The 72,089-nt window shown below is 42.8% G+C and overlaps 4 protein-coding genes across 6 annotated transcripts; 2 read left to right on the top strand and 2 right to left on the bottom strand.

Moving 5' to 3' along the window:
* Positions 1-19,580: 19,580 nt before the first annotated feature.
* LOC127757610 (uncharacterized) lies at positions 19,581-22,268 on the bottom strand. Of its 2 annotated transcripts, XM_052283159.1 has the most exons (6): positions 22,007-22,268; positions 21,802-21,922; positions 20,950-21,705; positions 20,801-20,850; positions 20,589-20,633; positions 19,582-20,011 (listed from the first exon to the last, which is right to left on the bottom strand). In XM_052283159.1, the coding sequence occupies exons 1-3, from the start codon at positions 22,051-22,053 to the stop codon at positions 20,950-20,952; spliced, it is 924 nt and encodes a 307-aa protein (XP_052139119.1). In that variant the 5' UTR covers positions 22,054-22,268; the 3' UTR covers positions 19,582-20,011; positions 20,589-20,633; positions 20,801-20,850. The 2 variants fall into 2 exon arrangements, with proteins under 2 accessions (XP_052139120.1, XP_052139119.1); XM_052283160.1 differs by having other exon boundaries at positions 19,581-20,011; positions 20,801-21,705.
* A 12,016-nt stretch (positions 22,269-34,284) lies between these two features.
* On the bottom strand, positions 34,285-37,070 carry LOC127756762 (uncharacterized). Its single transcript, XM_052282137.1, has 2 exons — positions 36,687-37,070; positions 34,285-36,584 (listed from the first exon to the last, which is right to left on the bottom strand). Exon 2 carries the CDS (start codon positions 36,573-36,575, stop codon positions 35,469-35,471), a length of 1,107 nt encoding a protein of 368 aa, XP_052138097.1. The 5' UTR covers positions 36,576-36,584; positions 36,687-37,070; the 3' UTR covers positions 34,285-35,468.
* A 4,662-nt stretch (positions 37,071-41,732) lies between these two features.
* On the top strand, positions 41,733-47,083 carry LOC127756453 (uncharacterized). Of its 2 annotated transcripts, XM_052281784.1 has the most exons (4): positions 41,733-42,192; positions 42,341-44,884; positions 44,971-45,058; positions 45,923-47,083. In XM_052281784.1, exons 2-4 carry the CDS (start codon positions 42,348-42,350, stop codon positions 46,478-46,480), a joined length of 3,183 nt encoding a protein of 1,060 aa, XP_052137744.1. In that variant the 5' UTR covers positions 41,733-42,192; positions 42,341-42,347; the 3' UTR covers positions 46,481-47,083. The 2 variants fall into 2 exon arrangements, with proteins under 2 accessions (XP_052137744.1, XP_052137743.1); XM_052281783.1 differs by having other exon boundaries at positions 41,733-44,884.
* On the top strand, positions 46,502-52,684 carry LOC127756300 (uncharacterized). Its single transcript, XM_052281675.1, has 9 exons — positions 46,502-46,700; positions 48,730-48,908; positions 49,274-49,484; positions 49,596-49,867; positions 49,953-50,168; positions 50,813-50,905; positions 51,020-51,124; positions 51,895-52,275; positions 52,640-52,684. The coding sequence occupies exons 1-9, from the start codon at positions 46,502-46,504 to the stop codon at positions 52,682-52,684; spliced, it is 1,701 nt and encodes a 566-aa protein (XP_052137635.1).
* Positions 52,685-72,089: the final 19,405 nt, after the last annotated feature.

The following is a 72,089-nucleotide window of genomic DNA, read 5'->3' as shown; positions in this document are numbered from 1 at the left end:
GGCTGTCAGGCCCCTCCGGAATCTTTAGTCCCGGTTGGAGTTTCTATCCGGGACTAAAGTTCCAATTGGTAACACAAACCGGCGATGTACCGTATATAATCCCAATGACTTATCCTCCCAAACTCCTCATCTCCTAATTCTTACTCTCTCTTTATCTTTTTCTTTGCCTTATCCTCTCCTCATATCCTTTTCTTTGCTGCAGATGGAGCGAGCCAGCGTAGGGCCACGGCGGCCAGCGCACGGAGGCCGCGCCCGGTGGCGGCACACGGCGGCGGCCGGCGAGGCCGTCGCATGAGGAGGGAAGCACCGGGGAGGCGGCAGTGGGTGGGCGCCAGCCGCCGAGGCGGCGGGCGGAGGTACTCCCGAGGCGGCGGAGGAACCCGAGGTGGCCGAGCGGAAGGCCAGCAACGCGGCGGACGGCCGGCGCCCGATCTGTAAAATCAGTGATGTGGATTTTTTTCTGATATGTGCAATGTGTGCGGCCGATCTGTTCGATGTGGATTTTTTTTCTGATCTGTGCGATGTTTGATGTGTGGTTGAATTTGTGGATAATTTTGTTATAGATTTTGGAGAAGTTTTTGTGATTTTGTGAATGATTTGTGATGTATTTGGGGATATAAAGAAAATGCAGCTTGATGTATTTAGGGATTTTGTGAATGATTTGTTGTGTTTGAATGATTTGTGGATAATTTTATGAATGATTTGTGTTGCTCGAAATCATGCAAGCACGAAATAAAAGAAAAAAAAACATTACTGCTGGTTGATATTTCCAACCGAGATTTAGTCCCGATTATTTCAACCGGGACTAAAGATAGGCATGTTTAGTCTCAGATTTGTAGTCTCGGTTGCATAACCGAGACTACAGGGGTTGCGAACCGGGATTAAAAAGGGTTTCTGCACCAGTGCTTTGACAATTGTTGATCACCAAGATTAAGCATCACATGATTCTACAATAAATCCTCCTATGGTTTATAACTGTGATGGTGAATGAACTAGCATAATCCGTATGAATATTTAAAATACGAAAACTATTCTATAAAATGGTTCTCTAGAAATAAGCCTACTTCCTCTAACTCTATCCTTAAAAGAAGCTAGTGACCTTTTTACTTAAAATCATCAGGTAAGCTTCAAAAAATTATATATAGTATCTCGGGCACATGATACATGCGTTCGGTATCGTGGTGCCAAATAAAGGACCAACTAATGCGTCCTAGGTGTTTCGACAGGACATGCTGGAGATGAATCGCCAATATTAATTGCACTGTAGCAGCAATATTAATGGTTTGATCAATTCATTTCGTCGCAATCTAGCTTGTATCATATATTTGACTGTATTATATATCTACAGAAACATACTTCCTCTGTTTCACAATGTAAGTTATTGTAGCATTTTCATATTTATATTGATGTTAATGAATCTAGACATATCTAAATTCATTAACATCAATATGAATATGAAAAATGATAGAATGACTTATATTGTGAAACGGAGGGAGTACATTTGTATGGTGCTCAGGGGAGCTGTTATATACCACCTTGGGAGATTCCAAACTACATCTTGACGCCGTGTTCCGAAAATTCGAAAAGTTAATCGCAGATGTACGTTCACCAGAAAAATTGAATTTTGCATTCAAGACAGATATCAAGATACAAAACATTTCAAGTAATTGTACATCTACTTCAATTCAAATTCTCTTTACATCAGCATCTACAATGAATTTGAAATTGATTTTTTTTAATGTTTACGTAACTTTCTGTGTAAAACATCGATTGGTTTATGTGAAATTTTTGAAACATGTCACCATCCCCGTGCTCGAAAAATACACCCAATCAGTCATCCATTGGTTCCATCTGCCTAATTCATCAAACAAGAGTTGAAGCATGGCAATTGTTCAACAAAACCCTTTTCATTCAGGAGATAATATGGCGGTAATGTACCATCGTGGTTAGGCACACAATACCTGAGCCGCTGAGCCCTGTGGCTGTCATTCCCAGTTGCTGCAGCTGTACACCTTGCTCTGCCACTACGGTAAAGTTATACTCTTTGAGGCATAGGGGAGCCAAAGTGCTTAGCTTTCTCGTGTATCTTTCCTTCCTTCAAACCAGATGTTATGTATCACTGTCTCCCTAGGTCGCACACAAGAGTACTCACCCTCCAGGATGGGCATCTAAAATTCCACATGCCTTCCAAACCTATAATACACCTCTGTTTATCACTTGCAAGCTAGAGAGTGGAATTTGAATTCATATTGTGGCATACATATAATTTCTGAAGAACTCCATATGCAAACCATCCTTGTGGAAAGCTAGCACCCTGCAACTGAGAGTCTGTCAGATGGCTCCCCGGTAGCAACATTGCATTTATCGTCCCCAGTGAAGCCTCACTTATATCAGATGGGAATTCTTTCCTGAACTTTTGTAGTTGGCCATTAATTTTGTTGTTAGATTCGCATATGCTACTGCGTCCATTACTTCGAAAGGTCTGAGAGTCAGGCTTGCATGCACGCCATGATTGGAATGGTCATGTTCACCCAACTGCCATTTAGTATTAAATTATTGGAGACGGTTTATCATTTGCCTGAAAAATATTACTCACAACAATTCTTTATGTCGTTTAGCGCATGACCTTTGAGGATCTGATTTAGTTTTATTTCAGGGAATTATCATCTTGTTTCGCCCGTTTTCATTAAAATTGAAAGGGTTATATTTTAACTAGGAATTGGACGCGCATCTCACTTTTATCATTCAGTGCACTAAAATAACTGTATTTTTTTCAGTAGTGATTTAATCAAATTCCGGTGTTTTACACATCAGAAGCACTCCCCCCAAAAATACCATCAATAGAAAACCCAAACCAACACCAGTACTCGCTGTAAAATTACGCACCTCATTGTAATTTAAACTGGGGCAGTGCCATTTCAAATACAAAACCCTGGAGCTTTAGTTTTGCGCTTAGTCTCAAACCTAGAACATCACTATCTCGAGAAGTTGTCGTGAGTTGCTAATGCTTGTCAAGTTCCTTGCTGGAAGCTAGCTTGGTAATTATGCAGATTATTACGCAATAAAATATGTGCATATACCATGCTTGTCGAAAACAGGGAAAAGTGAAATAAATTTGAATGATTCAGATAAGAATAGTACCCTACTACTCATCAATATTCTAACTCAACTTCCACTAAGCAATGTTCTTTTCAATACAACCAATTTGGACTTGTTCTTCCTATGAACCCAAACAAATGAAGTACCACACAGTACCACAAAGCTCACAAGCTCACTGACTGCTCTCTCCACTTTTTGTTCTGCTTTCAAATTTATGAACTATGAGCCGGAGTATATGAGAATATAGAAATCATGATGCCTTCCATGCCTAACACACTTATATCTCTGCATGACATGCAATTTGGGATGGGAAAATTGAACTTAGAACGTGGTATTGTTTTCTGAAAGCTCCCGAAGAAAACATATGTATGAGGAACATATGTAGCATGAGCCTGATCCTCCTCCAGCAAGACGATAGTACTGACAAGACCGTTGCTCACAAGGCCATATAAGTGTATATTTGTTTTCTGAAAATCCTCACATGGAATTCCTCACCGAAATTCATGTTTGTGTCGCCCCTTTTGCGTACTGATTCGCACCCAAAAAAAAAAATTACACCAGTTTTCCACACCAACTAAAAGTTTCCCTACTCTCAACCTATTATATATTATTCTCAAGCGATTTTTTCAATTGTTTCTGGTCCAACAGCTTATCAAGGTAATCAGATCTACGAAATCGCTACCTAACAAGATATGCTCAGTGATCTCGTGATCTGACAGTGTAGCTCATGATCTGCCTATGTGCATCTCAATTTTGTCACTCAGAATGGAGGCATCTGTATTTTTCAGTAATTATTTTTATCGAAACTCTGGGCTTTTGCGATACACCAGCAGCTACCCAAAAGAATGTACCAATTGCATCCAAAACCAAAACCAAACCTTATCAGCAGTACTTACTGTTTGGAATATTGTGAATGCACTTGATTCGTAGTGCCATCAAATACAAAACCAGAGCTTTAGTTTTGCGCTTAGTATGAACATAAGAGAACATCAAAATTTTTAGTCGTCGTGAATTTGTAATGCCTGTCTAGTCACTTGCTGGAATTAGTAAGGTCTTTACTCCATTAATTTTGCATACCCGATGCTAGTCTAAAAACTGTGCATAATAATTTGAAGTGCAAACAGGGAGAATAGTATCCTGCAAGTAAATATTATAACTAAACTCCCATGAAGAGGGATCGATTTTTTTTAATACAAAAAGGAAAATCTGAGCTTCCTTCAGTTTATTGAGAGTTTGAGACCAATGCAGTACTGCAGCACCAGAAACTCTTTTTGTTGCAAACACACAAAATGATTGCACATCAATATATTAGAAGGTAGAAGAGTTTTTCTTACACAACGCAATTAGCCATATATGCCTACTCCAGGTGAGGAAGAAAAGGCAAAACAAAAAAAAACTGTAGGTAGGAAAAAGAAAAACTACTGCGGTGGCTAGACGTAACTCCGATCAACGGGAGGGGAGCAGAGCCACACTAAACTCCCAAGAAACGGCCAAAAACAGCAACGCAGCACCAGAAACTCACGAACTCACAAACTTGTCTCTCCATTTTGCGTTTTGCTTTCAAATATGAGCTACCGGCCACAGTATATGACCATCTAGAAATCATGATGCCTTCCGTGCCTAACGCCCTAACCACACATACACCACCCAAACGAGCTTCAGAAAGCTCATGGGCAAATTAGATTCAGAACATGGCATGATTTTCAGAAAGCTCCGAAAGAAAACATATGTGTGGCGAACACAGCTCTGCTCCCTCAACAATACATCAATTTTATGAGTTGGTAGCACTGATCGACAATAGTAGGGTATAAAGTAGTTGACTACCATTGTTTACTAAATGCCTATTACATTCAAGATAATTAATTCAATTCCACACCGTCACAACTGAGATCTAAAGGCAAAATTAAATTATACTCCCTCCATCCTAAAATGTTTGACGCCGTTGACTTTTTTAAAAATGTTTGACCGTTCGTCTTATTCAAAAAATTTAAGTAATTATTAATTCTTTTCCTATCATTTGATTTATTGTTAAATATACTTTTATGTATACATATAGTTTTACACATTTCACAAAAGTTTTTGAATAAGACGAACGGTCAAACATGTTTAAAAAAGTCAACGGCGTCAAACATTTAGGGAAGGAGAGAGTATAACTTTGTGGTATCAGTCTTTTTTCTTTTCAATAAGATAGTACAAACTCCATAGTCATCTCTTTGATATATTCTCGTACACTAGATTTCCTCTCCTAAATTAGAACTCAACGACCGTCAATTTTACATGCGTATATGATAAAAGGTATACATATTTGTATTAATTTTGGATGCTTGTTTTTCGCCGTTAGACTTGCCCAGGCTCAAAAATATTCCTGGATCCGCCACTGATTCTACAATAAATCTTCCTATGGTTTAGAACCGTGATGGTGAATGAACTAGCATAATCCATATGAATATTTAAAATATGAAAACTATTCTATAAAATGGTTTTCTAGAAATAAGCCTACTTCCTCTAACTGTATCCATAAAAGAAGCCAGTGACCTTTTTAATTAAAACCTTCGGGTAAGCTTCAAAAAATTATATATAGTATCTCGGGCACATGATATATGCGTTCGGTATCCTGGTGCCAAATTAAGGACCAACTAATGCGTCCTCTGTGTTTAGACAGGAAATGTTGGAGATAAATTGCCAATATTCATTGCACTGTAGCAGGAATATTAATGTTTTGATCAATTCATTTCGTCGCAATCTTGTATCATATATTTGAATGTATTATATATCTACAGAAACATACATTGTATGGTGCTCAGGGGAGCTGTTATATACCACCTTCAGAGATTCCAGACTACATCTTGACGCTGTGTTCCGAAAATTCAAAAAGTTAATAGCTGATGTACGTTCACCAGAAAAATTGAATTTTACATTCAAGACATATATGAAGATACAAAACATTTCAAATAATTGTACATCAACTTCAATTCAAATTCTTTTTACATCAGCATCTACAATGAATTTGAATTTGATTTTTTTTATTGTTTACGTAACTTTGCGTGTAAAACATCCATTGGTTTATATGAAAATTTTGAAACATGTCGCCATCCCCGTGGTCGAAAAATACACCCAAGCAGACATCCATTGGTTCCATCTGCCTAGTTCATCAAACAAGAGTTGAAGCATGGCAATTGTTCAACAAAACGCTCTTCATTCAGGAGATAATATGGCTGTAATGTACCATCGTGGTTAGGCACACAATACCTGAGCTCCGGAGCTGCTGAGCCCTGTGGCTGTCATTCCCAGTTGGTGGAGCTGTACACCTTTGCTCTGCCACTACGGTAAAATTATATTCTTAGAGGCACAGGGGAGCCAAAGTGCTTAGTTTTTTCGTGTGTCTTTCCTTCCTTCAAACCAAATGTCGTATATCACTTTCTCCCCAGGTTGCACAGAAGAGTCGTCACCCTCCAGGATGGGCATCTAAAATTCCAAATGCCTTCCAAACCTATAATATACCTCTGTTTAACACTTGCAAGCTAGAGAGTGGAATTTGAATTCATATTGTGGTATACATAATTTCTGAAGAACTCCATATATATGCAAGATCCTTGTGGCAAGCTAGCACCCTGCAACTGTGAGTCTGTCAGATGGCTCCCCAGTAGCAACAATATTGCATTTATCGTCCCAGTGAAGCTTCACTTATAAGAGATGGGAATTCTTTCATGAACTTTTGTAGTTGGCCATTAATGTTAGGAAAAGGTACGAATTACCCCCTCCCCCGACTAGCGCGTTCAACCAAATTACCCCCCTAAACCCGAAAACTAATCATCGTTCACCCTGTACATTCAATACCAGACAAATAATCCCCCTCAACCCAATCCAGAGCGGTTTCGGCCAACGTGGCGTACGCATGGTAATCTAGTCAATATTTTATTCAATAAAAAAATGCAGAGCCCACATGTCATACTTTTCTTCCCCTCTTCCTCTCTCTCTCTCTCTCACGCAGTGCACACGGCGAGGACGGGTGGTGGGCGTGGGGATGGGCGGTGGGCGTGGTCAGGCGGCGCGGACGGCGCGGACGTCGGCGCTTAGGGCGGCACGCACGGCGTGACGGCAGGCAGGCGTTCGGCGCCACGGTCCTGGAGGGAGCAGCGGCGGCGAGGGACACGGAGTCACGGAGGCGGCGACCACGCGGGACGCAGAGGTGGCGGCGGCGAACTCCACCTCCGCCTCTAGCTATCGCCTCCGCCACCAGCCGCACATCGTCGCGGACGACGGACACACCGAGGTGTATCCCCGACGGTGATGCCGGCACACTGAACGAGATGGAGTATGGTATCTCCTCTGCCGGCCGCCGCTACCATCCGGAGCCCCACCTCCAGCCGCATCCACCACCGCCCGCTGTCCTTATCCCGAGTAGGGTTTTAAACTTCGAAACTAAGATTTCTGCGGCAAGTGGGCGAAGAACCGAAATAATCGAAATTTCTGAAATTCCAGATTTTTTTTCGTATGAAATTTTTTGAATTTTTGACTTATTTTGAATAATATTTGACCAAATTCACAAAAAATTGCAAAAAAACCGAAATTTTCGGGTGAGATGTGAGCATTTTGGTGAGGGGCCAAATTTCTGAAATTTCGAACCGAAATTTCAAACCCTGATCCCGAGAGTGGACAGCGCGGTGTCGCGCTTGAGCCTCTCCAGCAATGGCAGCAAGCCGCCGTCCCCTTCCTGCTGGCCGACGCGGAAGGCGACACTGGCGCGGCGCGGCGTCGGGGTGGTACAGCTCCCCGCTGTTCTGGACGCTGACGAGCGTCTCGAGGCTGGGAAGGTCGTGTAGGAAGCGTATGCTCAGGTCGCCGCCGTTGACGACGACGAGCTCCCGGAGGTCATGTATAGTCTGTTAGAAATAATCTTGTTGTACTACGTGATCATGTTTGTTTTGTTGCATGGCATCACATTTAGTTGTAGGAGTAGACTAATTAAGTTGTCAGCTGCACGCATTAGTGGTTGTGGCATAGCGAGCTAATCTCCCGTGAAGCACAAAATGTGGTAGAGTGCTTAAAGTAGATTGGCAGCCAAGTAGTGCGTGCGCGCAGGTTGGGATTAGTATCAGGATCATGTGGTGAATTAGTCTTGGATGCATTAGTTAGTTGCAGATGCATGTGCATGCATGTAGGTTAGTTGGTTGGTGCAAGCAAGGACGTCGGCGAGGACTCAGTAGTGGAGATGCGGCCTGAGTCAACAGTTGCGATACTTGTGGAGTTGTGGCCAAGTAAACCGGACGTGGGCGTCATGTGTAGCTTGAGAATCGGAACAACCAGCTTCGTGTGTGTATGTGCGATTAGTAGTATGCGTGGGTTATAAATAGCTGCTCATTGTAATCATTTGTTTAAGTGTGAAGAAAATTAGCAAGAGAAAAAGCACTAGTTGAGTGCTTGTGCCACAAAATACTCTGTGTGCTGTGTTCTTTTTTCTTGTGCTCTTCACGTGTAAGTGTGATTTGTGTCCACTATGTTCGCGTGAGTTCCCTTGATTCCTAATATAGTCTAATCACAAAATGCATATAGAAAAAAAAATAGTGGATGTAGTTGTCTAGCCGACTCATGCAGTTGCATGACTTGATGATGACCAGTTCCATCTAATTAGATAATTCATCTACTCTCACCTCAGCTAACAAGGCCACCACAATAAATGAATAGGATATGCAATGAGTTTGAGTCCTAGATTCAGATGTTGGAAATTAATCCAATTAATTAATTGAGTCTTAGCCTAAACATAATCACCTTCTGCTCATGCGGAAATTAATTGATCTACTGACCTGAGATGAAGCCATTGCTCTTCTTCTTTCTTCTCCTTTGTTTCTTCTACTGTGAGATACCTCACGAACCCCTTCCAGTGTCTAATCGATCGGGCGATTGATTTAGGGTTTAGGGTTGGAGAGAGTTGAGTCGTCACCTAGCATCCCTCATTCTCTTTCTTTATATATAGCGACACTGGTGGGGCTCGGAGGTTTATCTTAATCTAAAATTCGAATCTATTTTGTACCGATCACACAAAACAAATTTATCTCTTAGTTTGTTTCTTGTTAGGATAGGAAAACCGGTGGGATTTTAACCTTATCCTAACTAACCGGCATTAGCCGATAAAATCAACCAAAATCAGACACGGAATATGTTGCATAGTATACATGTCTAGCTGAAGAGCCGGCAATGGCGCGTCGATCACGACCTTGGAGTTACGGCATTGGCAGGAGACGAGGTGGAGGGCTCGGAGCGACGGGCAGCTCGCCATGGCGCGCTCATAGGGAGCCGTGGCGTACGTGGGGATCGATCTTCGCTGATGCAACCGTCGGGGAATTCGTAGGCCGGCTGATCCAACTGCGCCGACGACGACGACGTCAGGAGAGCGGCGGCGACGTCGAGGTACGCTCGACGCCGCCCCACGCGTCGACGGCTGTGGTGATCAGGCGGTTGATGTGGTTCGAGCTGTTGGTGTCGATGAAACTCCACCGTGAGCCTGTCGACGCTCCAGCGCGGGTTGTCCGCGCAGTCCGCGTCGCCGTCTGCGCCGTCCGTGCCGCCGGCCCACGCTCACCGCCCGTCCCAGCGCTGTCCTCGCCGACCGCACACGCCCACCGCCCGTCCTCGCCGTGCGCGCTGCGCGAGAGAGAGGAAGAGCGAGAGAGAAGAGAGTGAGAGGAAGAAGGGAAGAAGAGTATGACATGTGGGTTCCACTTTTTTTTTTTTAAATAAAATACTGCATGAATTGCCACGCGTGTGCCGTGTTGGCCAAAACGGATTGAGTTGAGGTGGGTAATTTTTCCGGTATTGAAAGTTTAGGGTTAACGATGACTGATTTTCGGGTTTATGAGGGTAATTTGGCCGACTGTGATAGTTCGGGGGATAATTTTATTGTTAGGTTGGCATATGCTACTGAGTCCATTACTTCGAAAGGTCTGAGAGGCGTCAGGCTTGCATGCACGCCGTGATCGGAAAGGTCATGTTCACCAAACTGCCATTCAGTATTGAATTATTGGCGACGGTTTATCATTTGTCGTTTAGCTCTTGACCTTTGAGGATCTTGATTTAGTTTAATTTCAGGGAATTATCCTCTTGTTTCGCCCGTTTTCATTAAAATTGAAGGGGTTATATTTTCGAGATTTGCTACGGTTCAGTAAAAAGTACCTCGTGGTACCGGTACCTGTACCAAACCGTTTCCGATCATTGGATCTAACAATACTCATCCTGCCTAACTAGATCCAATGATCGAAAACGATCTAGTACCGTGAGGTACTGGTACCTCGTGTTACTTTTTGTTGGACCGAAGTAAATCTCTATATTTTCACTAGGAATTGGGCGCGCATCTCACTTTTGTCATTTCAGTGCAGTGAAGCAACTGTATTTTTTCAGTAATGATTTCATCAAATTTCTGGGGCCGGTTTTGCACATCAGCAGCACTCCCCCAAAAAATACCATCAATAGAAAACTCAAACCAAACCAGTACTCGCTGTAAAATTATACACCTCATTGTAATTTGAACTGGGGTAGTGCCATCTCAATTCTCAAATACAAAACTGGAGCTTTAGTTTTGCGCTTAGTCTCAGACCTAGAACATCACTATCCCAAGAAGTAGTCGTCAGTTGCTAACGCTTGTCAAGTTCCTTGCTGGAAGCTAGCTTGGAAATTATGCATACTTTTGTGCAATAAAATTTGCGCATATACCATGCTTGTCCAAAACAGGGAAAAGTGAAATCAATTTGAAGGATTTATAAGAGAATAGTACCCTACTACTCAATACTATAACTCAATTTCCACTAAGGAATGTTCTTTCCAATACAGCCATTTTGGACTTTTCTCTGCCATTGCGCAGCTCCTTCCTATTATCCTAAACAAATGAATTGATGTGTCACATCCAACCAAAATCTCTTGTATTTAGGGACGGAAGGAGTAACACAGTACCAGAAGCTCACAAGCTCACTGACTGCTCTCTCTCCATTTTTTGTCCTGCTTTCAAATTTATGAACTATGAACCGGAGTATATGACCATATAGAAATCATGATGCCTTCCATGCCAAACGCACATATATCCCTGTATGACATATGCAATTTAGGATTGGAAAACTGGACTTAGAACGTGGTATGATTTTCGGAAAGCTCCCAAAAAAACATATGTATGGAGAACATATGTAGCAGCCTGATCCTCCTCCAACAAAACATAAACATTATAAGATGGTAGTGGTGACAAGACCTTCCTCACAAGGCCATATAAGTGTATATTTATTTTCTGAAAATCCTCACATGGGATTCCTCACTGAAATTCATGTTTGTGTCGCCCGTTTTATGTACTGATTCGCACCCAAAAAAATTTTACACTAGTTTTCCACCAACTAAAAGTTTCCCTACTCTCAACCTATTATATATTATTCTTAATCGATTTTTTCAATTGTTTCCAGTCCAATAACCACTGCTACGAAAAACATTTTTCCGTACGGGCGGCCCAACTACACCAGATAATCATTTTCACGTACGGTCGGGTTAAGTAGGCCCACGGGATAATCAATTATCCCATGTGGTCAAATTATACTGTCCGCACGAAAAAAACAAAAAAAAAAAGCAAAAATCACCGCGGGTGCCACACGCACCCGGGCGCCGTTGCCGCGACCAGCCACGGCCGGCTGGCCGGCACGCGTGCACGAGGAGCCGGTGGCGCCGTCTCGTCGTCGTCGTCTAACGCCCACCGCCATTCGTGCTACCAAGTCATTTTGGTCGTAGAAACCAAAACAAGCAGCAACTGCAGTAGTACTGGTTACAGCCATAGAAACCATGTCTAGGAAAATCAGCCGAGTAGATCAAAGGAAAAGGTGAGCAAGAACTCAAGCACTGGCTATATCGGCATGGAGAAATTAGTAGCACAGCAGCCTCAACTACCAGAACATTAGCAATAGCAGCCACCTCCAGCGGCTTGACTGGGGATTCAACTCAAGCTAGCTTGAGAGAAATCGTCAAGAGACTGGAAGCCAGTAGTTCAACATCACAACCACAGCACTTTGCTGTCGTAGCAGCCATGGAGAAAAAAGATAACAAGAGATGCTTGAGATCCAACGTGTGCAAGCAGAGTCAGCGGCGCCGCCTCCTCATCGTCGTCGTAAATAAACTTGGTCAAAAATAAATTTATGTTGGGTCGAAAATATTACTATCTTTTTAATAAATTTGGTCAAACTTTGAGCAGTCTAGTCACTTGTTGGAACTATGGAGGTCTTTACTCCATTAATTTTGCATATTCGATGCTAGTCTAAAGACTGTGCAAAATAATTTGAAGTGCAAACAAGGAGAATAGTATCCTGCAAGTAAATATTATAACTAAACTCCCATGAAGGGATCGATTTTTTTTAATAAAAAAAAATCTGTGTTTCCTTCAGTCCATTGCAGTACTGCAGCACCAGAAACCATTTTTTCGCGAACATGCAAAATGATTGCATACTAATATATTAAAAGGTAGAAGAGTTTTTCTTACCTAACGCAATTAGCCAGACATGCCTATGCCAGGTGACAAAGAAAAGGTAAAACAAAAGAAAACTATAGGTAGGAAAAGAAAAACTACTGCGGTGGCTAAACGCAACTCCGATCAGCGAGAGGAGGGCAGTGCCACACTACACTCCAAGATACCTCCAAAAACAGCAATGCAGCACCAGAAACTCACGAACTCACAAACTTGTCTCTCCATTTTACGTTTAGCTTTCAAATATGAACTACCGGCCACAGTATATGACCATCTAGAAATCATGATGCCTTCCGTGCCTAACGCCCTAACCACACATACACCACCCAAACGAGCTTTAGAAAGCTCCGAAAGAAAACATATGTGCGGCGAACACCCTCATGTAGTAGCATGACCCCTCTGCTCCCCCATCAATACATCAATTTTATGAGTTGGTAACACTGACAAGTGTATTTATTTGGTGAGAAATTAATGGTATATAACGCCAGTTTTAATTTGCAGATCGTACAGAAAAAATACCCCAGATTTCTACCCACTGCATTTCAAAAACCACTAGAGGATTTTTAAATGCTGCCCTGCTAGTCTCCATAGGATTCCAACTCTCAAGACCTGATGATATGATTCTCAAGCAATTTATTGAATTGCTTTCAGTACAGTAACCTATCAAGGTAGTCGAAGTCTATGTAATTGCAAGCTAACGAGGATAAGTTTAGATACTGAAGTAGTGAATGGATAAGTTTAGGATAAATTTATCTTGTCAAATTGTTCCATCACAATTCGTAAGTCCATATATATGCAACCTGACCCTTGCAAAAACTTTGCATATATGGCTTACACTGAAAAAATCACCAATTTCACTGTGTTATGTACTTGCAGTAGAATCAATCTCGAGCGCAATTTCATCCTTTCTCATTCGATGGAGCATATATATTTACATTACCACCTTAATCATTGGAACAATATTTTTTACGCAAGTAGAACTGATAAATCATTGGTTTAGAGCACTGTTGTTACTAGTGATAATACTGATAGTACAGTACGTACTATACTGACAGAGACCCACGTGGAACTACTAAAAAATAAGTTAAGACCTATTTTGTGCTTTTGTAACTGCATATCCGTTAGCCACTCCAATTCTTAAGCTGGTAATGTCTACGATCAAATTAAATTTACAAAATCATGGCATAGTGTACCTCTCCGGTTTGGCCAATACAAATTATTAGAAATGAAAAAGTACGAATTACCCTACAGAACTATCACGGTCTATCGGATTATCCCCTGAACCACAAAATCAGACTTCCTTCACCCCCAATTATGTAAACAGGACAAATAAGCCCGCCGACTCAATATGAGGTGGTTTTGGTCCTGCTTGACATACGCGTGGCAATCCAGTAAGCAATTCTTTTATGAAAATTGGTGGGGCCCACTGTCAGATCTCTCCCCTCCACCTCTCTCCATCACCAACACAACCACAACCACTACTCGCTATGGTCGCCAACGACGCCGCCCCTTCTCCCACCATCCCCCTCCTCCTTCTCCTCACCTACCACCCCGAGATAACCCCACCGGAGAAGCCGCGGCCGCAGACAACGACGATGATGACGAGGGACGTCCCAGCATCTCCTCGTGAGTCTCCTTCCCTGCCGAGCTGAGCCCCTCCTCGGCCTCCCCCGGCGGGGGAGGCAAAGGTCGCTCGGGCGCCGGTGGGGGAGGCGGAGATCGCTCGGGTGCCAATGGTGGAGGCGAAGGAGCATCGCCATCCTTGGCTTTGGCGCGAGTGAGAAGAGGAGTGGGAGGGAGATTGAAGAAGGAGAGAAGCGGAGAAGAAGGAAGGAGAGGAGCGAGAGGACCTCCGCCGCCGGCCGCCCGGGCGAGCTCTACCCACCTCGGCCTGAGCTTCTCGCAGATGGCCAAAGGAGATTAGAGGACAGCGGCGGCTGGATTTGGGGGAAGCGGCTCGCTCCACCTCCGGCTCCACCGCAGGCCAAACGAACTCCTCTCCCCCCTCTCATCCTTCTATCCCCGTGGTCTGTAGAGGCCCTCTTATCGCCGTTAGTAGGGAGCTGCAGCAGCGCCCTCCTCAACACACCCCTCCACTCGCTGCCCGAGCTCTCTTCGCCTCCGCCTCCACCACCAGCCGGCCGAGCTCCTCCTCCAATATCGGTTGCTCAAGCGCGCGCACGAGAGAGAGAGGGAGAGAGAGGGATGACAGGTGGGTCCATGGAGCTTTTTCATTTTCTTTGCTGATTGGATTGCCATGTTGGCGCCGTACATGTGCATGCTCAACTAAAAAATTAATCAGAACAGTGCTGAGGGGGGTTAATAGTCCAGTTTGTATAGTTTGAGGTGAAAGATGTCTGGTTTTGTGGTACAATGGGGTAATTTAATCGACCGTGATAGTTCGGGGTGGTAATTCGTACTTTTTCATATTAGGAATTAGTGACTACGACTACATATTATATGGATAGGAAGTACGGCTATCTGACGATATAATGACTTTCATACCAGTTTATGGTACTTTTTGTTTTTTTTTTCTAAAAGATAAACGAGTTACATATATATTTCCGTCACCCCGTGCAGCCGAGTGATATATATGGCGGAATGAAGATAATTTCTCTATGTGAGCAACGTTTTGTAACGGATCCAGTTCATCCCTCAGTACCTCACTTGCGGCAAGCTAGAACAAGGGAGGGTCATGCTAGGCGAGAAGATGGAAGATTTCCTGAAGAAGGTAGCTACACAGCTCTCCATGTCGTGATGAAGATTAACCTGCATAAGGGGTCCTTCGTTCTTGGTGATGTCTCCGTAGCACCTTCGGTTGAGCATGTCCAGCGATCGTTCATGATTCCTCCCAAGCCTACAGCGCCTTGGAAGTGAAAGTATGTCTAATGTCTTGATGGAAACTGTGCTAGCTCGTGCAGGATTACCGGTCGTTACACACTGTTGGAAACAAAGCCCAGCAGTTGTAGTAGGATCGGCGTAACGAATAAATACCAGAGAGAGCTTTTTCTGGTGATGTTATATGCCTTTTATAGAGAAACATGATAGACGGTGGATTACAGTTCTGCCCTAAACCGAGCAGATGCCTCTAAACTGGTCTTCTACCTACATCAATGTTTTTTTTTAAGGGAAGCCATTTGGCGCGCTTTATTAATCTGCAAACATAATTACATCGTTCACTAGAACATTCAGCGAGAAAATTAGGGCCTCATCAACTCAATTACAAGAATTCTTAAACTTAAAAGCATAATTAGCATTCATAGACTTCACTTGCCACTTGTTTCTAGGAGGAGGCTTCGTCTAGCACCTTTCATTCCTTTTCCTTTGACCTTGGCAAAAGTTGTCCTGGTTGTTGAGGCCGTGTTTAGTCCCCTCTATTCCCAACTTTCCATCACATCGCATCACATCAAAAACTTTCATATACACATAAATTTGTAACTTTTTCTCTAAACTACCAACTTTCTCTCAACTTTCTAACTTTTCCACCATCTAAACATAGCCTGAGAGGAACTCGATCAGTCCGGGAGAGAGTACAGTCTGCATGATCCAAAAGAACATAAATGCACACTCCGACGAAATTCATGATGCCTACGATGCCTAAATTTTTGTGCTTCATGTGGTTTATCAAAGAGAAAATAAATATAGATGGGAATGTGGTTTTCAACAAATGCCATGCTTTTATTTTCTCGAATATGCATGAGAGCAGCGTATCATTGCATTAGAGAAGAAGAGATGCGTCCAAGATGCAGATACAAATAACCCAAAAACACAAAACATAAAAAGAAAGGATGAGAAGAATAAAGCACCTCAACAGGACTCTCCCAACAACATAAAGTCTTGCTAACTGCGGTCCATAATCAATGAATGCCCCTTTGCCCAGGCTAAACTCAAAAGGCAAGCCTCCTCACTTGCGGGAACTAGACAAGCTGAAACGCTTGGGGCAGCCCCGTTGATAACACAGTCGTTTTGAATGTTTCCAAATCTTTCATGCACCAAGAATGATTAGACTATTTAATCGTTTGCTGATAACCCCTTGTAACAAGATGTTGGCCCGACTAAAACAATCATCAAATGAGTTCTCCGTGGGTTGTGGCGCAAGCACCGCAAGTCCAACGCGCTGCAAGATAATGAACCAAAATTTGCCTAGCAAACACACAAGAAACAATAGGATGTTGTATAGTCTGGTCCTCTTCGTGACATAAGGGGCAGTGAGCAGGGTGCGGAAGACCTTGGCGGAGCCAATTGCCATTGTTCTCGCTTCCTAAAATGACACTTCAGCGTTGCACTTGGTCGTCATTTTGAAATATTTGTATCTTCAGATTATATACAGTTCTGTCCAAGAATTTCAAGCTTGATCAATATATTTCTCACCACTAAATCACGGATACCTGTTCATCACCATGTTTTGCAATGCCTTGTTTCCATTCTGAGATGACAATGACATAGGGGATGGAAAGAAAAAAAATGCTGTCCTCGTACATACATACTAACAAAACACTGAATTCTTGCAATATAACACAACTTCACAAAAGTCCATAGGTGCCGATTCTAAAGGGCTTATAGGTGCTGGTTCCGGTGCCAGCACCAATAACTTCCAATGACCCAAGTCATTGGTACCTGTTCAAGTGCTACTATAGGTGCCGGTTGCAACTATTTTAGGTTTTTGCGGGTGCTAAAAATCCCGAAAAGAATATTTGGTACCTATACAGTAATATTTCCCTTCCACTAGTCCCATGATTTTTACAACCCATATTCGTAGATATGCTTCAAGCAACATTGGAACTAAAGACCTCTCTCAAACATTAGTTGTCTTGGAAACAAATGCATCTTTTCAAACCACTCTGATCCAAACTTATGATTCATATTTAATACTATAGACGAGCTCGAACGAAAATTTTGTTAACTACTCCCTCCATCGCTAAATATTTAACGCCGTTGACTTTTTAAAACATGTTTAACCGTTCGTCTTATTAAAAAAATTAAGTAATTATTAATTATTTTCCAATCATATTTCACAAAAGTTTTTGAATAAGACGAACGGTCAAACATGTTTAAAAAAGTCAACGGCGTCAAATATTAAGGGACGGAGGGAGTACAAGATTGTAGACCTCATCTAGATCTTCTACTTTCATATATTTTTCTCCATCTGAGATTGTTTTTTAAATACTCACTTATGAAAATTGATATGAGACATCATAACACATTTTCGGATATCCAAATGACGTTAAATCAAAAGGTCATCGATTACAAAATTAAATTATAGATCTCGTTGAGCTCTACAAATTTAATATAAAGTTTATCTTCATTCAACTTTATATGAAAAAGTTAGATAAAAAAACACACATATATGAACTACATCATCATAGGTGCCAGTTTTAACTGTAAACTGGCATATATGTGCTCATAATTGCTGGTTTTTATTAAGAAGCGGCACATATGTGATGCTCATATATGTTGATTCAACATAAAAACCGGTATCTATAGTATCGCGCTTATAGGTACCTAGCTATGTCCATAGATACCGGTTTATTATAGCACCTATGTGTTGTCCATAGGTCTCTATGATTTTAGGGACTATTGGTGCCGGTTTCTGTTATAAACGTGTATTGATGACTAATGATAGCTACCGGTTTTTAATTTTATGCTAAAATAGGTGAGAAAAGTTTCATAGGTATCGGTATTAGCAAACCAGTAGCTCCATGATCGGTCTTCATGTGTTGTTTTGTAGTAGTGTAACGGGGTGTATTGCAACGATCATGGTAGTCAGCTTATGTGCAGCCAGTGCATGTACTTTTCATCATACTTTACTCCCCACCAGGTGATCATCTGCGTACTTTGAAGCTTTAATATGGCACTTGGCGTGATCGGTCAACCGGCCGGAAAAGGTGTCTTGTGGTTTTCCTTTGCCACAAGCTTCGTCACGGTTGATATAAGCATTGTTCCAACTTTCAAAATTGTGATGTCTTGTGCTAAAATGTTCACAATCCAAAATTCCATTTTTTTCCGCGACCGCGTAAAAGAATTGCATGCCAATATATTAGAAGAAAAGAGTTATAGCTACACAACGCTTATGCCACGGGAAGAGAGAAAAAGCAAAATAAAAAGTTGAACCTTAAAAAACTACGACGGCTAGACACAAACTCCAAGCAGCGGGAATGGATCGAAAACCCTATAGTTTCGTACCTCCCACAGCTGCCAAGAGACTAGGAGCACCAGGGGGTTGAAACAGAGATGCTCAGGTAAGTAGACCCTGGAGGACCAAAATTCCAAATACCTTCCATGCCTAGCAATAGCATATATCTCCGCCCCCGATATTCGTATATGCAAATTCGATTCAGACCATGATATGACTTCCCCAAAACTCAGAACGAAATTACTCTCAGCAGAGATGATAATTTTGACTAAGGAGCACCAATGTTGTTCTTGTACACGAGTAAAACATAAACTATATACTATATGAGATGGGAAACTGGGCATGAGCTTTTGCGCTCCGCTTTTGCAAACAGAATCAATGAGATGTATATATATGCACACTATTATGATTTTCTTCTACTGAATCACTGCTGGAGATGGGAAGGCTCCCGTGTGCTCAAAACCCACGGGAACAGGCCAAAAACACACGGTAACGTCGTTACCGAGTTCTAGCTCACGGTAACGCTCACACGGCGGCTTCATCGGTTTACCGTGTGGACTTCCCGTGAGTTCGCACGAAAAACGCACGGGATGGTTGAAAATTTTACCGAGTGTACTCAAAACTCGGGACTCACGGGTAACACTCACGACGTAACGGCGGTCCCAACGGAACGGCGGGTTACCGTGCACCGGGGTCACACGGTAACAGTTTGTATGTTACCGTGCGTCCACAGTATCACTCGGTAAATTTTTTAGAGTTACCGTGAGTTGAGCAACATCGGGCACTCGGTAAGCTTTTTAGCGTTACCGTGAGTTCAGCACCATCAGGCACTCGGTAAGCTTTTTAGCGTTACCGTGTGCGGTATGCTATTGACGCACGGGAAGTCCCACTCAGTACTCATTTTTTTTATTTATGTTTCTATTTCTATATTTGCATGCCAATATAGATCACCTGCAAATAGTTACACAGAAGACTGCAATGCATCCCAATCATTTGCAATTCATCATGACACATTCCATCACAATACAATTCACTGCATTGCACCCAATCATTTGAGATTCATCATGACAAATTTCCATCACAATACAATTCACCAAGCATAGAAGAGATGCCACATCCCAGACATAGGCATATATTTTGGTAAAAATTGGTTGTAATGAATTAGCATACAAGCAATCAAGTTGATAATGGTCCATGTCACTTAAAGCAAATACTCAAATCTTTGAGACAATAGCTAGCACCGGATTATTTAGTTCATTGGTCCTAGAGCATGTAGTTGAAACTTGAGAATACACCTGCAATTGTGAGAAACTTATAAGAAATTACTTTTTCTTGCAAGGACTGTTGGAATAGGAACCATATGAAAATGGTGCTATGGGTGCTGCTGTATGCTTATGCATTTATCATATTATGGACTTTTTCACTGATCTGCACCAGCCTCATGTTTGATGCTTTACAAAGAAATATTGACATTTAATTTGACGCAAAAGAATAATATGAGCTAGTATCAAAGTATCCTCCATAATTCGGACCCATGTACTGTTACAAGCTAATTAAACCAAAACAAAGAAGACCAAATGGTCAGTTCTATAAGCTGAAAAACAGATTTGCTTGGAATAAAAACATGAGAAAATATGTATCCACCTAGCAAACCTACACACTTGGCATTATGCAGAGTAGCAGAACTATCATATAAGTAATGAAATGAAACATGCATTACTATATATCTTGTGATTTGTCAATATGGTTAAGAACAATCAATAATGTAACTTGAGCAGTTTTTCAGTTGATAAAATGTATGCATCTGCTGATGTACAGCACCAACCACCACCCATGAATTGATCTTAAAACTGATGAGATGAAAGTAGATACCTTTTCTGATCAACTCTGATGCTGCTACTTATATTGCTTCATAACCTGTAGGAATTAGCCCCACATTAGTAAGAACATGCAAGGAGACTGATCAATACATTGTAATCATTTGAGAAATGATTAAGTAGGGAAGGTTTGAATGAAAAACAGATCATGTCCATGTAAAAGAAACTTAAGTGTAAGAAAAGGCAAATACATTAAGCAAAGCATACTTAGCAAGTCAGCAAAGAAGTGGTCCTTGTCATTGTCATCCTCATCAGTTCTATTAAAGCAGGGGGGAAATCAATAGAATAGGACATCAAATGAGTCATCTTCATCAATTGTAGAATAAAATGAACATGTAAAAAAGCAAAAATATTACTTAGAAATATTCATCAATGATGGGGCCCTCTTCCTCATCTTCGTCAGAGTCAGAACTATCAGATTCATCTTGTTGTAGCACATTGGATCCATTTAGAAGCTGCAAGTCCTTGTCATTGACAATGCCTTCGGCATCTCTAGTGGTGGCTTCAGAAACATTATGGAGTCCTTCCATAAGATCAACTACAAAAGTGCCTTGGAGACCATCTTCTTGGAAATAATGGACAGTATCATTGTTGGGAAGAAAGTCGTAGTCCTTATCCACAGGGGCTGCTATTTTTCCAGTTGGCTGAACCTTGTAAACTACCCACCAATCAATGAGGGTTGGTACAGATTTGCATGGGTATGGTATGTAATAAACTTGTGTGGCTTGATAAGCTATAACAAATGGCTCATACACTGCAAGTGTTGATGAATGGGCAACTTCCACTAAACCATACTGTGGGATGTACCTTGTTTGGGCAGGGTCAAGCCAATGGCAGTTGAAAAGCACAAGAGTGAGTTCACTATCACCATGAAAACTAAGTTCAATTATTTCTTTGATGTAGCCATAATAATCAGTGATATCACTATTTTCTCCTTGTCCTATTGTCACCAAGCCACTATTTATGGTAGTTGCATTCGGCCTCTCCTTCTCATATTTATCTGTACGGAATCGATAGCCATTCACATCATAAATACTATACGTCTTCACTCTAGTATGGCATCCTTTAGCTACTTGCTTCAGATCATCATTCATATTCATGTCTATAAGACTCTACAAGTGAAGAAGTGAAATAATTTTGATGAATTATAGTTATTAATAGGTGCAGAAATTAGGTGTTCAAGTTGAATATTGAAATTGAGGAATTACTTGTTGGTAGAACCAGGTTACGAAATTAGGACGACCATTCCTAGCACCATTCCGTAAGAGGTTCTCCTTTTGCTGTCTTGTTGGCTTGCCTCGTCTACTCCACTCCTCATGTATGAATTTCCTGTAAACACAGAACTCATGCATGTCAAGAAAGGATAAATTATTTCATGCTATGAACTGGATGTAACCCAAATAAAGTGCTTACCCAACGTAGTCGTCCACTTCAGGCAGGTTTGTGAGGACATACAACATGGCAGCCTCCCACTCCACTTCAGTTAAGTGTCTAGTGACTCCTCAGCTAGTAGAGTCACCCTTAATAGAGAAGAGGCTAAGTGAGCATTCTCTCGACTCAACAATAACATTGTACCGAGGGACTGGATTGTGAACTGTGTGCACTTGATCAGCAAAATATATGGTTGTGAAGTTTGAGATTTCATCTAGTATATATGCTTCTGCTATAGATGCTTCAACACTGTCACGCCCGGAATTTCTATCCAAAATTCCAAACGCTTACATGTGCGCGAACCCTCGTCCAGGAATCAGCCGAGGCACACAATAACAAATTGATAATAGAGTACAATTATTACTCTAATTAATAAGCGAATGAAATGTCATTACAGAGGTAGATAGTTCCTCTCAATCAATAAAGATCTAAGCAGCGGAAAATAAGATAAACGGCGCAGACGATTCCACTCCACAGGCAGCTTGACCAGGGCTACACCTAATCCTCCACACCATCAGCATCACTGTAGAACTCCTCCTCTGATGAATGATTGCAAGGTGAGTATATGACATACTCAGCAAGCCACGCAGCAAATATGCAAGTGCACAGGATAACAAAGGATGGCATAATAGGGTTTCATTTGCATAAACAGCATTTAATAAACATTTCAGAATTTAGTAAAACAATTGAGTAATAATTAAACAATATTATTCCAACGCTATACAACATACCCTGTTGCATAGGCCCAACCATTCTGAACAACCAATCCCGGCTGCACAGTTCTATCTCCAAACCAGGAATATACCATTCCAAACCAGGAGCTAATCAAATTATTACCAGTCATAGTATCTTTTATTATGATGAGAGGTATGAGTCTAATCACGAAAGACATTGTTAAACCCGCCCATAACCGCGGGCACGGCTATTCGAATAGCTTTACTCTGACCAGAGGTGTACCACTGTACCCACAAGACACAGCCCCACGACATGTCACCATGCGCCTTGATACCACCACGGTACCTCAGAAAGGAGCTGTGACAGTACCCCTCGCACAACACAATCCACCACAGCGCACCGTTCCTGGATCATAATCACCCCCTCATAAACAAGGCATGGACTCCCCAGCGACCCCCGTGGGCTTATCTCCGCCACTTCTCAGTCTGGTGCCCCGCAATGAACTATGCTATACAAAAGGTAAAGCCGTTGCCCACGCTGGCTTGTGGTTGGCACGGTTAATGTTTCACAACCGAAACTCGTGAACCGGTCCTTAATTGTCATGAGCACGACCATCAAAACCATGTGCTCACAACCCACCATTAACAGGTTTTAGTAGGCAAATTAATTAATTAACCAATCATGATTAACCATCATGAGTTATCATTAAGCCATCATTGAATAATAAGGAGTCATAAGTTATCCCAATAGTGTGCTAATGTTTCTAAGCATGGCTAAGCAATCACATCTAATATCTAGCTGAACCAATGTATAAAGCTCAACTAGTCAATTTATAAGAACCCAAGGTATCAAGGAATAAAGTAATCAAGAACTAAAGGGCTATAACAAACAATAGGTTAATTCCACCCAATGACATTCGAAAATAAATGCAATAGTTGAATAGAAACAATAGCTTTAAATGGGATCAACATGCTCAAAGGGGTTGTTTGGGATCTGTGTGACTTGCCTTGCTGGCCTTGGAACTCTTCAAATTCTTCTCCTGCGAAAACGGACTCTCCGGAAACGTCGGAATCTAAACAGAAAAGAGCAAAACACCAAAACAGCACATAAACAAGTATGAACAGTACATGTGGATATTTTTAACATGTAGATCTCAATTTTAGAAAAATTTAGGGACTTGAACCAACTAAATCCGAGCTAAGATGAATTAGTTATGAATTTTTAAAGATTAAATCGGATTAAAACACTTATATGGATTTTAATTGAATTATGACGCAATAATGAATTATTTTTAAAAAGGAAAAGAGGATTTATTGCGTCAGCGGCTAGGGTTAGCGGTGGACCGGGTGCACGGCGACGGTTCACGAGAACGGACGGCCGAGATCGATTCATTCAAAACGAACGGCCGGGATCGACCGGTCCACGGCCGGACCACAGCGGACGGCATCGGTGACGTCGGCGATGACGTCACCACCGGCGGCGACCGAACCGCGCGAGCTCGCCGGCGAACGACGGCGTGGCGGCACGAACGGAGAGCACCTACGGGTAGCGGTCGGCACGGCAAACTCACCGGCGACCAAAGCGACGGCGGACGATGACCGGACGACGTCGGCGACGAGGAAGAAACGGCGGCGACCTCCGGCTTGACGACGGCGACGATGTTCCGGCGGTCGACAGCGACGGCGAAGGGGCTGACGAGGACGACGACGCGACGGCGACCACGACGGCAGCCTTCCCGAGCGACGGCGACGACTGGAGCGACGGCGGCGCACGGCTGGAGCGGCGGCGACGACGGCGGCGCGAGGACTCACGGCGCTAGGGCTCTACGGACGACGAGAGGCGAAGGCGAGGGGGGCGACGGGTAGCGGAGACACCGGGGATCCTTTTATAGGGGCAAGAACACGGCGGCGAAGGCCCACGGCGGCCGGCGACGAGAAGGAAAGTCTAGGGTTCGGAGGAGAGAGACCGATCCGATTCGAGATCGAATCCTCCGCTTTCCAAACGATTTTAGCCGAAGTTCCAAAAGGGAAAAGGTAGAGGAGATCGAGAAGATCATTTCCCCTCTATTGATTTCACCGGAAACGGAAAGGATCGGCCGGATTTGGAAAGAGACGGCGGCGGCGCGGCGCTAGGGTTTCGGGCGGCGGCGGCGCGAGGAAGACGACGAGTCTGACAGGTGGGCCCCACCTGTCAGCGGGCGAACGCGCGCGCGAGCGACGCGGCGGACTGGGCCGACTTGGGCCGAGGAGGAGAGAGAAAAGGTTTTGGGCCGACTTTCGGCCCAAAGCCAAAAGAGACTTTTTAAAAACCTTTTTCCATTTAAATTATTCATGAAATGCAATTCCATTTATTAAAAATACTTCCTTAGCTCAAATAAATCCCAGAAAAATCTAGAAATTATAGAATTAAGCAAAGTATTTAATAAAATTTTATCTAGCCCCATTTTATATTGGAATTTATTATTTAAAATTAGATCTTCTCTTCTAGGCTTTTAAAATCAATTCTAATAATTCCAATTAAACAACAATTTATATATTTGAAATTTTTAGGGTGTGACAAACCTACCCCCCTTAAACAGAATCTCGTCCTCGAGATTCGGAAGAACTAGCGAACAGATGCGGATGAGCTGACTTCAATTCATCTTCTCGTTCCCAAGTTGATTCTTCTTCCGAGTGATTACTCCATTGAACTTTACAAAAACGGATCACTCGATTCCTGGTTCTTCTCTCATCTGTTTCCAAGATACGGATCGGTTTCTCAATATAAGTCAGATCCTCTTGGACTTCTATCTGTTCAAGATTAGCTTCTTCGGTTGGTACCCTTAAACACTTTTTCAATTGCGACACATGGAACACATTATGGACTCCTGTTAGAGATTGAGGTAACTCCAACTGATAAGCGACCTCTCCTCTTCTACTGACAATCTTGTAAGGTCCCACGAAACGCGGTGCCAATTTTCCTTTAGTGTGGAAGCGATGAACTCCTCGAAGAGGCGTGACACGAAGGTACACATAATCTCCTTCATCAAAACTTAGATCTCTACGACGACTGTCGGCATAACTCTTATGACGGGACTGGGCCACACGCAATCTTTCTTGAATGATTTTTACCTTTTCTTCTGCTTCCCTTAGGATATCAGTCCCAAAAACCTGACGTTCTCCCGTTTGATCCCACAAAAGCGGAGTGCGGCACTTCCGACCATACAGCGCTTCGTAAGGAGCCATCTGAAGACTAGCTTGATAACTGTTATTGTACGAGAATTCTGCATAAGGTAAATTCTTATCCCAACTTCCACCGAAGTCTAAAGCACAAGCTCTCAACATGTCCTCCAAAATCTGATTTACCCTTTCGGTTTGTCCGTCTGTCTGCGGATGATAAGCAGTGCTAAAGTTCAGCTTAGAACCCATCTCTTCTTGAAGCTTCTTCCAAAACTGTGAAGTAAACTGACTACCTCGATCAGACACTATTTTCTTAGGGACACCATGCAAGCACACAATCCTTGCCATATACAATTCCGCCAACCGACTTCCGGAATATGTTGTCTTTACTGGAATGAAATGAGCCACTTTGGTAAGTCTGTCGACTATCACCCAAATAGAGTCGTGGCCTGATGATGTTCTGGGTAGACCAGTGATGAAATCCATACCGATTTCCTCCCACTTCCATTCAGGAATCTTCAAAGGCTGCAGCAAACCTGCGGGCTTCTGATGTTCTGCCTTGACTCGCTGACAAACATCACATACTGCTACGTATTCTGCGATTTCACGCTTCATACTTGCCCACCAAAATCTTTCCTTGAGATCCTGGTACATCTTGGTACTACCAGGGTGAATGGAGTACAAAGTATCATGAGCTTCCTTCAGGATTGCATCTTTTAAACCTTTGTTGTCTGGGACGCAGATTCTCTCGCCCAACCATACAGTTCCTTGCTCATCTTCCAAGAAACCCATAGCTTTTCCTCTTCTCATATTCTTCTTAATTTCTTGAATATCGGGGTCATTAATTTGAGCTTCTCTAACTTGATCAATTAGAGTAGGCTTTGCTTCTAAGGCTGCAACAAAACCTCTACTAACAATTCCCAAATTTAATCTTTCAAATTCCTTGCATAACTCCAATGGCAACTGTCGTCCTTCCGTAGCATTGCAATAACCTTTCCTGCTAAGAGCATCTGCTACAACATTAGCCTTTCCCGGGTGATAATGAATTCCCATGTCATAATCCTTAATTAATTCCAACCACCTCCGTTGTCTCATGTTCAGATCTGGCTGAGTGAAGATATACTTTAAACTCTTGTGATCGGTGTACACCTCTGTACGAGTACCGAAAAGATAATGACGCCAAATTTTCAATGCATGAACCACTGCAGCCAACTCAAGATCATGAGTAGGGTAGTTCTTCTCATGCGGGCGTAACTGACGAGATGCATAGGCAACCACCTTCCCATCTTGCATCAGAACACAACCTAAGCCAAGCTTAGATGCATCGCAATACACCTGAAAACCCTTCTTTGGATCAGGTAAAATTAAAATAGGAGCTGATGTTAAGCGATTCTTCAGCTCTTGAAAACTCTGCTCACATTCTTCTGACCACTTGTACTTTACATCCTTCTGAAGCAGTCGTGTCATGGGCTTAGCAATCTTGGAGAAATTCTCTATGAACCTCCGGTAATAACCTGCAAGACCCAGGAAACTGCGAATCTCTGAAACTGTCTTTGGTTGTTTCCAGTTGGTTACGGATTCCACATTACTAGGATCAACGGCAACTCCTCCGGCTGATATGACGTGACCAAGGAACTTTACTTCAGACAACCAAAATTCACATTTGCTAAACTTGGCATACAACTGATGTTCTCGCAGCTTCTCTAGTGCAAGACGAAGATGTTCTTCATGCTCTTCTTTTGTTTGGGAGTAGATAAGAATGTCATCAATAAAGACCACCACGAACTCGTCTAGGTATTCCATAAACACCTTATTCATTAAGTTCATGAAGAAAGCGGGGGCATTGGTAAGTCCAAAAGACATAACAGTACATTCGAACAATCCATACCTAGTGGTAAAAGCCGTCTTAGGTATATCCTCTTCTTTAATCCTCAACTGGTGATACCCTGATCGAAGATCTATCTTGGAGAAAACGGTGGCACCTTTAAGCTGATCAAACAAGTCATCAATTCTGGGCAGCGGGTACTTATTCTTGATAGTCACATCATTTAATGCACGATAGTCCACACACATCCTCTGGGTATGATCTTTCTTTTCCACAAAAATAACTGGAGCTCCCCATGGAGATGAACTCGGTCTGATGTATCCCTTTTGAAGCAAATCGTCGACTTGCCTTTTGACTTCTGCCAACTCATTGGCTGCCATTCTGTAAGGTCTCTTATGGATCGGAGTTGTTCCGGGTATCAGATCTATTCTGAATTCAATATCTCTCTTCGGCGGCATACCAGGTAAATCGTCCGGGAACACGTCCGGGTATTCCTGTACTACGAGAATCTCTTCCAAAGCTATTTGGTTCAGACTTGACCTTAAAGACTCAGAGGACAGTGCATGAACTGTTACAACTCGACCATCATTGCTGGTGAGAGTTACTTTTCTGTTGGCACAGTCTATCACACCTTTATACCTGACTAACCAGTCCATCCCTAGGATGACATCAAGATCTTTGGATTCTAACAAGATAAGATTGGCCAGGAATGGCACTTCTTGAATTTCTATTCTGACAGAGGGGCTACGTTGCAAAGAGAGTACTTGATTACTCGGGGTACTAACCATCAAAGGACGTCTAAGATCTTCTACTTCCATCCCATGATTTCCCGCAAAACTCATAGATAAAAATGAATGTGTAGCACCAGAATCAAAAAGCACTGTTGCAGGAACTGAGTTAACAAGGAACGTACCCAAAATTACATCTGGAGCACCTTGAGCTTCTGCAGCAGCAACATGATTGACACGAGCCTTTGGCGTAGGTGCGGTAAAGTTACTCTGGGTAGGGACAACCTTCACGCGTCGGGGCTTCGGACACTTGTCAGAGTAATGTCCTGGTTCACCACAGTTGAAGCATACTCCGGGCTTGCTGCCTTGCTCCTTCTTGGCAGGCTGTTGTTGGGTTGGAGCTGCCACAGGACGTGGAGCTTGATTTCGGATGTTGTTGCCAGCATTGTTGCTGAAGAACTGACGCTGCGGACGAACAACAGACGAAGAACCTCCTTGTGGCATGGACTGGGGTCCTAAAGTAAGACGCGGCCTCTGACTATTCCCTTGTTGTGCCTTGAAGTGAGCAATCCGACGTTTCTTCTGCTCCATGCGGTTGTACTTGTCCTCCTGACGAATAGCCTTATCCACTAACTTCTGGAAATCATGGTAATCCCCAGTCATGAGTGGGTAAGAAAGCTCATCATTAAGTCCTTCCAAGAACCTTTCCTGGCGCTCTTCATCAGTGCGCACATCTTCTGGAGCATAACGAGCCAGACGATTGAACTCGTGCAGATACTCGGTGACCGTGCGAGATCCTTGGGTGAGCGACCTAAATTCTTTCTTCTTGAGAGACACCACTCCCGATGGTATATGCGTCTTCCGAAAAGCAGCGGTGAATTCAAGCCAAGTGATAGGTTCAGCAGTAGTCCTGTTAAGGCGGAAGTGATCCCACCACTCAGAGGCAGGGCCATGCAGTTGGTGTGATGCAAATGAGACCTTCTCCTGATCGGTGCACTGAAGCAAATCCAACTTCTTTTCTATGGCGTGGAGCCAATCACCAGCTTCCACAGGATTAGTGGTGCTAGAGAAAGTGGGCGGCCTCACACGAAGAAATTCTGCTAACTTGTTCTGGGGAGGTGCGTGGTTATTTCCCTGATTCTGCTGGTTCTGGAGTTGCTGCATCATCATGTTCATAAGCTGTGCCTGTTGAGCCAGGACTTGAGCAAGTGTGGGATTCTCTCCATTGTTGTTGTTGTTGTTGTTGTTGGGGCCATTCCCGTTGCTGCGAGTGAGCACCATCTGGCACAGGCAAAAGCACAGGAAGAGAAACCGGGAAAAACTACTTAGGACTGAGAATTAATTTTCCCACTAACTTAACTTTTATTGATCTTAACTGAGTTTCATTATTACAAAACTGAAGACTCTCTCACACCACTAAACTCACCAACTACCTAACACTCGAAAGCAAACAAACGCATGCACTTACATCCCACCACTGATGTAAACCACATGCAGGACCCACACACACAACCAAACTTAAAACAAGCAAACTAACACAACGATCTAGGACAACGGCTTGACAAGGAACTCTAGGTCTTCCGGGCATCGGAGTTGATTGAAGGCTCGTTCGGCTCGTCTTCATCATCTTGAGTGGCTCCCCACTCGACCTTTGAATGGGTGCGCTTCGATTCTTCTCCTTCATCATCACTTATATTGACGACCGGAGGATCTGCTAGGGCTGGGGTAACTTCTTTCTCCACCACACGGACCTTTGGCGCCAATTGGTAGCGAGGGACGAATAGAGCTCTCTTCCTTGCGGTAAGACGAACCCTGGCCTTCTGCGGCGGTGCTTCCCCCTTCAATGCGGCTAGTTCTTTCTCCAAACGATCCACCTTGTCTTCTAGCTTGCAAATCTTTCCACGATTCTGGTCTTCACGATCTTGAGCTGCTAGCACAACCTCCGCGCGGGTCTCATCCATAGCCCACAGCATTTCAACCAAATGCCTTGTGGTAGCATCATTCTCAATCCCCTCAGTCTCAAGGTAGCTGCCACGGTCACTTCCCTGGGGTTGGCGAGGATGGTAGCGATACTCAGTGTCAGCCAACTGATCACTGTAGCGATCACGGAGCTCTCCTATGGCGATCCTTGCCACCTCCTGACATGCATGAATATAATTTCCCCCTCCAGCTTCGAACATCACTGATGGGATATCTTCACTATTACTGTTTAAGGTGGCTTTGACTCGACACTTCTCTTCATCCCGATCATGTGGAATCTGGGCATACATAGGGGCAGTCCCAAATCCTATGGCAAAGGACATCATACGCAACTCCTGGACAAATCCTTCAACACCAAACAAGTACTCAGGCTTGTAGCGCGGCATCTAAAGACAAGTAAAAGGAGGGAGTTAAGACATTTGTCCAATTAATAGCACAAGTTTTTGGATTAATTTGAATAAATTTAGAAAATCCAGGGAAAAAGATAAGTAAATAAAGTAAACCCAGCTTGCAAGGTAAGTTGAAACAGGTGGAAACAAGATCACAAATTTTGCACTTTTGAACAACAGGTTTCAAAAGAAATAAAATAAAAGAAAAGTTGTAAAATCAACATGCTAAATTTATTTCATTGCAGCAAGATTAAATAGAACAACGTTGTAAAACTTTTGCTGGCAAATGAGTCATTAGTACAGTAATAGATGTACGGTACTAATAACACAGGAATAATAATAAATAATTTTTTTAAATGAGAACAATTAAAGGAATTATAAACTGCATGTGCCATTTGTTTGGTTTAATTAAAAGAGAAAGAGAGGAGAATAGTTCTATTTTTCCAATATTTTTAGAGGGCTTCTATGGGTAACCATTTGGCATAACCTAGGGTCAAGGAGGCTCTGATACCAACTTGTCACGCCCGGAATTTCTATCCAAAATTCCAAACGCTTACATGTGCGCGAACCCTCGTCCAGGAATCAGCCGAGGCACACAATAACAAATTGATAATAGAGTACAATTATTACTCTAATTAATAAGCGAATGAAATGTCATTACAGAGGTAGATAGTTCCTCTCAATCAATAAAGATCTAAGCAGCGGAAAATAAGATAAACGGCGCAGACGATTCCACTCCACAGGCAGCTTGACCAGGGCTACACCTAATCCTCCACACCATCAGCATCACTGTAGAACTCCTCCTCTGATGAATGATTGCAAGGTGAGTATATGACATACTCAGCAAGCCACGCAGCAAATATGCAAGTGCACAGGATAACAAAGGATGGCATAATAGGGTTTCATTTGCATAAACAGCATTTAATAAACATTTCAGAATTTAGTAAAACAATTGAGTAATAATTAAACAATATTATTCCAACGCTATACAACATACCCTGTTGCATAGGCCCAACCATTCTGAACAACCAATCCCGGCTGCACAGTTCTATCTCCAAACCAGGAATATACCATTCCAAACCAGGAGCTAATCAAATTATTACCAGTCATAGTATCTTTTATTATGATGAGAGGTATGAGTCTAATCACGAAAGACATTGTTAAACCCGCCCATAACCGCGGGCACGGCTATTCGAATAGCTTTACTCTGACCAGAGGTGTACCACTGTACCCACAAGACACAGCCCCACGACATGTCACCATGCGCCTTGATACCACCACGGTACCTCAGAAAGGAGCTGTGACAGTACCCCTCGCACAACACAATCCACCACAGCGCACCGTTCCTGGATCATAATCACCCCCTCATAAACAAGGCATGGACTCCCCAGCGACCCCCGTGGGCTTATCTCCGCCACTTCTCAGTCTGGTGCCCCGCAATGAACTATGCTATACAAAAGGTAAAGCCGTTGCCCACGCTGGCTTGTGGTTGGCACGGTTAATGTTTCACAACCGAAACTCGTGAACCGGTCCTTAATTGTCATGAGCACGACCATCAAAACCATGTGCTCACAACCCACCATTAACAGGTTTTAGTAGGCAAATTAATTAATTAACCAATCATGATTAACCATCATGAGTTATCATTAAGCCATCATTGAATAATAAGGAGTCATAAGTTATCCCAATAGTGTGCTAATGTTTCTAAGCATGGCTAAGCAATCACATCTAATATCTAGCTGAACCAATGTATAAAGCTCAACTAGTCAATTTATAAGAACCCAAGGTATCAAGGAATAAAGTAATCAAGAACTAAAGGGCTATAACAAACAATAGGTTAATTCCACCCAATGACATTCGAAAATAAATGCAATAGTTGAATAGAAACAATAGCTTTAAATGGGATCAACATGCTCAAAGGGGTTGTTTGGGATCTGTGTGACTTGCCTTGCTGGCCTTGGAACTCTTCAAATTCTTCTCCTGCGAAAACGGACTCTCCGGAAACGTCGGAATCTAAACAGAAAAGAGCAAAACACCAAAACAGCACATAAACAAGTATGAACAGTACATGTGGATATTTTTAACATGTAGATCTCAATTTTAGAAAAATTTAGGGACTTGAACCAACTAAATCCGAGCTAAGATGAATTAGTTATGAATTTTTAAAGATTAAATCGGATTAAAACACTTATATGGATTTTAATTGAATTATGACGCAATAATGAATTATTTTTAAAAAGGAAAAGAGGATTTATTGCGTCAGCGGCTAGGGTTAGCGGTGGACCGGGTGCACGGCGACGGTTCACGAGAACGGACGGCCGAGATCGATTCATTCAAAACGAACGGCCGGGATCGACCGGTCCACGGCCGGACCACAGCGGACGGCATCGGTGACGTCGGCGATGACGTCACCACCGGCGGCGACCGAACCGCGCGAGCTCGCCGGCGAACGACGGCGTGGCGGCGCGAACGGAGAGCACCTACGGGTAGCGGTCGGCACGGCAAACTCACCGGCGACCAAAGCGACGGCGGACGATGACCGGACGACGTCGGCGACGAGGAAGAAACGGCGGCGACCTCCGGCTTGACGACGGCGACGATGTTCCGGCGGTCGACAGCGACGGCGAAGGGGCTGACGAGGACGACGACGCGACGGCGACCACGACGGCAGCCTTCCCGAGCGACGGCGACGACTGGAGCGACGGCGGCGCACGGCTGGAGCGGCGGCGACGACGGCGGCGCGAGGACTCACGGCGCTAGGGCTCTACGGACGACGAGAGGCGAAGGCGAGGGGGGCGACGGGTAGCGGAGACACCGGGGATCCTTTTATAGGGGCAAGAACACGGCGGCGAAGGCCCACGGCGGCCGGCGACGAGAAGGAAAGTCTAGGGTTCGGAGGAGAGAGACCGATCCGATTCGAGATCGAATCCTCCGCTTTCCAAACGATTTTAGCCGAAGTTCCAAAAGGGAAAAGGTAGAGGAGATCGAGAAGATCATTTCCCCTCTATTGATTTCACCGGAAACGGAAAGGATCGGCCGGATTTGGAAAGAGACGGCGGCGGCGCGGCGCTAGGGTTTCGGGCGGCGGCGGCGCGAGGAAGACGACGAGTCTGACAGGTGGGCCCCACCTGTCAGCGGGCGAACGCGCGCGCGAGCGACGCGGCGGACTGGGCCGACTTGGGCCGAGGAGGAGAGAGAAAAGGTTTTGGGCCGACTTTCGGCCCAAAGCCAAAAGAGACTTTTTAAAAACCTTTTTCCATTTAAATTATTCATGAAATGCAATTCCATTTATTAAAAATACTTCCTTAGCTCAAATAAATCCCAGAAAAATCTAGAAATTATAGAATTAAGCAAAGTATTTAATAAAATTTTATCTAGCCCCATTTTATATTGGAATTTATTATTTAAAATTAGATCTTCTCTTCTAGGCTTTTAAAATCAATTCTAATAATTCCAATTAAACAACAATTTATATATTTGAAATTTTTAGGGTGTGACAAACACGAGCTCGGTTTTTTACTTTGCTCTTAAGATCCTTTTGGTCTCTTTCACCTGGATACATCCATCGGTACTATACTGGCCCTCCCATCCTTGCTTCGTATGGTAGGTGAAGAATTAGATGCTGCATTGGATTAAAAAATCCTGGTGGAAAGATCATTTCTAACTTACAAAGCAAAACAGGCACTTGAAGTTCCATGCTTTCAAGCTCAATTGGATCTACCTCTTTTGCACACAATTTACGATAAAAGAAGCTCAACTCTGCTAGCACTTCCCACAAATAAGGTTGAAAGTAGCCACGGAACATGACTGGTAAAAGGCGTTCCATCATTATGTGATAGTCATGGCTTTTTAACCCATTGATTCGCATCTTTTTGAAGTTCACTCCTCTCCTTAGGTTTGATCCATACCCATCAGGGAATTTGAGTGTTTGAAACCATTCTAATATTTCCTTCTTTTGAGTCCTGTTCAAACAAAAATCAGCTCTTGGCTTCAACCACTGCCCAGACGTTTGCCTCCGGATCATGTTAAGATCAGGCCGGTTACAAAGTATTGCTTGATCAAGTTGAGCCTTCACATTATCCTTTGTTTTCTCTGGTATATCAAAGCAAGTGTTAAATATTGCCTCAGCAACATTTTTTTCATTGTGCATGACATCAATGTTATGAGGAAGTACTAATTTATGGAAGTACGGGAGCCTCCACAAGCCTGGAATGTGTGTCCAATTGTGATCCTCACCGTAACCTTCAAACCCCTCTCCATTGGCAGCAGGTTGCAGACGTTGCAAGCGGACATGAACCTCTTCAGTTTTGAACCGACGAGGTGGTTCAGTCGTAACAGTAGTATTTGCAAGAAAAGAGTTTAGGTCATTTCTAAAAATGTGATCATGAGGAAGGAATTGTCTATGGCAATCAAAGAAGGAGTACTTTCCACCAAACTTCAGCCGTCTTCCTTTAAGCACCTCCATACAGACTGGACATGGCATCTTACCATGTACACACCACCCACAAAATATCCCATAGGCTGGAAGATCATGGAATGAGAATAAGTATGACACCCGCATGTTAAAATTCTGTTTAGTGGCCCGATCATATGTCTGCACACCATGCTCCCAAGCATGGAGTAGGTCATCAACTAGAGGCTCCATGTACATACTAATTTTCTTGCCTGGATAATCAGGTCCAGGGATAATCAAACTGAGGAACATGTTGTGTTTCTGGATGCAAACACCTGTGGAAGGTTGAGAGGGATGACAAACACAGGCCAGCAGGTGTAGGAGGCAGCACCCATACCAAATGGATTAAACCCATCTGTTGCTATTGCAATCCTAACATTCCGAGCGTCTGATGCAAATTCCGAAAAGTCGGGATCAAATTGCTTCCATGCTTCAGCATCAGCGGGGTGTACTATCTTGTTAGGATGGTACCTATGGCCATACTTGTGCCAAGTCATTTGCTTGGCTTGTGGTTCAGACATGTATAACCGTTGAAGTCTTGGGATGAATGGTAGATAACGAAGGACTTTCATTGGAAATTTTAGTTGCTTCTTTTCACCATAGCTGTTCTGCACCTCCATATATCTACTCTCACCACACTTGTCACAATGGGTCTTCTCTGAATTTTCCTTTCTAAAGAGCATGCAATGTTTTGGGCATACATCTATTTTCTCATATGGCATGTTCAGTGCACTTAGAAATTTCTTAGCCTCATATAAATTGAGAGGTAGCTTGTGGCCTTGTGGAAGGAGAGCACCAAACACATTCAACAATGCATCAAACCCTGCAATGGATATGGAAAATTGAGACTTCACTGCTAGTAACCGTGTGATGGCATCTAGTTGAGATACTTCTGTGTGTGCATGGAGAGGTTGATTTGATGCAGTCAACATTTCATAAAAAGCTCGTGCTATAGGTTCCGGTTCTTCCTCCTCAACTGATATATGTGCATCACGCACATCATCTACCATGTCATCCATCCGATGAACCTCAGCATCCCCATCTTCATCAAAAGTACGTTGCCGGAGCACATCATCGCGTGTAGGGTCTGAGTCAGACTCGCCATGGTAAACCCACACAGTGTACTCCGGCCTAAACCCATGCTTAAAAAGATGTTTCCTCATTGTATCCCTTGTTTGGGGCCGGGTATTGTTGCAATAGTTACATGGGCACATAACACCATCACCACTTGTGTCCCTACTGAATGCCCGATCTAAAAAATCTGTAGTCTTTAATATCCAATCAGCACTAACCTGATTACGCTTTCTACGTCCATTGTACATCCAACTGCGATCCTCCTCCATCCTTTTTTGCTGCAAAAAAATAGAACGAAACCAAAACTAAGAGTTGATTCATATATTGAATTTGTGGGAATGAGAAAGAGAGAAAAATAAAAATGGCTACTGCTCACTTACACAGTGTTCTTTCGGGAGAGGCCACAGGCTCCAGTGCTCCAGATGGCGATGGTGGCCAGCAGCGTCGTTGCAGCCGATGAGGGTGTCCTGCGGCTGCGCTCCGTGCGGATGCTGCCAGCAGCCGAGGGACCTGCAACTCCGACGAAGGAGGCCGACGACCGCGCAGGCCAAGAAACGGGGCCGACGGGGGGTCTCCGAGAAGAAAGGTGGCTGCAATCCGGACGGACGGAGAAGGCAGCCGGCGGCGTTGCAGCTGGAGAAGGCAGCCGGCGGCGTTGCAGGCAGGCGCCGCGCGCAGGAGAGGAAAGAGGTGGGCGGCGGCGGAATTGATTCTAGGGTTGCCTGTGAGGGAGTTCGCGCGAAAACGAAATTGGGGAAAGTGTGTTCGGCTGATAGAAGAAGCTGCAGTAGAGAAACATATGGCGGGGGGATTTCTGACATTGTGGGCCACTGTGTCCTATTACCCGCAGTAGAGAAAAATTACATATTTTTGTTTCTATCGTAACTGGTTCTATTTCTATTTAGTTACTATTCATTCTAATCAACTAGTTTGACTTCTACAGTATTTCATTATTATACATTCCCCCGTGTATAATAATTAATTTGTGCCTTTTTAAGAATGATTAGATAACATCTCTGATTTATGAGAACAAACTAAAAATGTTTTTTATTTACAAAAAAATCATTTGATAAGATTCTCTACTAGATTAAGATAAATATATTTAGAGAATCATATCATTGACTAATTTAGTTTTTGTTATTTAGTACTTATCAAAACCCAAGGTTAACGGTATCGGGATATGTTATCGTACGATTACGTCCACCGTAAAACGACACGTGTTGGTTGTAGCATCGTTTTCGCCTGGTATCGCGCTAGTGTCGGGATACCGAGCACATAATCATTAGAAGCGCACAAAAATCAGTATACTGACAGTCTCCATCAAAACAATGTTACTATATTTTTAAAATATGAACCTTTTAACCACGCCAACCTGCCTGGCGTCGCAAAACAATATTGACACGGCTTACATTGCGAGCGTGACAGTTCAAAATTTTTAAAAGTTAAAAAGAAAAGAAAATAATTCAATTATACTACTTTAGGAAAAAAAAACAATACTAACTAGAATCTCGATACTAACAACTTTATCAAAACCCTTTTAGATTTTTGCAACTAGAACTATAATACCGCGGTGTCAAATTTACTCTATAGATAACATGATCCTCATATTAAAAGCCTATGGACTCTCCTAATATTTGTAAGTAGCATGGTGGTCCGCGCAGATTACGCGGCTAGCATCATTATATTTCAAATGAAATTGGCAATTAACCAAATGTAATGTAGACAATAGAGTATTACAACACAAATTTCAAATGTGTAAGGCACTTACGAGCTTCTCAGTGGTATCTTCATCACAGAACATATTCTGAGATGAATCTTCATCACAGTAGCCCTCGTCTGGGTCTACCCTATTGGCATGAGCATAAGCCTTCAATACATGCACTGGTGTGCCCATTTTCTTCTCCTACATTCAAAATAAATAGTTTAATACTATTAATAATGTGCTGCTGCAATTCAATGAACACCGTACAATTAAAGTCTAAAGCTATGCAGGTCTTGGTATTATGTCTAAGAAAAACTAACGAACCAAATTCTTGTGGTAACGATGAAGGTTAGCACTGCCTTGGCGATGGGCTGGAGTTTTCATCTTTGCCCTGCGTTCGCTACAAGCACGGGAGTAAGCCTGCCATTCTGGATTGCACCACCTCAAATCTGACAATAATGCCCACGCACGACCAGCATTTAGGAACCACCATGGCTTAGCCTACAACAAACAAACTTGCGCTTAGTCACTAATATGTTCAAAAGCTAAGCATCTAATCACATTTTCTTGTTCAAGCGAGCTTACTTTCATATACTCCACCTTTGTGAGATAAGTCCTGCAAGCAGTTGGCCGATCTATGTCTGTTTTCAGAATCTTCTTGTGAAAAGTAATCACAGCTAGGATACGAGCCTCATAGAATATATCAACGAAGAGTTTCTTGACGCAGTTGTGCACAACTCTTCTAGCCTCCACTTCTGTCCCGTCTGCCCACCTATAGAACCCCTGCAACTACCAAAAGTTAACCAAACAATACATGATCTATGTAACTTGAAAGAAACTAAGTTGGTAAAGAAATACTGTTGACGAAAAAATCGAACACACCGGCCTGGGAGATCTGCTTAACTCCTGTGCAGGTCCAAAGATTGATGAGATGCGGGCGTGCCAGTCAGTTTGATCCTGCAACTGACAAGATATACAAACAGCAGATCAATGAGCCAATCGGCTGACGAGCCGATGGAGTAGTTCCAGCCGATGCCGATACCAGCCGATAGTGATAGGGTTTGGAGCTATCGGCTATATGTCCAATGTAGATGATAATATAAAGGCAATCGGCTGATGATAATCAATATGATTAAACAATATAATCCAGTAGAAACCAGTCGGCTAATAATGATAAGATAGAAAAAGCACTTATCCGAAGGTTAAAGCACACATCGGGTGGAGGTCCGATGTCATGAAATCCACAAGATTAGATTAAACAGTGAAACCTTTGTTGTCATCGGCTAAATCCAACTTATATGTATATGCAATCTTTATGAGCCGATACAACGTCCAGATAACTCACTGGCTGAAACCCCGATGAAACCCTTATTGGCAGTCAAGAAGCAGACTAGAGATTATGGTTCTAAGCACGACTTAGTAGATCAAACTTAACTGATACAGCACTAAGTATGAAAAGAAACATAATATCTAGACAATCAAGCCATTGACTGAGTTCTCAGGGTGGTAGATGTCTAAGCTAATCTAATCTAGCAACGCGATTTAGCCGATACCGGCAGAAACCCCACAACGAGAAGCAGCCGATAGAGCTAAATTGATATGCTAAGACTAGATTAACAAAGACATATGATAAATAGGTAGGCAAATATATCATCCAAACCAGAGCAATCCAAGAGGTCGAATGTACTGATGAAGCCTTGAACGACGCCGACGTAAACGATTACAATTGCCTGGGTCGGCGGAACATTGGACTTACCCCTTCGCCGGAGATCGAAGACGATGCAGCCTCGCCGGGTGCCAAGTCCCACCGGAACGTAAAAAAAAAGTAGAAAAGGTAAAAGGTGGCGATGCGCCGAATTGTATTGATCGTAGCGATGATTACATAAACCCCGGGTGTACATATTTATACCCATGGATTGATACAAGTCCTTGTCGGACAAGAAAGAAACTTTCCTAAAGATAAAAGGAAAAGATAAAGTCCTTATAGGACACTAAACACACTTTCCTAAAGATAAAAGGAAACTAACAAACTATTCCTAATTAATAGATAACTTGTCATGCCGGATTCTCTTTGAACTCGGTCTCTTCTGGATAAGCTTCCTTTAGTAGATCAATTTCCTTAACCGAATATAGCAAGAATCTGACAACTGACGACTTGACAATTCTCATCGGCTAATCTCAGGACATTGAAGCCGATGCTGACTCTCAGCCGATGACTACTCCGGGCCTAAAGATCTGGGATAACCAATCGGCTAGCATTGATATGATAGAAAAAGCATTGATCCGAAGGTTAAAGCATACATCGGCTGGTGGTCCGATGTCATAAAATCCACAAGATTAGATCAACAGTAAAACCTTTGTTGTCATCGGCTAAATCCAACTTATATGTATATGCAATCCTTATGAGCCGATGCAACTTCCAGATAACTCACCGGCTGAAACCCCGATGAAACCCTTATTGGCAGTCAAGAAGCAGGCTAGAGATTATGGTTCTAAGCACGACTTAGTAGATCAAACTTAACAGATGCAGCACTAAGTATGAAAAGAAACATAATATCTAGACAATCAAGACGTTGACTGAGTTCTCAGGGTGGTAGATGTCTAAGCTAATCTAATCTAGCAACGCGATTTAGCCGATACCGGCAGAAACCCTACAACGAGAAGCAGCCGATAGAGCTAAATTGATATGCTAAGACTAGATTAACAAAGACATATGATAAATAGGTAGGCAAATATATCATCCAAACCAGAGCAATCCAAGAGGTCAAATGTGCTGATACAGCCTTGAACGACGCCGACGTAAACGATACAATTGCCTGGGCCGGGGGAACATCGGACTTACCCCTTCGCCGGAGATCGAAGACGATGTAGCATCGCGTCGGGTGCCAAGTCGCACCGGAACGTAAAAACAAAAGTAGAAAAGGTAAAAGGTGGCGATGCGCCGAATTGTAATGATCGTAGCGATGATTACATAGACCCCGGGTGTACATATTTATACCCATGGGTTGATACAAGTCCTTGTCGGACAAGAAAAAAACTTTCCTAAATATAAAAGGAAAAGATAAAGTCCTTATAGGACACTAAACACACTTTCCTAAAGATAAAAGGAAACTAACAAACTATTCCTAATTAATAGATAACTTGCCATGCCGGATTCTCTTTGAACTCGGTCTCTTCTGGATAAGCTTCCTTTAGTAGATCAATTTCCTTAACCGAATATACACTACAAGAAATTTGGCCTTCTATGACAAAATTCATATGACAAAACACATTTTAGTCACAGTAGTGATTCCTTTATGACAATTTTACTTAGGATGACAAGCGTTTGTGACTAAGTTGTAATTTAGTCATAAACAAATGTCACCATGTGCCTTTCCCATTCTTTGTGACAATAGTTCATGACAAAAGTGAATAAATATGATTGTCATAATTTAAAAATCATTTGTTTTTTAAAAAAGAACACCTTGGCACAGCCACGTGAGCATGTCTAGGTGGACATGTGGGACCCATGTGTAAGTTAGAATATTAACTTGAAAAGACTAAAAATGTAGCGCTTCTTGCAATGAGGAGGGATCGAACACACAACCTCTGGCATCCCAGGTAACAGACAAACCACTAAGCTACTCTTCCGTTGCTATGTAATCTTTGATTCTTTTCATCTTGTTGGGAGACATAAGAAACCCAACGCACATCTAGCAAAGACCAACGCCGCTGCCCTTTCCCCATCGCGGCTGCTGGACCCGACGCCGCCGCCCTTTCCCATTGCTCCTGCTGGAGCCCAACACCGCAGGCTGTAGCCCCACCCTGTCCCCAAGGTAGCGCCCGGCTGTTGGAGCTCGACGCGTCGCCCTTCGCCCAACACGGCTGCTGGAGCCTGGCACCGCCGGCTGGATCCCAAGCCCCACCCCATCCCCAGGAGCTCGATGCCAGCTTGCTGCAGCTCCAGGACACCGGGCTTCATGGGCACAACTGCTGGGAACGCCCCCAAGAGCCCGACGCCGATGACAGTAGCCCGCCCCCGCCTCTAGGATCTCGACGGCTGGGCCGGCTGGCTGCAGATCCTGGCCGTCGGGCTTCACGGGCTCAACCGCTAGGAAGCCCCCAAGAGCTCTAGCCTGGGATCACTGCCGACGGCGGGTGAGGTCGACCAGAGACTGCCCATCCCCTTCAATTAGGAAGGAAAGGTACATATGAGAAGAACTTATGTTTTGGTTTTAAATTTTGAACTGAAACCATAGATTTGAAGTGATAGAAATAGGAAAATAGCAGTCTGGGCAGTGATCAGTCATTGATTCAATGCTTGTCTTATTTCAATATGTAACAAATGGAAAGAACTTGGATGAATTGTAAGTTGTTTAGCAAGGAGCATCGGGAGGGGGTCACTGAGTTCATGGACTTTGTTTCTAAAAATTTGAGTGGCAGTCAGAAGATATTATGCCCATGTCGTAAGTGTTTGAATCGGTTACATCAATATAAAGGACATGTGGAGGATGACTTACTTATGTACGGGATGTCTAACACATACACTCGGTGGATACATCATGGAGAACAATTGGTCATGGTCACTGGAAATGTTGAGCATTTGAATGAAGATATTGGCTGCAATGTTGAGCATTTGAATGAAGATGTTAGCTGCAATGTTGAATTTGAGATGAATGAGCCTCCGGATGACCCAGAAGATGATCAAATGTACCGTATGGTACAGGATCTGTACCCAGATCAAAATCATGGACCAAGAACAAAGTCAAAGTTTGCCACCATATTAGAAGAGATGAAACAGGTGCTACACCCCGGTGGTCCCTATACTAGGTTTTCTTTTGTGGTGAAGTTGCTCCACATCAAGTCATTTTACAGAATCAGCAATGTTGCATTCAGTGCTTTTTTGGACCTTTTAAGTTCAGCATTTCCAAATTGTTCTCTCCCTGCATCCTATGCTGAAGCAAAGAATTTTATTCGTGCATTAGGACTAGGATATGAGTCAATACATGTGTGTCCGAATAACTGTGTTCTTTTCCGAAAGGAGTTGGCTAAAAAGGATGCATGCCCAATATGTGGTGCTTCAAGATGGAAGGATGCAGATAGCCGAAGGAAGATTCCAGGAAAGGTTCTAAGGCATTTTCCTTTGATTCCAAGGTTGAAGAGGATGTTTGGATCGAAAGAACTTTCAGCTGAGGCACAATGGCACAAGTTGAAGAGGAAACCAGTGGACAATGAGTTTAGCCATCCTGCTGATGGTGAGGCATGGAAAGATTTTGATAGAAAGTATGAATGGTTTGCAAATGATGCACGGAATGTTCGACTTGGCCTCGCTACCGATGGGTTTAATCCATTTGGGAAGATGAGCTCCTCATATAGCATGTGGCCAGTATTTCTTATCCCTTACAACTTTCCTCCGTGGCAATGTATGGAGCAATCCAACTTCATGATGTGCCTACTTATTCCTGGTCCGACATGCCCTGGAAAGGATATGGATCTCTTCCTGCAGCCACTGGTTGAAGAATTGTTAAATCTTTGGAGTGGTGTCCCTACTTTGGATGCATTGACCGGCAAAGAATTTGATCTTCACGCTGCAATCACATGGTGCATTCATGATTATCCAGCATTGAGCACACTTTCAGGTAGAGTAACTAGAGGCTACTATGCTTGCGTTCGTTGTGATAAAAATCCTTGCTACAAAAGACTTAGGAACAAGATTTGCTACATTGGCCATCGCCGTTTTCTTCCAGTGGACCATATTTGGAGGAGAAAGAAAGATTTTAATGGTCAGACTGAAGAACGTGCGCAATCGGAAGAATTTACTCAGGATGAGTTGATGCAGCAATTGGCGAGGGTGGAACATGTAAGACCTAGGAACCATCCTAATAACAAAAAGAGAAAGAGGGTAGAAGAAGGTCAATGTTGGAAGCGCAGGTCGACTCTGTGGGATTTGCCATATTGGTCTAATTTAAAGCTACGACACAATCTTGATGTTATGCATATCGAGAAAAATATATGTGAGGCCCTTCTTGGTACATTTCTCGACATCGCAGGCAAGTCAAATGACTCTATTACTGCGAGGCTCGATTTAGAAGATATGGGCATAAGGAAAAATTTACACTTGAAGGATGATGGGAATTCATCATGCACTGCTCCACATGCTCCATATGTGATGACTAAAGCCCAGAGAAAAGCTTTCTGTGCTTTCATAAAAAATGTCAAATTCCCAGATGGATATGCCTCCAACTTAGCAAGGTGTGTTAGTGTTGATGAATGCAAAGTACAGGCATTGAAAACTCACGACTGTCATATCCTTCTGCAAAGGATATTACCAGCCGGTCTCCGAGGAATCATGCATAAGGAAATATATGAAGCAATTGCTGAATTAGGTAACTTTTTCCAGCAAATTTGTGCTAAGAAATTGAAGTTAGATGCTTTGAACAAGATGAGAGGTGAAATCCCAATAATATTGTGCAAGCTTGAGAAGATTTTCCTGCCTGCCTTTTTTGATGTGATGGTGCACTTATGCATTCATTTAATCGATGATGCAATCCTAAGAGGTCCAGTTCAATATGGATGGATGTACCCTGTAGAGTGTAGGTTGCTGACCTTGAAACGCTTTGTAAGGAACATGGCAAGGCCTGAGGGCTCCATTGCAGAGGCATATGTCGCAAATGAGTGCTTGACTGCTTGCTCAAGGTATTTTGCTGATGTTGACACTAGGCACAATCGTGAGGGTAGGAACAAAGAGCGTGTTCCTATGAGTAGATGTGGTTTATCTATTTTCCAGCATGGAGCAAATCTGTTGGGGGCACCAAGGCTTACATATGATGAGAAGGAGTATGATAGGATGGTTTGGTATGTCCTTAACAATACTAAGGAGGTCGAGCCATTTATAGAGTATGTCCTTGAATAGCGCACCTGTTTTTATTTGTGTATCATATAAAATTTTAGCTCTTACATGGGAGTTGTGCACCTGTTTGTAGGATTTACATGAAGGATTTACAAACTGCTGGCAGTCATGATGTTGAGGGGAACCTTGCTAAGGAATTTCCGGGATGGTTTAGGAAACATGTGAGTCATTATTTAAGTATTTTCAGTTTTGACTCTGTGATAATATATCATTATTTAAGTATTTCAAGTATATTGCAAATGAATATATCTCATACATATCTCATTTACTGAAGTGAGAATGCAAATGAAATTTACATATGTACATGAATAAAATGCAGCTGTGCTATCATGCATCATTGCTTCTACTGTTGAAAACCTTGCTTGGCAGAATGAAGCACATGAGAGGAATAGAGCATCGTGTGCATTTTTTGTTTTTTTACAACAAATGATTTTATTAGCAGCATGTTTAGTTTTGAGATTAGATGAGTTGCTAAATTAAGTGCAGTTGCCTCTTCTGCCATGATGACATTCCTGATAGCTCCCTGTATATAAGTCTGATAGGATGATTGTTGTTGCGTATTGGTGATGGAGATTCCCAGTCCAGCGTCCTTGTTCATCTGTGGGGTGTTGTCAGGCTGTGTGGCTACATCCACATAGCATTTTGTTCCTGTCAAAAGAGCTGGTAGGGCTATGGTGCTGTGTGGAGTTTCATGCACATGCTAGTGCAATAGTTGGAGGAAGCTGCAGTTTTCAGTGATGACCATCACACGAAGAAATACAGTATATTAAGTAGAGAAGTCACACCATTTTTTTTCTCTAATTGTAAGAAATATCAGGTTCATGCTAGTGTTACCTGAATCATTTTGAGAAAATGTCTTTTTCTCCCTAAAAAACTAGTAGACCAATATGGAAGAACCTGTGCATAAAAAATGGACCTAAGGAAAAATCTATTTACAAATTTTTAGAGTTAAGTAGTCTGCTAGTACTTGCATTATTTCTGGTGTACCTTGCTAATATATATATATATACATATATATACTGCAGCTTGCTACTCGGAGGTTTGTGAATGGAGAACAAATCGATGAAGACCTATATGCATTGGCAAGTCTACCACTTCTTAGAGTTCGTATATTTTCAGGATGTATTGTTGATGGTGTCCGATATCACACCGTGGAACGTGAGAGCAGTAGAAGAACACAAAACAGTGGAGTTATGGTTGAGGGCACACATAATGGAGAAGATATAGACTTTTATGGTCAGCTGAAAGAAGTAATACAGTTGCAGTACAACTCTGACGCTGACAGTCAAAGGACAGTGGTGTTATTCAAGTGTGATTGGTTTGATACCTGTAGCAAAAAGTCTAGGATGAAGAATGATGGATATTTCAAAAGCATCAGCCATGGAAGTTGTTGGTACAAGGATGATGCTTTCATTCTTGCCACACAGGCAACAAAGGTTTTCTACTTGGATGATAACAAGTATGGTGAACCCTGGAAAGTTGTTCAAAAATTTTTGCATCGGCACTTGTGGAATGTGAATGAGGAGGAAAATGATGACATGCAAGAGGGAGGGGTTGATCTGACATACCAAGATGATGAGTAGGAAATATCTCGAGTTGAAACCATGGAAGGATCTCTGGTCGACGAACAACCAGTCAACGAAGATGGTATAAGTGTACCAAAGTCCCTAGTTGATCAGATTCGCAGGCAACGGGATCTGGAAGTTGAAGAAGATGACCTGTACAATGATGATGACGATGATGATACCTTAGGGCAGTATGATAGTGAAAATGAATGTACAATTATGATCCCTAATGATGATGGTGAGTATAGTGATGTCGAGTAATTGAGATATGTGAATCTGAGTTGTGATAAAATTGTTGTTTTTAAACAGCTCCTAATGTGTTAGCCGTGAAATAATTATGAATTGTGAACTCAATTGTGTAAACTCCTTAATTGAGATATGCGAATTCCAGCTGTTCTTGGTGCCTGGAATTATACTGACATTTGTTGCTCTCGTTTTATTTCTGGATTGTGAGAGGACAGCATAGTTGCTGGAATATCTGTGCCATCTTTTGCCTTGTTTCTACTCTAGGCATCATTACTCTAGTTTCTTGGATGATCCATGACATGGCATTTTCTTGTACTAGGATTATTAGCAGCAGTGCCTAAAGGTCATTAATGCGATGGCTATTAATCCTTACTACGATGGCTATTAATTTCATATACGTTTATATATATATATATATTACTGCTTCGAACTGACTGAGGCCCTAAATGAATTTAAATTAATGAAAAAGTTGTTAACTACAAAGTTTCATAACTGTTCGAGATCTACAATTTTTATTTCGGCAACACTTTGCAATTCTCGGGCTGGGGGAGAGCGTCGCGGCGGGTTGAGTGTTCCCGGTGAAGGAGGACGCCGGAGTGGGGGAAGGGCGCCGTGCCGTCCACCTTTGCGCCTCACCTCATCGAGGGTGGGGGATGGCGCCACGCCGGGGGTGGGGAAGGGCAACCAGGCTCGGTAACGACCAAAATCGCGGACAGTGCACATGTTGCTGCCGTTGCGTTGATGAGACAATCGGAAGTGTTGCCAGCAGCGTCCACCGAGAGGATGAACTCCTTGACGATGGGAGACGAGGCAGTGAAGTTGTGGTGGAAAAGGAGGCCCCCGGCGTCGACGTGGAAGCGGGATGCGGCGGGGGAGGGTGCGAAGGGGTAGATGTGGTGCCGCAGCGGTGGACGGAGAGGTCGTAGGACGCGTGGCAAGAGAAGACTTCCCGTCCAGAGCAGCAGCGGCATTCGTGTACTATCACTTTGTGGAGGCAGAGGATGTGGTGCCCTCCCCCATCACAATGTTACTATCACTTTGTGAAATGAACAAATGACCAAAATAAAAATTGTAGATATAGGTGAGTTCTACAACTTTTATGTTAATGACTTCTTCAGCTGAATTCATCTGATGTTTCAAATTGACGTTTCAAGTTATCATTTTCTAAATTCAAATTTCAAATGTTCACAATAAAAAAATTGACAAAAATAATACTTAAGTAAGAACGCAACAACTTGAATAGAATGATTTTAGAAAATTTTAGGAAAAAAACATCACATTTGGAGTTAGTTCTCCAAATCGTCCCGCTAACCCGCGCGAGCCAAACCAGCCCCCCGCCACTGATTTTGATGGAGAAAGACAGTTTTGCCCCTACTAGCTATGTCGCGGCTCAGCCCAAGTGAGGGCATTTTCGCACAAAGCCAACTGGTGCGCCACACATATATATACAAAGCTAACCCTAGAATCACTCCCCGTTCCCAAATTTCGCTTCACTCTCGCTAGCCAGTCGCCACTCCCCCCTATCCAGACGGTCGACTCCCTCCCTCCTTCCTGTTGCTGCTCCAACCAGAAGGAAGATGCCTCCGGGGAGGAAGAGGGCAAGACCATCAATGGCGGTAGTCCCAGGTACCATCTTGGCTATTAGTCCTTAGGGTTACGGGGTACGCTACGACGGCGCCGCGAGCACCAGGGCCGGACGGCGGTGAAGTCGGGGTGGGGTCCCCAGATGCACGGCGCGCGGAGGCGCTGACGCGAGGAGACGGGGCTGCGGCAATGGAGTGCGTATGTTGTGTTGCGTTGTTGTTCCGATTCCGGCCGGTGATCAATCTGCTGTGTTTCAGTGCCTTCGTATACTTATGTATAGTTATGTCTCCCTCAATTTCAGACCATATATTGTAATTCTTGGAATCCTGGTAGTTTATTAAGTCATATCAAATGGGCACTGCTACTAGTACTATCACTTTTGATTATTTCATTTTCATTTATCTACCACTAATTTCAATGCACCAATGTATCTGCAGAACCACTGTTAACTGACATTGAGAAGGAGAGGGCTAAGAATATCATGAGGATCGATCAGAGGATGCAACAGTTGGGTATCAAAAGACTATCAGAAATTGTTAAGCAGTCATATGCTAGGAAGAAACCAAGTAAAAACAGGAACAAAAATGACCAGCTTAGTGAAAGCACTGAACTTGAGGTACCAACTCTTCTACTACACAACACTAGTAATATGCCCGTGCTAATGCAATTCTATTTGTCTTTATAACTGAATTAAGCAGTTTTTTTTTCAGTCACATCACCTTTTTTTTTCTTACGAGTGGCAAGAAAAGACTCCCATATTGAAACACAGTTGTAGTGCACCTCACTCAGTTGTAAATATGAGTAGGTTCCAAGAAGTTGAGTAGCTATTCTTGAGTAAAGTAAATTTTATTGGAGTAATTCAATGGACAGAGAGCACAATCAATTTCCTGGCTGACCCCTTTTTTGAGTGATATTTGTATGTACCTTTGAAGTGGAAATTTCTCAATATCTTATCGTGTCATGTCTCTGTTTCTTTGTAAGGCTATGGCACCATCTGTTGCTGTAATAGGAACAACTACAAAGAGGGTCCTGGCACCTAACAATTTGGAACAAACAAGGTGCACCAGGCAGAGTGTCATGAGAGAAAAAGAAGCAGCTGCGCTAAGACTAATTGGAGCAACAGAGGTGCCACCACCAGTACTAGATTCTACTTCTATCCAGAATGATGAAGAGATGGACATTACAGTAGAAGGCAAGTACCTTCAACTATTTATTTCAATGTCAATTTATGTGATCTGATTCATTCATAATAGTCACATGAATCTTATTATTGACAATAAGGTTTTTGAAATGTATTATTTAGGCACCCTAACGGCAAGTACACAAGTGGACCATCGGGGAGCAAGTATGGGCATAGAACTGGATAGCATAACCAGAGGTTTAGGGACTAGGATACCAATTGTTATAAAGGAAGGGAAAAGAAGGCCCGAGGCACCTATGCAGGCTGCAAAGTTGGCTTCTGAGGGTGGGATCATAGTCAGGCAGCATGTACCCATACTTACAAGTTGGAAAGAATACAAGAAGGACAAAGTCCAATTCAAGGACCAATTGGACAACTTCATTGGCAAACTATCTGTAAGACGTTGTTCAATTAGTTCGATATATGCTAATTTCATCCTTTGCTTTTTTAAATACTAATGTTATGCTATTCAATGTATAGGTAAACTTAAGCTTGACTGGTGAAAAGGAGAATGATGTAACTTCAGCGTGTGCTGACATGCTAAAGAGTGGAACACGCCAAATGAGGTATAGGCTCAAGCAGAAATACTTCGATGGGGTACTGGCAAATCAAGTTAGGACTACATCACCATGTTCGTCTATGACTGATGAACAATGGAGAAAATTGGTAGACATGTGGTCAAACCCAAAACACAAGGTATGGTTTATGCCAATATTGGTTTTCTGTGAGTCCGCTAGTTGCACTCGAGCACTACATCCTAATGTGTCTTTTAAGCTGATGAACTTATGGGCTGTGAACTCAATTATGTAAACTCTGTAATTGAGATATGTGTGCTGGTGATGTGTTTTCAAGCTGCTATGAATGTGCTCTGTTGCTTTGCATAGTTCTTGGTCCTTCAGGTTTCCTGTTGCACTGTTCCAGTCAATTTGCTGTAATGTGATGCTTTGTACCAGTCAGGTTTTCAACTATCATTTTGGTTGCTGGAATATATTTGTACAGTTTTACTATCATTTTTAGCCCGAACTGCAATATCATTGGTTTATTTGTAGGCCTAGTTTCATATTGACAGCATTGCTCCTTAATTTATTTGTACGTGTTAATCTGCATTGGATTGCTCATATCAGTAATTAGCTCATTCATCCATGATTTAACAGTAGTAAACATTACATTCAATGAAATGCTGATATCAGTAATTAGCTCATATCATCCATGATTTGATAGTACTAAACATTACATTTAATGAACTGTGCATGACCAGATTGCTCATATAATACCATATTGTTTTTACTGTTTCCAATATTTATTGTATTACTTATGATATACACTTGTGTCATGTCTAGGAAAAATGTGCAAAGCTCAAACAGAACCGTGAAAATGTTAAGTTTCACCAGTATACTGGATCTCGGTCTTACATTGCAGCAGCCTACGTCGCGGTAAGAATATAAACCGGTTGTATGACAGCATGCATGTGTTGGAACACGTTTTATCTTACGTGTGTATTTAATCTATGCATTGCTAATGTCATTATATGTTTGTGAACATTCCAGAAGCAAGAAAAATACAAAGATACAGAGCCCACTGCAATTGATCTATTCAAGTTGACGCATTGCAGCAAAACTAAGGGTTTTAGTGATGATGCCAAGAAAGCTGCAGTAAGTATCTCTCCTTTTTTCTATTTAGTACACTACAGCAGACACAGGATGTAGAGACGGTTTTCTTCTCTTGTAGAGACGGTTTTGCCCGTCTCTAGGTGTACTAGAGACGGCCTGTGAACCGTCTCTGAGGCGTTGCCATTGCTCCCGTTTCAAGAGACGGTTTTGCTAGCCGTGTCTACCAGGTAGAGACGGTCCATAGAGACGGATAAACCGTCTCTACATATATTTTCCATATTTTGTAGAAATATTATAATAAACACACTAGATACGGCTTCAGACCGTCTCTACAGATAAATTTCTTAGATACAGAAACAAACCTCCTCAATTCTGGCATCCACAATTTTATTTGGAGAACATCAGACTGCATCACACTTTAGCATTATAAATAAAAAAAATCAGGGAGGGACTTGTCGAAAAATCACACATTTCATTCACTGAATGGTAATTTACATCTTACATGAAAAGGTGAACTTCAGGAAAAAAAATGTACAATTTCAGCTACAATATCATAAACAAATACATAACTTGGACTTCTCCATCTAATTGAAGTATACTCTCTATTGCTCCAGATTGATTGAACTGTTATTTCGTTAATCATCATCTTCATGCACCCGTTAATCATCATCTTCACACAAGAACCTGCTATACAATGTAACTTTACAATGTGAAAAAAATAAATAGTGAAAGTGGACTAGAGTAGAGATTGTGAAGGAAACTACTGATAAAATAAATTGTGAAGGAAACCTGACAAATCATTGTCTTGCTAGGATGATATGGAAGCCATTTTGAGAAGACCAGTACATGAAGGGGAGCAGGAAATGACTTGCACAGATATTGTTGCCCAAGTGTTGACAAAGTCAAGCACATTCCTTCGTAATGTGGGACTTCAACAGCCTGTTGCCGCTCCAAAATCTATTTCACAGCAGATGCAGGAGCTACAAGCACAATTGGAGGCTGAGAAGGAAGAATCTGCAGGACTTCGCCAAAAGGTCCAGAGGTTGGAAGCCCAGGCAGAAGAATCTGAGGCAAAAGCTCAGAAACAAGCTGAGGAGATTGAGAACCTAAAGAAGGCAATAACAAATACTCAGAAGTCAGCAGCAGATACTCAGAACCTCATTCGACAGATGATAGCATTTGGACAGACTCAGGTCACTCATCAGACCACTCCTCCTTGACTTGGTTGCGCTTAGGTACACATCTTCATCTTATGATATGCCTCTTCTTACATAATGCAGTTTCTGTTTCTTGTTCTTGGACCTCTCATTTTTTTTGATACTATTAGTAGTATTGTATGATATAGTTAGATACTGGAATCAAATGAACATAGGTACTATTTGGAATCAATATCTCTACTACAATGACTTCCTATAGTGCCAGGACTCATGAGGCTGAATAAATAAAACCACTGGTGAATATAATTTCCAAAGGGTTGCTGCCCCTAGGGACTACTAGATTGTTGAGCTTGTGTTTATTTCTTACTAGTGTTAATTCCTGACACAATGTTCTTTGCAGGCTGTTGGATTCATTTGGGTGATCTGTGAATGGAGTTTGGTGTGACTGTGACTAGAGTATGACACCATGTGTTTTGCTTTTGGCATGACTGGACCGGAGTGTGGTTGTTTCTGTTAGTGATCTCGTGATGACAAAAACTTGTGCATGCTATTGTTTCCATGACTAAAACTGTAAGTGGAGTGGTTGCTACAGTTGGTGAACATGCGATGATTGGAAGTTGCCATCTGCTATTTCCTTGACTAGAATGATTTTGATGGATGTATGTTTGGTATTACTGATTGGTGACCTGGTGATCTGTTGGACTTGTAGGACTTTGGTGGACGTATTTTGTTGTGATTCATTTGGATGGATGGTGAATGTTTAGAACTATTGTATGTAGGTTGTATGAACCATTAATTTTGGAGGAAATGATCAGTTTGGATGTCTAATTATTTTTGTTATAAAATTCTAAGTTGTTTATTATTTATGATGATTCTTTAAATGAGCTTGGGCTTCAATATCAACTGTAAAATGGGCTGAAATACTACTGGGCTTACATGAAAAAAATAAAAAGGCTGTTGAGAAATGGGCCAAAATTGGTTGGCTGGCCCATGGGCTAGTTAGGCTTATTTGAATTATAATTGCAAAACCAGCACATGTTATAAATGGGCCAACTTCATTTTTGTGACAATTATTTTTGTCATACTCCACATGCCATGTCACACGCCACGTCATATGCCATGTCAGATGGCTAGACACTTGTCAGCATCCCATCTAATGTATTATGACAAATATAGTGACAAATAACCATTGTCATAGACCAGTGACAAGCGTGCAATTGTCACTACGATTAATGAAAATTGGGTCTATTAGTCACAGAAGGAGGATAATGACAGGGATTCAATGACTATAGCTATTTTGTCACTAGTGTGTCATAGAAGGGGTACAATGACAAGAAAAAGGCTGTAATTGTCACAATTAATTAGTCATAGAAGGCCTAAGCTCTTGTAGTAATAGCAAGAATCTGACAAATGACGACTTGACAATTCTCATCGGCTAATCTCAGGACATTGAAGCCGATGCTGACTCTCAGCCGATGACTACTCCGGGCCTAAAGATCTGGGATAACCAATCGGCTAGCATTGATATGATAGAAAAAGCACTGATCCGAAGGTTAAAGCATACATCGGCTGGTGGTCCGATGTCATAAAATCCACAAGATTAGATCAACAGTAAAACCTTTGTTGTCATCGGCTAAATCCAACTTATATATATATGCAATCCTTATGAGCCGATGCAACGTCCAGATAACTCACCGGCTGAAACCTCGATGAAACCCTTATTGGCAGTCAAAAAGCAGGCAAGAGATTACGATTCTAAGCCCAACTTAGTAGATCAAACTTAACTGATGTAGCACTAAGTATGAAAAGAAACACAATATTTAGACAATCAAGCCATTGACTGAGTTCTCAGGGTGGTAGATGTCTAAGCTAATCTAATCTAGCAATGCGATTTAGCCGATACCGGCAGAAACCCTAAAACGAGAAGCAGCCAATAGAGCTAAATTGATATGCTAAGACTAGATTAACAGAGACATATGATAAATGGGTAGGCAAATATATCATCCAAACCAGAGCAATCCAAGAGGTCGAATGTACTGATGCAGCCTTGAACGATGCCGATGTAGACAATACAATTGCCTGGACCGACGGAACATTGGACTTATCCCTTCGCCGGAGATCAAATAACGATGCAGCCCCGTGTCAGGTGCCAAATCCCGCCGGACGATAAAATAAAGTAGAAAAGTAAAAAGGGTGGCGATGCGCCGAATTGTATTGATCGTAGAGATAGATTACATAGACCCCGGGTGTACATATTTATACCCATGGCTTGATTATCTAGATATTGTGTTTCTTTTTATACTTAGTGCTGCATCAGTTGAGTTTGATCTACTAATCGTGCTTAGAACCATAATCTCTAGCCTGCTTTTTGACTGCCAATAAGGGTTTCATCGGGGTTTTAACCGATGAGTTATCTGGACGTTACATCGGCTTGTAAGGATTGCATATACATACATATTGGATTTAGCCGATCGCAACAAAGGTTTTACTGTTGATCTAATCTTGTGTATTTTATGACATCGGACCTACGGCCGATGTATGCTTTATCCTTTGGATTAGTGCTTTTTCTATCATACCATTATTAGCCGATTGGTTTCTATTGGATTATATTGTTTAATCATATTGATTATCATCAGCCGATTGCCTTTATATTATCATCTACATTGGACATATAGCCGATAGCTCCAAACCCTATCGCTATCGGCTGGTATCGGCATCGGCTGGAACTACTCCATCGGCTCGTCAGCCGATCGGCTCATTGATCTGCTGTTTGTATATCTTGTCAGTTGCAGGATCAAACTGACTGGCACGCCCGCATCTCATCAATCTTTGGACCTGCACAGGAGTTAAGCAGATCTCCTAGACCGGTGTGTTCGATTTTTTCGTCAACAGTGTGGAAAATGGGAAGATTGGCCGTCGCATCTTGAGCCTGATTCTTGGTGGCGCCTCCCATCCGCCGTCTGAGTTCTCCCCTAAGCAGCGATTTGGCCACCGTCTAGCTCGATGCGTGCGGGGTCACCGCCATCACCACATGGTCCCATCGCTGTTGCCATTCACCTCCATGCAGAGGTGGGCTCTGTCCACCCGAGGAAGCCACCGGCACTATGCATGTGCCTCCACACCGCATAGCAGCCGCGCCACACCGTGCGCTGCCGCTTCCATTTGTCTCCTCGCGCAGGAGGCAATCGCTGTCATGCGCCATGAAGGTAGCCCTTGACAGCGACTTCCTCCATGGAGATACTTATCAGGTTTGCTTGTACTGTCGACTGTTTCACGAATAAGATTGTTATTTGTGGCGATAATGTGGGTTTGCCGAATACTGGTTATTTGCTTTGTAACATTTTTACACACACCATTGTTGCACTGGTAATTCACATTTTCACACACACCGTTCCAGCACGGGCCCTAGGAGGTGTTGAGTTTTGATTTGCCCACTTGAGGACTCCCACAGCGTCATGGAGGAGATATGGGGCTCCAAGTGGTCAAATGACTACGCTGATTGAAGCATGGGGAGCACCAATATCCTTGAATGTTGAGATGACTTTTCTTTACCTCGTGAGATCCTTATGGTTGCGATTGAAGACGAAGAACACCTACGCAAAGAAGCCAAAGAACACTTAAATCACGACTGCCAATGTAATCTAACCAGTTGGGCGCGCACGACTCACAACGACATCATCCAGACACGCCATGATAACCTCAACATGTTCATCACACGGGAACAAGCGTCGTTGCTGCAGTCACCCATTTGGATACCGTATTATATATTGTACCTGACCACCATTTGACGCCAACCCGCAATGATGACCGCAGCGACAGTACAGAAGTACGCCGGTGACTGGGTGGCTGTTGGATCTCGTCACACGAACCAGCTTCCGTCCAAATCCATTGTCGAGACTCCCCTCACTCTCGACTCATCATCTCATCGCACGGTGCAATCACGGTCAGGAAGCGGTCGAGCAGAGAGAAAGTGCTAGCCGCGGGCGCAAGCAGCCAGATCGTCAGATCGAAGATGAACCAACGGGTGTGTGGGGTGTGCTGGATCGCCAAATTTCCTTCTTAACGTGGCCGCATACGCAGCTTCTCTTCTGGGCTCTTTGCTTGGAGTCTATTAGGCCTGAGGGGCTAAGGCCTGGGGGTCGGGGTGTGTGGTGATGGGCTTCCATCGGCTGTGGGCCCGAGATGGTCGCACAACCGACCTAGGCCTAGAACCGGACATGTACTCAATGAGCAAAAACAATGATGGCTGCAGCTAGGAGTGAAAACAAAAGACGAAGGTATCCAGAATGCTCATCGGTCGTTGTTGCAATATGCCTAACAATTTTGGAAAGAAGAATTGTATCCACATACATTTATTTAATTTTCATAGCAAGCAAAAAAGTGGAACCTGCATTGTCAAGAATGCACATTCAATCATCATCATTATGGGTAACAATTCTTTTATATGGCATGAATATTATTGAATACTTATCAAAGCTATGGAAAAAAAGTGTGTTGCAACCATACCAGTGGTAGAAAAAAGAGTTGATTTGAAACAACTCAAGCAAGAACATTCTTAAACATATTGAAGAAACGCATATTGGCTTGAATTGAAAAAGAAAAAAAATGGGGCTTGTGTGGTCTTCCTTCTATGCACTCCCCTAAATATGGGCCTGGCAACAATGAACTCTCCTTTCCTTCTATGGCTGCCTCGCCAGCGTTTGTACTGTGGTCGAGCGGCTTGCTAATCCGAACAACGCTGCCCATCGTGGTCAATTCGCTGAGAAGATTGTTACCTTGCTGTGGAGAACCAGTGTTTGTGCCATATTTTGGCCAGTAGGTAATTTATTTGGGCAGGTCAGATTATCGTCAAAATTAGTCGTTTGATTCCACGGAAGTGAATTGATCTCGAAATTAGCTTCGCTAGCTTGTTTTGATCAACGGATTTTGATCTTGTGTTGGATACGAAAAAATGTCCTCCTAGAAGGTCTAGAGATAAATGGTGATCCGGCCGCATGGCAATGGCCCCATTTACGGTCAGCCTGACCAACACACCACCAGCATGTAAAAGCTGCACTGATTGGACATCTCTGCAGTAAAAAAGCCAAAAAGAGTATCAGTTGAACTTCATCACGATTGATGTCATTGCACAATATAAACTGTCACGAATTCAAACCAGTCATAGTTACTGACATGAACATGTAAGCTCCGCTAATAACTCCCAATGCCTTCCATTCTCAAAAGTATTTTCATGTTGTAAAGTAGGAGGTCGCATCCTCTACCGCACAACTTGAACCTGGTTTCTTCCATTCATACATATTGCAATAATATGTTATACTCCGTGACCTTCGCATACGTATTCAGACTTAGGCTAAGATATATATAAGGTAGTAGCAGAGACTACGTCAAGAAGCAAGGTGAGTAAAGTGGAGGATTTGATTCTGAGCTACTAGTGTGGTTGCAAGCGCATATATGCCTAAATATACGTCCTCGTGTCTTTAAGAGCAGGCCTCTTGCGAGGCTTCTTGCGAGGCAACCAACTCCTTCTACAGTACAATTGAGTTTGTGTTAAATCAAAAGTACGATGGAAACTATGTCAACATATTGAGATGAGACACTAAATTTTCGTACACTTGTTGATCTTGGGGATTTGGCAACGAAATTGTCCCATCGTCGTTCTTGTGACCCTTTGCCCTTGCCCAGTTCCTTGCCCATGGGTGTGAGATATCGCCAAACACCGGCGGCGTGTTCGATTCATCTGCCGTTTCATCCTCCTCCTACCATTGTTGTTCCTTCCTGGTGTATCCTGCGGTGCCAAGCCGGTGGGGGTGCAAGTTCCTAGCCTAGAGTTCCTGATAAGCCTCGCTTTTGGCCCGGGATTCAGGTGTCGACTTCTTCTCGTAGAACTGTCCCACACTCTTGGCGTGATGAACGGGAAGAGCCCAGATGGCTCCGGAGTAGTCGGGTTGAGGACGTAGCCTGGACTTAATGTTTTTCTAATAATTGCCTATATTCTTGAAAGCCGCCTGCTTGAGCCTGCCCTCGTCGGCTGCAGGATAGCTGAAGCTCTCCTTGAACTTTAGCCAAGCAGTGTTCTTCTCGGCTTCCAGTACTAGTTTGATGTCATCCACCAGAATTGAGAAGTTCTCCCACCCTATGACTCTGCAGATCGACATGTACCTCTCCAAACCTTAGGGGCATGAGTAAGCACTTCTAGGTGGTTGTTGATGTGAAAACACGATGACTTGGGAGATCTGCTTAACTTCAGTGCAGGTCCACTGCTAGCCTCGAGTGTGTCAAGGGCGTCCCAACAGATTTGATCCTACAATCAGCAAGAAAGAATATAAGCAGAATTAGTCGACCGATAGTCGATTAGCTGATAGCGTATAGTTGATAGTCTCAGTCGATGGAGTTAGACCAAATCGGCTGTGTGCTGGATATATCACGGAATAATAAACCCTAAACACGCTCAATCAGTTGTAATGCTGTCTATGGTGTTTAATAGATTGGTTTAAGACGATATTATGAAAGTAGCTGATGAGACGAGCAAGAAAGATAACGTACTAGCTAATATTCTTGTACAAACCTATATAGACATATTGATTGATATAAACATATCAAATAGAAATCAGGCATGAAGGTACAAGAGTCTAGCTGATATTGACTAAAGCTTGATATGCTTATATAAAATGATCTATATAAGTGGCGAATATACATGAAACAGGGAGTGAAACATGTATATTAGGTAAGATTGGCTGAAACCCCGATACGATCTGTCGACGGTGGGTACCCGTAGACCGGATATAGAGGGTATTGGGGTATGCTGGTACGAGGATCTACGTAGTACGACATCAAGGAAACAAGAGACAAAGATTATACTGGTTCAGGCCCCTTAGCAGGTAATAGCCCTAATCCAGTTGATATGGGATTATATAGGAAGAACCATAGATTACAAAGGGAATAGTAGAACCTGATGATACCGACGAGATCGTAGTCGAGTTGATTCGACTAGATCACCCGGCAAATTGGCTTCTATCGTCTCCGGCTTCGTAGGCTGTGGTCGTTGTGTAGGCTATGAGATTCGATGCCTTAGGTCCTCCCGGGGGGTCCCTTTTATATCGCAGGTCAGGTGGTCTCCAAGTAGGACTCAGAAACATTGGACCCTACACGATATAGTAACGACCCAGTCCTATACGGGTAGGAATCTTTCAATTGGCGGACTTCACGATGGATTTCCTTAGCGTATTCAGGGAAACGTCTGTATGTGTACCGATATACCGTATTGCCGTATAGCGCACATCCAAGGGTAGAGGGTATACCTTATCCGTAACCCTGACACGATCCTTATTATGCCTAATTGCAGGCTAGTTTGCATGGTTCTATGCACGACTAGGGATGATGCATCTCAAAGTAAGAAAAGAAACATGCAGTCTAGATAATCAAGAAATTAGACACTTTTTGGGATGGTAAATGCCTTAGCTAATATAATATAGCAAGACAATTTAGCTGAAACCAGCATAAACCCTAAAGCGAGCAACAGCCGATAGAGCTAAATTGAGAAGCTAAGGATAGATTAACTAAGAAATATGATAGGAATGACTCGCGATATCGAGCCTAACATGACTAAAGCGACATGTTAGCCCCGATAGCGCGGGCCATTGAGATGGGTTACATTGTGAAGAACTTGCCGGAAAATGAGAAAAGTAAAAGGGTGGCGATGCGCCGAAGTTGTGTTGGATTGGCTCCCTTATTTCAATGCTATGGGGTTCATATTTATACCCCGAGTACAAACTCAGTCTATTATGGACACGACTCAAACCTTTCTAAAATTAAGATACAGACAATACCATATACGATGGTCTCTTACCAAATCTCTAACAAACCGACTCAATATCCTAATTAAAAGATATAATTACCTTAATCGAGCTCTATCTCTTATTGGCAATGACGATTTTCCCACTCTAGGCCTATGCCGAGCCCAAGTCGTGCTGTATCGGCCATCGGCTTCATCAACCTCGATCAACTTCATACTCTATTTTCAGCCGATACGGTATCCAGCCGATGCGCAGTCCGACTCCAAGTTCATTTAGATTCAACACCAAATCCGCTTCGATCTTCGTCCTTCTTCTCCGAATCCCCTATGGTTTACGGTTTCTTAGGGATTTTGTTCCCTGTCCTAGGGGTCCGTGCCCTTGTGGACCCACTAGTTGTCATCGATATTGGTTCACCTTACTGAGACATCGCCTAAATAACTTACAAAATTACAAAATTAATTAATTTACTAAGCGACGTCACAAATTTCCTATCAAAATACATATCGACATAACTACATACATATTTCCTATTGAAGTTCCTTAATTATCAAAGTTGAAAGAATACGAAGTGCTCTGGTTGCCAATGTGTCTTTGTCGGTTTAGTCCATGCACTAACCCGACCAAACCAACTTGGCAACCGAAGCACCTTGTATTCTGTGATGATTTGGTATCATAAAATCACTAAGTATTTGTTATGGTTACAGATAAGACATATCCCTCATTCTACGACTTACGGAATATACGAATACGGTATGCCTTTGTATATATATATAGAGTACTAGCAGAGACTACGTCAATAAGCAAGATGAGCAAAGTGGTGAATTCGATGCTGAACTACTAGTATGGTTGAAAGCGTGTATACCTTTTGACCATAACACGTGTTTTTCTTTCTGAAATATACTTCACCCTTTGACCGTACTATACCTGCTACAATACATGGCTTCGTTCTCTACCAGATCGAGCTAATTAATCTTTTTCAGCGAACTAATTAATTAGTTACCTTAAACAAGGTGGTCAAAGTGTTATTCCATGTTTTCAACATTCTTGAGCTGTCCAGCGTGTGCAAATACTGTAGCTTAGGTGCGTTTGGCGAAATCAACCCTTGCTTTATTCTTGTTCTGCATCCGCATCTTTAGCCAGAAATGATGCGGTAAGGCGATGCTGAACTTGTGGAGATTATGGATACACCATACCCACACGGCACGGTTATCCGACTAGTAATAGGGGATAACTTATATCTATGGAATATGTAACGGATCATGACTTGGGTATTACGTTTCCTTGTATATTACGGAACGGCTTAAAGTCCTGGTTTGATAATATTGTAAAGTAGATTTAGAAAACTGATACCGTATTGGTTAACGTTTCTATCTTGTAATCCTGCCCCCCGTCCTATATAAGGTGGGCAAGAGGCCCTCTAGGGCCGGGGCAGATGAGACAACTAGATCATCAGATCTATACTACATCTGGCAGATTCAAATCCCCAAACAGGAGTAGGGTATTACCTCTCATTGAGAGGGCCTGAACCTGTCTATATCTTTGTCTCCGTATCCATCCACTTTTAGGTCTCGTGCGCTACCTCTTTTATTATTGCCGAATTTATGTTTCGACAGTTAGCGCGCCAGGTAGGGGTGCGTCGAGTTTTCCGTCGAGAAGTGCGATGGAATCAATTTTTCTGGAGATGTGCTGAGATCAATCTCAACAGGATCGATGGCTCGAATCTCTAACCCGGGTTTTTCGTTCCAATCTAATTTCTATTAGATTAATTTTAATCGTAGATTGATCTTTTGGTATTCTCTATATGCTGTTAGCTGACGTCGACTTGAATAGTCGCCGTCCCGGTGCATCTGATCGAGGTCTAGTGCTCCCTGATGCACTCTGTACAGAGGTCGGCCTGCCCCTCACACGGCACCGTATTCCATCAAATCTATATGGATTATGCCTAGTCTGTTGCCACTGATTGCACATAGGATCACCAATAATTGGAGTTTTTCACGTGCAAGTGCAGATCGATAGACATGCATGACTTAACCATGCCCTTACTTATTATACATGCATTACATAATTACATGTATAATATTTCAATGCTAATGAGCCCGTATTTACTTGTTTTGCATGCCGCGCGTGGGAGCTGTGGTTGCTAGATCGATTCCAGCACTACATGCACACAGGAGGTCGGGAGCAGGGAGCTAGCGCCGCTGGTTTGGACTCCAGCCAATTTGTTGCTGGCATATGTGCACACTCCGTCGACCATCCACACACGCGGGCCTCGGCCACTATACACGCTCGTTCATAGCCGTTTTGCCTCCGCCGCCGCCGACTGATGCCTCACCTATACGGTTGGTTGGTCACACCATCGTTCACGGGCTTCTTCGCTTTCACTGATCGGCTTGTGCTTTCGCCGCCGACTGGTGTTTTCACCTATACAGTTGGTCGGTCACACCACCGTTCATGGGCGACCACGTCTTCACCGACCGGCTTGCCTTCATCGCCGCCGATTGGTGTTTCCGCCTACATGGCTGGCCTATTATGCCGCCGTTCTTGGGCGTCTACGACTTCATCGCTGGCCTGTCTCCGTCGCCGCCGACTGGTGTCTCCGCCTACAAGACTGGTCTATTATGCCGCCGTTAGTGGGCATCTTCGCTTTCACCATTGACCGCCTTTGTCGCCACCGACTGGTGTCTTCATTGTTATTGATGGACGACTTTGTTCCCACATTGGTCACCTCTGCCATCACCAAGGGGAATATTTCAAAGCTAAGTCATCATTAATTTTCTTTATATGATATTCTCTTTTTCCTTTGCCTCACTACATCAACTGGTTCGCCGTTGACTAGTGAGTCGGGGGCTACAGATGTTATATCATATTTTTTAAACAATTTTCATAATATTTATCTTGATTTCTTGCGACATAATCTGAGTACAAAAGTGTCTATCGAGTTATGGAGTTCTATCTTCCTATGCTTTCCGTTTGGTTTGCCGATGGATAGTTGCCTTTGGGCCGATTCCTAGCACACGGGGGCTCATTCGATGGACCGAGTAACACAAGGTGCTAAGTGTTATTCGGAATAAATCAAAAGCATAGAGATAAGATAAATTTATTTTCTTCTCTTTACAATTGCAAAAGTACCCGAGTAGTAAACTCTGATTCATGAAACTTTGTTTTATTAATGACGAACTCATGTCACTCATATGCATGTTTGGGATGTGCCTAGGCCAACTCCCGGTGCTTGGGGGCTATGACTAGTCGGGCAGAGTGTTTAAACGTAAGGAGTCATCTGCTCAGGGCAATCAAAATTGACAAGAGGAAAAATACATATTTATAAACATTTTAAAATACTTGAATTTTCCTCGAGTATTATATTTACATCAGATACTAGTCATCCTATATGTTTGTTCTGCAGGATCCAGATCCAGATATGCATAAAAGGGATTCATGGCTTTAAGCTTATCTCTTATGCTCTAGGAATGGATCAGTCAGAACATCACCACCGGCTTGCCGTCGTCGCCGCCGGCTGGTGTCTTCGCCTATACGGTTAGTTGGTCACGCCACCGTTGTTAGGCGTCTACATCTTCACCACCAGCTTGCGTTCGCCGCCGCCGACTGGTGTCACCGCCTGCACGGCTAGCCTATTATGCCGCCGTTGTTGGGCGTCTACGTCTTCACCGACCGACTTGCCATTGCCGCCGCCGACTGGTGTCTTTGCCTACACGGCTGGCCTATTATGCCGCCGTTGTTGGGCGTCTACGTCTTCACCAACCAGCTTGCCTTCGCCGCCACCAACTGGTGTTTTCGCCTATACGGTTAGTTGATCACACCACCGTTGTTGGGCATCTACGCCGGCTTGCCGTCGTCGCCGCCGACTGGTGTCTTCGCCTATACGGTTGGTTGGTCACGCCACCGTTGTTAGGCGTCTACATCTTCACCGCCGGCTTGCCTTCGCCGCCGCCTATTGGTGTCACCGCCTGCACGGCTGGCCTATTATGCCGCCGTTGTTGGGTGTCTACGTCTTCACCGACCGACTTGCCTCCGCCGCCGCCGACTAGTGTCACCGCCTGCACGGCTGGCCTATTATGATGCTGTCGTTGGCGTCTACGTCTTCACAGACCAGCTCGCCTTTGCCGCCGCCGACTGGTGTCTCCGCCTGCACGGCTGACCTGTTATGCTGTCGTTGTTAGACGTCTACGTCTTCACCGACCGGCTCGCCTTCGCCGCCGCTAACTGGTGTCTCCGCCTGCACGGCTGGCCTATTATGCCGCCGTTGTTAGACGTCTACATCTTCACTGACCGGCCGCCTCGTATGACGCCAATTGGTGCTGTCATCTTCACGGCTGGCCACGTCACCACCACTGCTAATAGGCGTCATCATCTTCAACGCAAGTTGTCTATGTCTGCTGCCAACTGGTCTGTTCGCTTCCATGGCTGCATGATTCTGCCACTGGTTATTGGCCTTATCGTCTTCACCGTCGGTCGTCTCGTCTGCTGTTGACTGGTGTCCTCGCCTTTACGGCTGGTTTATGTCGCTACCACTACTGATGGACGTCATCGTTTTTATTGCTGGTCGTCTTGTTTGACGCCGACTGCTTCTTCCGTCGCTGACTGGTTATGATGCTGCCGACCGGTGTTTTTATCTTCACAACTACGCGTCTTCGCTACCGGTTTGCTTCTGCTGCCGCCGACTCGTGTTCACTTCATGACGGCTGTACAACTTTGTCACCATGGTGGAGCTACTTCATCTTGATTATTTTCGGCACCGGCAAACTCTATAGCGTCTACTTCGCATGATTTGCCACTTTACCAACCACGACGTCTACAAGAGCCTCGACATCTCGGCATGTGTCACGAAATATGATGCCGTGTTATTTTACTACAACAAGCGGTGTTCCAATCTTCAATATTTCTACTCGGACATCTTCAACACATATCTTCACTAAAGCAATGGCTACTCGACGACAAGAAGCTACAGTTCTCGACTCTATGTTCAGTTGTTTCCCAACTAATCAAAGAGTCGGGGGCTACACAAATACAAGGCTCAAAATTTAACAAATTCAACAACTTCAAATATTTCACCAGCAATTTTGGTTCCTGGACGCTGCCATAATCTACTCCAAATTTCTCAAAGTATCAAGTTCAAGATTTAATCTACATGTTCGGGAGTTTGGAGTTATCAACCAATCAGCTCGGTTTAGACGAGTTGGACAACAGCATCAACTCTCCTCCAAGTGAAGCATCTACAACATCTATAACATTATTTTGATGGATTATTGTCACTGACATCATCACCAGCACCTCTGCTTCACCGGCCCTGACATCTCCGCTGTTGCTAATGGATGACTATGTCTTCGCCGACTTATAATTTCACCTTCACGGTTGACCTACAACGCAACCGCTGATGAGCGTCTTCGTCATTATCATCGGTTGCTACACTGCTATTGACTGGATCACCGACATCGTCATCTTCATCAATATCCTGTCAAGCCTCTTCAACATAGCCTATTCTACTGCTGTTTGATAGGCAACTTCGTCATCATAGTCGATCATCTCTGTTACTGCTTATCATCATTACTATCGGTTGCATTCGTCATCGCCGACTATTTTCTTCATCTTCATGTTTGGTGGATTTCGTCATCGCCTTTGATGCGTGTCTACATCTTCACCGTCGACTCTGTTTCGTCACCACCGAATGGTATTCTCGCCTTCACGGATGGCTTATTATGTCGCCACTAATGGGTATCTTCATCTTCTTCACCAGCTGCCTTGTCTGTCACCGACTGATTATTTCGCTGCCACGGCTACACAACTTTATCGCTGGGCGCCTTCATAGTCATTGCTGGCTGACCTGACTGTTGCCGACTGGTTTCTTCGCCTCCACGGCTGTGCAACTTCGTTACTTTTGATTGGTATCACTATCTTCACTACTACCAATATTTTTGCCACCTCTGGTGGGCAATATTATCTCTATATTGGTCGTCTTGTCTCTATGCCAGCTGCGTCAGCTACCATCAATGGACAATTATGACTACGACAGAAGGACAAGCTATATGCTCAGGGGCTTATCAACTCAAACACAAGGATCATACCTTCAAGTTGGGTTTTGTTCTGAGATTATTTTCTATGCTCGAAGACTAACCAATCATTATTCTCCGTAAGGGCTATCAATCGAATACTTGCGCCAGTCGGGATTCAATTTTTATATCTATTTTGGAGCATCCCATAAGGGATAATCACTCAGATCAGAAGCTATTCATATGAGTTACACTTGGTCTATATCACCCGGAAGATTTATTACTCGGGAGCATGTTACATGCGTCATCCTTTAAAGGGTGTCGAAGGCATATTTTTTGGCCTAGGCCTAATATGTCTACAGCCCATATTTTCAGGCGTGGCCTGTCACGTTCTTTTACGGACTTAGACACTTTTTGTTTAGGCCAAAGTGTGCGTCATCAAGTGCCCAATACATTAAAATCCTTTTATACCGCAGTTACTCAACTTTTTAGGAGTTAGTACAATGCATTTTAAAAGGTGCCCAGCAGTGAAGTCTTTCATAGCTACCCTGCTGACTTTTTTATATAGTCAAGGCGCTGTTTGGGATTATAAAGCAATTGATTGGATACAATATCGTTGCTTTTTACCACGTAAGTGTGCATTTTTGTTGACCAATATTATGGCTTAGGCTGATTATATATCTTGGTCATTTTTCAGGCGGTTGGTAAATCCTTTATGAGTTTATTTACTCGGATTTTACACCACATGTGCCGTATATTTCTGGGTGTGGTGAAACCATATGTCTTTTAGGGACTTAAGCACATCTGTTAAAGCAGTGTGCGCATGGTGTATGCCCAATACTTTGGAAAATTCTTTATTCATAGCATACAAGGTTCTTTATAGCTATTTTTGCTATGTGAATTTTCAATGATGTAGTCAACTTTAGGTTGTATGCATCATGTTTTACAAAGCAGTCGGTATATCACTTGGATTATGTTATTTGGGGATTTACACCGCATATGCTACATATTAATATCAAGTCGCTTGGTTGACTACAATTATTGAAACCACTCGGTTGGTTGGATTATTTATTCCTTGACTATATGCTTAGTTTGCTCAGCTAACCACATAGTTGGGGGCTACACCTCTTAGGTGCATCTAGTCGATGCACCTGACTTTATTTTTCAGCCCTCCACAGTCTTCCGTTTTGGAAAAAGTACTCGGGAGATCATGGCGAAGATGATTGAAGCACTCGGCTTTGGAGTAATCTAGTTCGAGGGAAGATTATCTTTTCGACTGCGAAGGTTTCAGGGGTTACTGTGGAGATTATGGGTACACCATACCCACACGGCACGGTTATCCGACTAGTAATAGGGGATAACTTATATCTATGGAATATGTAACAGATCATGACTTGGGTATTACGTTTTCTTGTATATTACGGAACGGCCTAAAGTCCTGGTTTGATAATATTGTAAAATAGATTTAGGAAACCAATACCGTATTGGTCTTGTAATCCTGCCCCCCTGTCCTATATAAGGTGGGCAGGAGGCCCTCTAGGGGGCAGATTAGACAACTAGATCGTCAGATCTATACTACACCCGGCGGATTCAAATCCCCAAACAGGAGTAGGGTATTACCTCTCATTGAGAGGGCCTGAACCTGTCTAAATCCTTGTCTCTGCATCCATCCACTTTAGGTCTCGTGCGCTACCCCCTTTTATTATTGCCGAATTCATGTTTCGACAGAACTGAACTACAGCGCGCGGCACCGCATCCTTGCATCATCAGCCTACCCATTTGTAGCACACCTAATTAATTAGCGGGGAAGAAGGGCTCTTCATGTTGTGGAAATGCGCTTTGTAAATCACGCATTCTTAGAGCGATCGCAATGTACTTGCCAATCTTGTTACTGAGAAATTAAACTTCAGCCATAAGCTGATGGCCAATGAGCTTCCACAGCTCTGCATGAGAAATTATCATCAGACAGTGAGATATTGATCAATTACACCGGCCTCTATAGGTGTTGTTAAAACTAATAATACTTGGGAGGAACTTGATATATATGAAGTGCATGCCCTTATACCTTCTTCTATAGGTGTTGTTAAAACTAATAATACTTGGGAGGAACTTGATATATATGAAGTGCATGCACTTATACCTTCTGTATCAGACTCTGAGAATGTGTCCCGGTGCCTTCCATTCTCAGCAGTATTATTCTTCGTCATGTTTTGAATTAATTAGTGAGTCGTCTTCTCTTTTTATTGATGGCTTCCTTCCTAGTTATGGGTAAACAATTCTTTTATATGGCATGAATATTATTGAATACTTATCAAAGCTATGGAAAACAAGTGTGTTGCAACCATACCAGTGGAAAGAAAAATAGTTGATTTGAAAGAAATGAAGTAAGAATATTCTTAAAAATATTGAAATGCATATTGGCTTGAATTGAACAGGAAAAAGAAATTGGGGCTTGTATGGGTCTTCATCCTATGCACTCCCCTAAATATGGGCCTTGTAACAATGAACTCTCCTCTCCTTCTCTGGGGGACTCGCCAGCATTTGTACTGTGGTCGAGCTGCTTGCTGACTTGAACACTAACACTGCTCACCATCAGGGTCTTTTCGCTGAGAAGATTATTTCTTTTGAATTACACAGTAACGGAGACACTCACAACGCACGCACACTCACCTTAAGATTATGGCCATGCTACGGAGACATAGTGTTTGTGGCATAATTTGGCTAGTAGCTAATTTATTTGGGCAGGTTAGATTGTCGTAAACTAGTTATTTGATTCCGCAAGAGTGAATTAATATTGAAATTGATGTCGCTAGCTGGTTTTTTACGACTTTATTGATTATACCATAAATCGTTAAGTGATCATACGTTGGACAAAAAAAACATCAACTCCCAGATGGTCTGGAGAAAAAGGTGATCCGGACGCATGGCAACGGCCCCCTTCACGGTCAGATCACCACCAGCATGTAAAAGCTGCACTGATTGGACATCTCTGCAGTAAAAAAAATCCAAAAAGAGGCTGTGTTTAGAGTTCCTTTCAAACTTCTAAAAATTCCGTCCTATCTCATGTTTGGACAAATCCATGGAACATTAAATATGGACGAAAAAAACTAATTGCATAGTTTGCATGTAAATTACGAGACGAATCTTTTAAGCTTAATTACGTTATGATTTGACAATGTGGTGCTATAGTAAACATTTGCTAATGATGGATTAATTAGGCTTAATTGATTTGTCTCACAGTTTACAAGCGGAATATTAGTCTACGTTTAATACTTTAAATGCGTGTTCATATACTTCAAAATTTTTACACCTAAACAACTAAACATGGCCAAAGTATCAGTTGAACTTCGTCTCGATACCTCCATGTAAGCTCCGCGAATAGTATCGAGCCTATCATCTCGAAACCTGAATGTAAATAAGTATCTCAATACCTCCATCTCAATCCCTTCATCTTCGAGATTAGTTTTAACTATCATGAATTGAAATCAGACTTGTTACTGACACCTCCATGTAAGCTCCGTGAATAACTCCCAATGCCCTCCATTCTCAAAAGTCTTTTCCTGTTGTCAAGTAGGAGAGGTCGCATCCTCTACCGCACAACCTGAACTCGGTTTCTTCCGTTCTTGTCTATTGCAATAATATGTTATGCTTTGTGATCTTGGCATACCTATTAAGACTTAGGCTAAGATATATATAAGTAGTAGCAGAGACTACGTCAAGAAGCAAGGTGAGTAAAGTGGCGAATTTGATTCTGAGCTACTAGTGTGGTTGCAAGCGTATATATGCCTAAATATAGTGCTGGGCCTTGCCTGTTGGTAACATCCAAGTCACAACTAGTTATTTTGCTAATAACTATCAATGCTGGTTTTTGTAGTGGATATTTTACAGAGCAATTCATCCTAGTTTGTTCGTCTTCATGTCATACCTTAAATTCGTGTACTACCATGTGATCATTTAGCATGGTATACATCCGAGTAGTACCTGAAATCATCACTGTAGGACAAAGTAGTATTAAGAGTAAATTGCATTCACGGTGCATCAACTTGGCGGGTGGGTGCAATTTGGTGTAAGAACTTGAGAAATGAGCGTTCTAGTGCAACAACTTGGCAGATAGGTGCAATTTATTACAAAAACTTTATAAGTGATCGCATAAATGCAACAACTTGCAAGATATGTACGATTTTGATACAATAAGTTAAGAAGTTATGCGACAACTCAATTATTTGGAGCACTTTTTTATAATATTCAATTTTTAAGTACTTATTTTGATAATATACTAGCATGAATTTGTATATAAGCATATTTATATTTTTTATCCTAATAACTAATAAGTCAATTAAACTGATGTAGAAATTACTATATTTCGGTTGAGATTTGGAAAGGTGAAGAAAGCAAAAATTCTTAAAGGTAATTGGATGTAAATTGGATGTGCAGTATAATTCTTAAAGACTAAATTTAATATTATAAGGTAATATCCGTAGGATTGCTATGTAATGACATATTGACATCGCGAGAAAAATTCACCTAGCATATGCTTAGCTAAGTTGATGCACCAAAATACTAAATTGTCAAGTTCTTGTACTAAAACGCACCCACTTGTCAAGTTGTTGTACTCGAACGTTCATTTCTCAAGTTCTTACACCATATCGCACCCACCCGTCAAGTTATTGTGCCGTGGGTGCAATTTACTCTAGTATTAACCTCCTTTTTTCTCTTTGACAAATGGTCAATCACAATGCTCTCTTTTTTCATAACAACAAACGAGTTTCTTTATGTTACTCCCTACTGACAGTAGAAAATAATCTAACCCTTCTATATTTAAGGGACGCATATTTTTTTCACGCTAACAACAAGGATACAATAGTCCAATGGACAATAATAATTTATGTTGCTCTGTTCACAAGTGTGTAGAGGTACGACTCGCTCCCGATTGGACAACCAAAGAGACGATGCCGCAATGGCATGTAGACGACCCACTCTGCTCTCTGAGCGACACTGCAAGATCGAAGGGGAGTTGGTTGTGGATCTACATCAACGGAGCATCTGGCTACATGGATCGTGGATGTGATCGAGTAGGGCTGTAGAACTGCGACCATTCCGGCATTGTGCTTGGGTCAACTCAGGAAATTTAATCGCCATGCAGGATCTTGAGGCGGTTGATTTTGTGCTCTGGACAGTTTTTTTTTTCAAAACATGGTTGATTAAAATCGAGATGCATATCTATAATACTATATGTAGGAGAATTAATGATCATCCAATATTCAGAATGTACCGTGTGTTCATACTTCAATTTCTGAAGTCAAATGCTAATTTTTTGCATATGTAATACCATGTCCCCATCGATTCTGCAAAAGAAAAAATAACCTTAACAGATTATTCCGAATTCTTCGAAAAGAAAATAGAGCATTCAGATGCAAAGGATATCTCCTTAATTCCTTAATTCACTCAGAAATGCAATAGCCATGCTCGTGCGCACACTACGCGCTGCTGTAGCAAAATGGTACTAGTAGCAATCCCAGTTCTACCTGGAAAGCTAGCTAATGAGATATATGTTACAACGAATATGCCTTAGCGAAGATCATATTTGTGTTTCGGTAAAAAAAATGACGACCATATCGCAAAATGGATCATAACGAGTGAATTGGTTCAAAAACATCACAATGGATGAATTGTTCTTGAAGGTAATAGTTAAAATTCTTTCTAGATTGCTCAACGTAGTAGCTTATACAAAGGAAATTCTATGGTGAGAAAAGTATAGGTTTAACGAAAGTTGTTATATCAATTAATATATGCATTGCCTTCAATAAGGTCCGCTCCTCGTGGGTTACAGAGCAAAATTATACACACAATTAGCTAGCATTCGACTTCAACTCTCCGGTCCATGCAATTAATCGAAGCTCATTTCAGTTGATCGCAGGGCTGATGTCGTTGTTTCTGCAAGCGAAAGGCAGAGTCACAACTCTCCTGACCAAGAATTTCTCTAGTCCATGAACCAGATCCATGCATTCATGGCGGAACTTCTCCTGATTCCTTCCATTCCCAACTAGGATCT

Source organism: Oryza glaberrima, chromosome 12, assembly GCF_000147395.1.
Source record: "Oryza glaberrima chromosome 12, OglaRS2, whole genome shotgun sequence".
NCBI classification, from domain to species: Eukaryota; Viridiplantae; Streptophyta; class Magnoliopsida; order Poales; family Poaceae; genus Oryza; species Oryza glaberrima.
The sequence above is the reverse complement of the archived record's forward strand: the minus strand, read 5'-3'. Positions and strand labels throughout refer to the sequence as shown.

What these genes read in the sequence shown, in the direction of transcription:
- LOC127757610 (XM_052283160.1), bottom strand. Translation starts at nt 22,053, where the DNA reads ATGTTGTATGTCCTCACAAACCTGCCTGAAGTGGACGACTACGTTGG. An exon ending in GAAGTGGACGACTACGTTGG is followed by an intron (nt 21,923 to 22,006) that starts GTAAGCACTTTA and finishes CTGTGTTTACAG; the next exon opens with GAAATTCATACATGAGGAGT. An exon ending in TAACCTGGTTCTACCAACAA is followed by an intron (nt 21,706 to 21,801) that starts GTAATTCCTCAA and finishes CTTCACTTGTAG; the next exon opens with AGTCTTATAGACATGAATAT.
- LOC127756762 (XM_052282137.1), bottom strand. Translation starts at nt 36,575, where the DNA reads ATGGAGGAGGATCGCAGTTGGATGTACAATGGACGTAGAAAGCGTAAT.
- LOC127756453 (XM_052281783.1), top strand. Translation starts at nt 42,333, where the DNA reads ATGGAAAGAACTTGGATGAATTGTAAGTTGTTTAGCAAGGAGCATCGG. An exon ending in GAGGTCGAGCCATTTATAGA is followed by an intron (nt 44,885 to 44,970) that starts GTATGTCCTTGA and finishes ACCTGTTTGTAG; the next exon opens with GATTTACATGAAGGATTTAC. An exon ending in CGGGATGGTTTAGGAAACAT is followed by an intron (nt 45,059 to 45,922) that starts GTGAGTCATTAT and finishes TATATACTGCAG; the next exon opens with CTTGCTACTCGGAGGTTTGT.
- LOC127756300 (XM_052281675.1), top strand. Translation starts at nt 46,502, where the DNA reads ATGGAAGGATCTCTGGTCGACGAACAACCAGTCAACGAAGATGGTATA. An exon ending in TATGATCCCTAATGATGATG is followed by an intron (nt 46,701 to 48,729) that starts GTGAGTATAGTG and finishes ATGTATCTGCAG; the next exon opens with AACCACTGTTAACTGACATT. An exon ending in GATGGACATTACAGTAGAAG is followed by an intron (nt 49,485 to 49,595) that starts GCAAGTACCTTC and finishes TGTATTATTTAG; the next exon opens with GCACCCTAACGGCAAGTACA.